The sequence below is a fragment of the Cynocephalus volans genome, chromosome 6 (assembly GCF_027409185.1).
Source record: "Cynocephalus volans isolate mCynVol1 chromosome 6, mCynVol1.pri, whole genome shotgun sequence".
Taxonomy (NCBI): domain Eukaryota; kingdom Metazoa; phylum Chordata; class Mammalia; order Dermoptera; family Cynocephalidae; genus Cynocephalus; species Cynocephalus volans.
The window spans coordinates 45,789,379-45,861,467 of record NC_084465.1 but is presented as its reverse complement, the minus strand read 5'-3'; positions in this window follow the sequence as shown (position 1 = coordinate 45,861,467).

Here is a 72,089-nt window from a genome sequence, read left to right as displayed (position 1 = left end):
TTATGTGCTTTTTCTACATTTGTGATGGTTGTTTTTCTTTTCCAGTCAGAATACATAGTGAATTACCTTGATTGTTCTTTGAATGTTAAATTAACCTGTATTTCATCTGACTTGATCATAGTGCATAATATATTTAATATATTGTTGGATTTAATTTGCCAACATTTGGTTATGAAATTTTGTAGCTTTGTTCATGGAGGATATGTCTGTAATTTTCTTTTCGTGTATTTTCCTGGTTTGAATATAATGGTAATGCTGGCTTCATAAAAGAGAGGGAGAATCTTCCTTTCTTTATTGTTTTCCAAAAGAGTTTGGCTACAGTCCAATCGTTTGTTTTATTTTGAGTTGTAACAGTCTTTGTGATATCTTTAGTTTTGTTTGTTTTGCCTTATTACATTCTTTTCTGCCTTTTCTTCAGATCCATTTCAGTAGTGCCCCACGTTAAGATATTTAACTTGGTCTTAGGTTAGACTGAGTACTCCCAAGTAAGTTGCATTTTTTTATTTGCCAATTCATGATTTTGTGATTCCCTAGAACTTTTGAAGGTTAGATTGTTAGCATACCTCCTGTGACAGCAAGGCAGCATTTGGTGGAAAACAAAGCAGCTGCTTCTCTTTGGGGCTGTTGGCCAATGTGCAGGAAATCCAATCCTTCACTGGTAACCAATCTCCCAGTGTGGCAAAAAGCAATCTGCTTCACTGCAGGATCTGGGAGCCATCCAGCTCACCAGAGCAGCTTCTTTCCAAATCCATGGCAAGCAGGCAGGTGCAGAGTTCTAGTTCCTCAAAGAATCCAGCAGGGGTAGGTTGTTTGTTTATCTTGGCAAAAAGGAGCAGTAGAAACTCTTCTTTGTACCTCATCATTTCTTTAGTCATTCAACAAATATTTAGTGACTGTCTACTATGTGCCAGGCAGTATTTTTAGCATATAAGATACACCAGGAAACAAATGGTCAAAAGGTCTCTTCACCCATGGAGTTTATATTTATCAGGGTTTAAGAGTGATAAACCATAAATATAATAAATTAGAAGACTATATCATGTGTTAAAAAGTGGTAAATCCTATCAGAAGAAAAGAACTAAGAGAGGACAAAGGAGACTTCAAATGCCAGAGGGAGAGAGACAGTTTGCTGTGTTAAACAGGGCACTTAGAGTTCTCATTGTGAAAGAGAAATTTGAAAGTACTTAAAGGAGTTGAGAGGCTGAGCCAAGTGGCTTTCTAGGGAAGAGCAGTCCAGGGAGAGAGGACAGCTAGAGTTAAAGATCCATGAAGTCACGTCTTTCTTTATGTTCTGGCACCAAGGAGAAGAAGGTCCAGACCCTGCCCCTCCCTTGGAGATGCAGGCTCTGACTTCATTGTTGCCTGGTTGTTCCTTCCTCCCCAGAGGGAGCTGGGAAGAAGAGGGGTCGCAGCTGCATGCCAAAGCTGACTCACCTCCTCAGAAATCCTCTTCTACAAAAAGTGCATTCAAGGCACTGACCAAGAATGAATATTAGCATATCGAGTCCAGCTCGACACTTTAAATTTCCTAAAATGAGACAGAGAAAACCAATTAATCTGTCACTGAGAAAGATTATTGCATATCATTTTATAGTAGGGCAGTCTTGATGACAAATAGCAAAATACAAGTAAAAGGATGCTTAGTGTTTGATTTGTTGCTGAAAACACCTAGGCAGAATTGCTCCTTAAAAAAAAAAAAGTTTAAAATAGCCAAGCAGAATATTTTATCCAAATGTGAAAATGCATTATTTATGACGGGTTTTTATCTATCTAAAGACTTCACAATTTAGGTTCATGCAGTATCCTTGGGATCCATCAAGAGCATTAGGAAGTAATTAAACCTGATGACAGTACTATTTATAACAAATACAACACTGAGAACTTGAATATTAAACAATTTATATGCCTAGTATTTTCTTTATTAAAGATGTGTTCTTCTGCATTTCCTTCTTAGTACTTGATTAATAACACAATCCAGTACTAGAAAGTTGAAATTCTTTTCTCTTTTGGTAATGAACTGTAATAATTTGTAAATCTTCCAAACCTTTTGAATTCAGAATATGGAATGAAAATTAGATTAAATCATGAGGAATTCAGTAGTCGGTCTGACAGCTATTTTAAAGTTAGAACTATATTGTTCTATTGTTAGTTTTATTTTCTGACTTACACAAGGTTCTCCAAAGAAAGTCACACTCTGAGTAACTGGGGGTTATGACTCCAACATATCTTTTCTTTTCTTTTCTTTTTTTTTCACAAGGGGACACAATTCAATCTGTAACAATTGTCTTAGAAAATAAAAATTAAATAAAAAATTAATATTGCACAATGATATCACTTAGTAAAACAATCCTAAAGTTAGTTATTAACTTGAAACAGCACTTTACACTAATTTTGGTGACAGCAGAGGATTACCTCATATAAGGCTAAATACCTTTGTCTCAGTTTATTTGGTTTTCTGTCACAATCACACTATTCAAATCACTTATGGTCATTTAGAGCAGTTAGAATGGACATGGTTAAACTGAGGAAATCCACTCCAACAATTAGAAAAGATTTATCAAATAACGGTTTCTGCCTCATGGACTCCCCTCGTTGAACATCAGTATATCTCTCAAGCTTGCTTAAATTTTAAGTTTTTCAAGATGAATTAGAAGGTAGAGAATTCATACATTTAAAACCAAGAGGTCATTTTTTCCCAGTTGGCATTCATATTTTTCACTACTATAAACAAGAATGTGCTTTTATTTACTTTATGCTATCTTACTAATTTAGCTAAACACAGAAATGGCAATTACATTATTTACCTTGAGGAGGTTTCAATCCAGGGAACTTATTTTGCTTTCAATTTCTATTTCTTGAGTAAATTTTGACCAAGACATCCTTAATGTGCCCCTTGGCGTGACATACTTCAGACAGGTTTCTTCCTGAATATAGTCTCCTGACTCCCCTTTTTCAGAGCACTTATTTTAGAAAACTTGCAATTGTAAATTCTCTCTGCCCCTTTGAGATGCAAATCTTCTACAGCTCACAAATGTTTTTTAAGGACCTTGGAACATAATTATCAGAAAAAGTAGGGCCTCTGTCTCCCAATATCTGTGGGAGGTTAGTAGCTTGACTTACATAAGTGGCAATTAAAAAACACAATTATCCTAATCACATTGACCAATGCCCACCTATGAGTCCCCACTCTGTGTCATCCACTACTTTTTCATTAACTCACTCCAGCATTTGAAAATCCTCTGCCTTTTCTTTTCTTCAGGGGACTTGAGTTCAGTCTCAACTCTTACTCCAATAGTCTCTGTCCCTTATTGCAATAGGCTTGAATAAAATCTTCTTTGTTATTTTTACAGATGTCTCGTGCAACTTTCCTTTTTAACAGTTTTGTTTGGTCTGTATTTGGGTACATACATCAATTTAAAAAGCTACATGATTGTGCCTTATTCTGTACTTGAATTGGCTGCAATATTACATTTTATTTTACTGTTAAAGCTATGAAAAAAACCTAAAATTATTTAGTGTCACAAATACAATATCTACGATCTATTTAGGTATTCTGCTTTTAGTATATTCCATGCAACATTTTAATTGTTTCTGTTTCATTAGAAATCCAGGAAAATGTTTGATGTTAACTTCAAATATAAAGATTTTTGCTTGCAGAAATCTGAAATTCCTGTTCATTTACCACCTAATTATTTCTTGAATTCTGTTTCTCTGTCCAATTTCTCTAACTACTCATGTTCTTAAGGCCTCCATTATCTTTTGTATGGGCCAAATATATTTTACTTGAATCTGCACTTTCTACCTAATCCTGCTTAAATTCACTTTCCACATTGCAGAAGGGTGATCTTTTAAATGGAAATCATAATATGTAATTGTCATGGCAACTACTGCCCTACATGGTACCTTTGTGAATTAGATATAGAGTCTTCTTCAATTAATATAGAATTTTAGCTAGTAGACTACCGTACAACCTAAACAACTGTGCTTTAGATGATCTGGGGAAAGTGGCAACTTGGGTAATTCTCCCTTTCAGGACATGGCTCCTTGATAAAGATGGGTAGGGAACAGATTGCTTGTTGGATGCCATGAGAAAAGAGAATGTTTCCATCTTAACCAACTAATGGAAGGAGTACTGGCTTTATATGCTTTCCAACAGGAAGCACGTGAAATAAATAGTATCATCACCTATTAAGTATTCTAAGTCTTGATTCTAATCAAGACTTATTTTTAGGTCTAACTTGTAGAAGATATAGATAACAAGTAAACAAGTGAAATATCATCACAAGAAAGCAAACAGGCAAATTCAGAAAGTGAGACATTCTACAGGAAAATGGCCTTCTATCTTTAACAATTGAAGCCATAAAAATAGGTGGTCTGTGCTTGATTTGAATTATTTAAAAGCCACAACAACCAAGCACAAGGTATAGCCCATGATTGATTATTGGCTGAAACTAATGAGATGTGCTGGTTGGGGGCTCCTGGGAAGGTCTAAATATGGACTATTCATTAGATGCTATTTTGGGATTATTGTCAGTTTTGTTAGGTTGGATAATTGTAACAAAATATACTTATTTAGGGGGGAAACATCATAATAGCTCCAATTTATTTTTAAAAACTCCTGTGAAAAAATAGTTGAAGCAAATACAACAATATATAAACAATTGCTAAATTTAGGTGCTGGTATAGACATGTAATTGTATTATACAGTTCTTTTGGCATTTTTCTGTTTGGAATATTTTATAGCAAAAAGTCAAAATATTGCAATATTTAAAAAATTATGAGAGTGAACATCCAGTTTCAGCTGTAACATGTAACTTGGAAGTTATTACTCCCATCCTTATAGCAAGAAATAGCTGAAAAAAAACAAGAATCAAAGACTTTTGTTAGAGTCATCAGATAATTGATGGCAAATAGCCACCCAAATCTAGACAGACTGATGTTATCCACAGAGAGACAGATGAGTCTGCTTACTTGGATCAGAAGCTACTGTAGCCACAAACTGATAGCAAGATATATATGATAATTTTGATGAACTTCTGGAAGTTAAGTGTGGGCTATCACAAGTGGGAGGAACTCTTCGGGTGTGTACTCTTTGAGGGACCACATTTTTGTGGATTTTACCTTTAGGAACACCCTAGGTTCTCACAGTTAAGATCTGAAAATATTTCCTTGTGACTCTGGCAAAGAGAATGGAGAAGTAATCACTGAGGAATACAGCCAAACTTTCTCCTTAGCAAAGGTCTATCCCAAGAGTAAAGGACTTTGCCAGCATCATACCCCAGTGGAAGGGCTCTCTGGCCTTTCTGTCTAACCCAAGGGAAGGAAAATAGTCAACAAGGGTCAGGGATCTAAAGAAATAGATTCGGAATGCTGCAGCCAGGGAAAGGAATAGGGATTGTGGGGAGGGGAAACTATATCATTGGAAAAGCACTTCTGAAGATCACAACACCAACATATAGGCCCACTAAAGATTGAGTTTTAATCAGAAAATTATAGATTTCTCCCACTACCCATATCTTACCACCATATCAACAAGACTGTAGTAAAATAACTGAATTATAGCTGAAAGAGCTGGAAGGCCCAATCTCTATTTTAGAAGGAGTTCTTAGAGAAAATCAAAGACAACAGAGAGGACAAAAACAGAGACACTGGAGAAATTCAAAGCTGCTGGCACCTACAGCTACATCAAATGTTAAACACAGCCCAAACCTCAACCAGATTAATACAAATCCTCACACTAAAGGCCTGGTAACCTTGGTTTTTGTTACCCAATATATCATGTTTGGCTTTCAACAAAAAATTTACAAACATGAAAAAAAGCAAGAAAAAACTTAGTCTGAAGAGGCAAAGCAATCATGAGAACCAGACTCAGAGGTGACAAAAATGTCAAAATTATCAGACAGGGAATTAAAAATAGCTATGATCAATATATTTAAGACTGCAATGGAAAGAGTACAAACATATAAGAACAAATAGGTAACTTAAACATATAAATCTGCAGTCCAAGAAAGAATCAAAAAGAAATACTGAAAATAATAATTTTAAAAACTATAACAAGAAAGCTTTGATGGTTTCATCAGTAGACTCACACTGCCAAAGAAAGAATGACTCTCTTTACTTGGTTAATTAATGCTCATTCATTTCTCAGTTGTAAATCAGCCATCATTTTCTTAAAAATACATTCTCTGACCAATCTATTCCTCCTTGTTTTCATACCTCATTGACTACCCATCTATCAGGACATCATAAACTATCTTCTTAGATACCTGTCTCCTCTAATAGATTGTGACCATGGTGGATCACTTTGTTGGTATCAATTTTTATGAGTCAATATAGTGCCAAAATATTGCTGAAGAATTGTTATATTCTTGGATATTTGTCTCTGACCCAGGAGTCAGAAGTTCTTCTGCGAGAATTTATGATCCTATAGCAGGCTAACCGGTTAGCTTGCAAGTAGGATAATATATGATTTACTTCAAAGTTGTTAACATACACTAGAGAAAATATGCCTTCAGTTGGAGACTAGGGGCTGCTTTTCAAGCAACAACTATTTAATAAGGGCAAGGGAGGGTTCTTCTGAAACTACAAGTAATGTCTCCCCTTAGGAAAGAAGTAAACTCACAATAACTGGAAAACAGTCCTAGTTGAAAGTATTGAGCACACTATAACACTAATTTAATCAAGGGGATAAGAATGGCTTTTTCTTCCTGTATCTCAGAGCCTAGGGATGGGGAGTAAAACAATAAACTGTGATGTATTTCCATGATTCCTTACTGTTATCTTAGCCAAGAAGCTAAACATAGATGAATCAATTAAATTATGTAAACTCATGTCTTCAGATCATAGATGGTAATAGACAGGGACAGAATGTGGGAGCAGACAGGCTTGGTAGAGCTTTTGTTTCTACACAGGCTGAAAATGAACCTGAGAGTAAAGAGAAGGTGGGGGAGGTGGAGTGAGGGGTGGGGGGGAGAGAGAGAGAGAGAGAGAGAGAGAGAGAGAGAGAGAGAGAGAGAGGATTAAGAAAGTAAATAGCAGGCACATAGAAGAACAACAAATTGACAAGTATCCTGCATTTGACTGATAGGATAGTCAAATTTATACTGTGAGCTTGCTAAGAAAATGATGTTCTCACTTGTAATTCGTTTTTCTCCTTGACTTTATAGATCTGATTCAAAAAGTTACTATTCTAGTAAATTCCACTGTGAAATTATATTCAAGGTAGCAAAGACCAAAAAAGCACAGCTTAAAATGTTAACTCTTCTTTTAGTGGATCAACAAATAACCCAATTCTACAATTGATATATTTTATTATTGGGCTAAATATACAATTGTGTTTGGATACTCACTTCCACATACCCAGTGGTCAGGGGTAAGGTCAACTCTGAAAAATTCTTGCATCTTAAGTATGCAAATCATTTGAGCTTGTTGACTGAATTGTGGTGTGGAAGTACCTGAGAAGGAGTCATGAAGAAGAGGAAGCAATATTATATACATGTGTATATAAATATTTATTAAATAAGACATCAAAAATATAATCAATTTATTGAATCTTTGAGACTGTTCCATCCCAGATATTTTGACCAGTATTGCCTGACTATAAGTATAATTTAGTCATTAGGAAAATAAAGGTACATTGAGAGGGTGACATCAGTAAAATAGTGGAACACATGCAATCTACCAAGACTGAATAATGAAGAAATACAAAATCTGAACAGGCTAGGGATGAATAAGGAGATTGAATCAGGAATCAAAAACTTCCCAATAAAGAAAAGCCCAGGACCAAATGGCCTTACTGGTGATTTCTACCAAGTATTTAACAATAATTAATCCCAATATTTATCAAACTCTTCAGAAAAATTAGAGAGGAAGAGATGCTTCCAAATTCACTTTACTAGGCTAGTGTTACCCTGATACTAAAGGCAGACTAGGACAGCACAAGAAAAAAAAATTACAGGCAATATCCCTGATGAGATAGATGCAAACATTCTCAATAAAATACTAATGAGCCAAAGTGAACGGCACATTAAAAAGATAATACACCATGATCAAATGAGATTTATCCCTGGGATGTAAAGATGGTTCAACATTCAGAAATCAGTAAATGTGATACATCACATTAACAGAATGAAGAACAAAAGTCACATTATCATGTTAGTACATGCAGAAAAAGCATTTAACAAAATTTGCCATTCTCTTATGATAAAAAATCGACAAACTAGGTATAGAGGTAATGTACTTCAATGTAGTAAAGGCCATATATGACAAGTCCACTTGTAACATTACACTCAAAAGTGAAAAGCTGAAAAGTGTTTCCTCTAAGATCACAAATGAGACAAGGGTGCCCACTCTCACCACTTCTATTAACGTAATAATGAAAGTCCTATCCAGAGAGATTAGGCATGGAAAAGAAATAAAAGTCATCCAAATAACAGGAAGAAGTAAAATGTCTTTGTTTGCATATGGCATAATCTTATATATAGAAAACCCTAAAGGCTGTACCAAAAAATTGTTAGAACTAATAAACAAATGTAATACAAAATACAAAAATCAGTTGTGCTTCTATATACTAACAGCAAACTATCTGAAAAAAGGAATTAATAAAACAATCCCATATGTATCATCAAAAAGAATGAAATGCTTAGGAATAAATTTAACTGAAAAGGTGAAATATCTGTACACTGAAAACTGTAAAATAATGATAAAAGAAATTGGAGAAGACACAAATAAATGGAAAAATATCCCATGTTCATGGAAAGAAAAAATTAATACTGTCAAAATACCTAAATAACCCAAAGCAATGTATAGATTCAATGCAATTCCTGTTAAAATGCCAGTGGAATTTTTTTTTACAGAAATAGCAAAACTAATTCTAAAATTCATATGGAACCACAAAAGAACCAGAATAGCTACAGCAATTTTGAACAAGAAGAACAAAGCCTGAGGCATACCATTTCCTGATATCAAACTATTTTAAAAAGCCATAGTAATCAAACAAGTATAGTACTACCATAAAGGCAGACACTAGACCAATGGAACATGACTGGGAGCCCAGAAATAAATCCGTATTTGGGCTTATATGCTCAATTAATTTCTGAAAAATTAACCAAGAATACACAATGGGAAAAGGATAGTCTCTTTAATAAATGGTGTGAGAAAACTGAATAATCACATGCAAAAGAATGGAATTGGACCCTTATTTTACACCATTCACAAAAGTTGACTAAAAATGGATTAAAGATTTAATTGTCAGACCTAAAACTGTAAAACTCCTTGAAGAAAACAGAGGGGAAAAGCTCCTTGACATAGGTCTTGACAATGATTTTTTGGACTTGACATGAAACATGCAACAAAAGCAAAACTAAGCAAATGGTACTACATGAACCTATAAAGTGTCTGAATAGCAAAGTTAACAGTGGATAGAGTAAAAAGGTGGCGTACTGAAAGGAAAAAAATATATGCAAATCCTGTATCTGTTAAGGCATTAATATCCAAAAAATATAAGGAACTCATAAAATTCAATAACAGAAAACAAATAATCCAATTTTAAAAATTGGCAAAAGGCCCGAACAGACATTTTTCCAAATTAGATATACAAATTGCCAGCAGGTCTATGAAAAATGCTCAGCTTCACTAATTACCAGGAAAATAAAAATCAAAACCACAGTTAGATGTCACCACATCCCCACTGGGATGGCTATTATCAAAAAGTCAAAAAATAACAAGTGTTGGCAAGGATGTGGATAAAAGGGAACCCTTATACACTTTTGGTGGGAATGTAAATTAATATAGCCATTATGGAAAATAGTACGGAGTTTTTCAAAAAAATTAAAATTATAACTACTATATGATCCAGCAATCTCACTTCTGGGTATGTATCCAAAGAAAATAAAATCACTATCTGGAAGAGATATTTGCATTCCCATGTTTATTGCAGCATTATTAACAATCATCGAGAAAAGGAAACAGCCTAAGTGTCCATCAATTGATGAATGAATAGAGGAAGTGTGATGTGTATATAGACACACACACACACACACACCCCTATATACATCTATATGTATATGCCCTTTTTTTTTTTTTTTGTGACCGGTTAGGGGATCGCAACCCTTGGCTTGGTGTTGCCCGCACCGCGCTCATCCAGTGAGTGCACCGGCCATCCCTATATAGGATCCGAACCCACAGCGGGAGCGCAGCAGTGCTCCCAGCACCGCACTCTCCTGAGTGAGCCACGGGGTTGGCCCTATATGTATATGTATAACATATAATGGAATATTATTTGGCCTTAAAAAAGAGAAAACCCTACCATTTGTGACAACATGGACAAACCTGAAGGACATTTTGCTAAGTGAAATATGCTAGACACACAAAGACAAATACTGCATCATATCACTTATATGTGTAATCAAAGCAAGTAAAAGTGATAGTAACAGAGAGTAGCATTGTGGGTACCAGTGGTTGCAGGGTAGGGGAAAAGGAGAGATATTGGTTAAAGAGTACATCCTTTGTTACAAGATGAATTAGTTCTGAAACCTATTAACTGTACATTGACTACAGTTAATAATAATGCGTTGTATCCTTAAAATTTGCCAACTGTTCTAGCCACACACACACACGCACGTACACACACAACCATGTGAGGCAATTGATAGGATAATTAACTTGATTGTGGTAATCATTTCACAATGTATATGTATATCAAAACCTTACAGTGTACAGCTTAAATACATACAATTTTTATCTGTCAATATAGCTGGATGAAAAAAAAAATAAAGGTACATCACAAAGGACAGCCCCATTCAATTGGTCTAGTATGTTATTGAGAGAAAAACATTTTAAGAAAATATTCCAAAACAAATTTCCTGATGAGATTTTGGCTGTAATGAAGCTAATGACAGATAAAGATATATTAACGTCTTCTGTTGGAAGCCTTTGACCTATTTGAAATCTAGAGTAAGTTGGTTATGAATATCAGTGCATTAATACACAAACGAAGACTAACAAAGTGCTCAGATGAGATTGGACAACTGAACCTGAAATGTGAAGTGACTGATGCAGTAATGGGACTAAAGGCATCTTTACCACTATTATAAGGTGCAAAAGCCTTGAAAAAAACGTGGAGCACTAGAGTTTCTGCTTGAGCTGAAAAAGTGAATTTGAAATGGTTTTTAGGGGATATGGAAAATGTATTATTTTAGGTGATGATAATACTATTATTGTTGTTAATAATTATTTATATTATTGTTTGTCTTTTATGTTTAGGACTTTGTGTGGAGTGTTTACCTTTTATTTATCATCATCACAATGGTGCAGGGTAAATATTTTTATCCGTATTTTATCAAATGGAAACTGAGACAAAGAGGCTCATGACAAGGCTGAGCTATTAGGGGTGTAGCAGCAATTCATAATAAATTCTGCTGCTACCTGCTATAATAAGAAAAAATATTCTTGGCCTTCAATTCCTTTCGGTGAGACCAAGGTAAAGGTAAATATCTGTGCTAGTTTCTTATTGCTGCATAACAAACTTACCACTCTTAACTGAATTTACCAAATTTCCCACCAATCTAGCGGCTTAAAACGCCTCCTATTTCCAGTGGTGTTAGTTCTGAGGTCCCCATTTTTTGCCTGCTATTTGCTGGAGGACTGCTGTCTGCTCCTAGAAATCACTAACATCACTTCTCATGTGACCTCTCCATCTCCAAACCAGCAAGAGCACAGTGCGTCTTTCTCATATTTTGAATCTTTTATTTTTTCTTCTGCTACCAGCTAGAGGAAACATCCTGCTTTTAAAGGGCTCACATGATTAGGTCAGGCTCCATCTCTGTTATCGTAAAGCCTGATCTGGGACTTGAGCTGCATCTACAAAATTCCTTTCACAGCAGTACCTGAATTAGTGTTTGACTCAATAACAAGGGAAAAGGAATCTGGAAGGTAGGCAATCTTTAGAATTACATCTACTACGATATCCTTATAATAAATAAATTTTTGAAATATGTGTTATAATTTCTTAAAGCAACAGAGATTTATACCCTGATGTTTTCGTTGAGTGTCCCTTTAAATCTGCTCTGGGAGGGTCCCAAGGTTTTTGCCAGGCCCTGTAAGTCATCATAAATACTTCCACTTAATAATTAAATAATCATTACAGCCTAATGTAATAAGTAGCATTATTCCTAACTTATTCTAAAATTAAACCTGGCCTTTTTCCTGAATAAGGCCTATTTCAGTTTGGAAGCCTGAATTAGGACTGGCCATAGGGCAGTCTGATTTCTATTGCAATCCCAACTTCTTAGCTGCTGTTTCTGACTCCTCCATCGCCAGACTAAGAGATAGAAACAGTTCGGGGAGAACAGTCTTCATGCCTTCTAGGCTTACTAGTTATTTAAAGTTGCCATGTCCTTTAGTGGAGTTTTATTTGAGATTACTCAGAGATTCCTCTGGTTAATTCCACTCTCCTATTTTGTTTCTGTGCCCACAGAGAAAAACAAAAGGACAATACTAAGTGGGCTTACTTTGAATTAATGGCCATTGTTTTCATGAAGGCCCTTAGAGCTGCTCAGCTAAAATATAACCTCCTTAGCCTTTCTGTCCTCCCAGATGATATTTTCACATTGTATCCTCCCTCCTCAAACCTCTGACACCTTTTTCTCCGTTTTTATTCAGAGAGGATGACCTTTCAGAAAAAACAAAAAATAGAAGCCATCAGAGCAGAAGTTCTACAGCTCCACACCAGCCTACTTCTGTGCCCCTACATGCTGCCTTCTCTTCTGTTACTATGGAGGAATTCTCCATGCTTCTCCAAGTATACCTTCTCTATGTGTGTTCTAGGTTCCAGGTTCTCAGCTCCCCAGAGTTCTCTAACCCTCTCTCACTCCCCTGCATTATCAATATTTCACTCTTTACTATACACTGAATGGTTAGCATCAGCATACAAGCACATTTTTTCTCCTATCTCAAAAAAAAAAAAAAAAAAAAAAAAAAATCCTTCCCTGTTGACACTTCCTGCATTAGTCAGTGTTCTCCAGAGAAACAGAACCAATAGGATATATACACACCTGTGAGGGGATTTATTATAGGAATTGGCTCACATGATCTTGGAGGCCAAGAAGTTTCATGATATGTTGTTGGTAGGCTGGAGAACCATGAAAGCCAGTGCCGCAATTTAGTCTGAATCCAAAGGCCTGAAAACTAGGTAAGCTGATGATATAACTCTCAGTCTGAGGCTGAGAAAACCTGAGAATCTGGGGGACTGCTGGTGTAAGTGCTGGAGTCTGATGGTCCAAGAAACTGAAGTTCTGATGTCCATGACAGGAAAATGTGGACATCTCAGTTCCAGAAGAGAGAGAAAATTGGCCCTTCCTCTGCCTTTTTGTTCTGTCTGAGCCCTCAGCAGATTGAATGATGCTCACCTACATTGAGGAGGGTGGATCCAGAAACACCCTCACAGATATACCCAGAAATAATGTTTTACCAGCTCTCTAGGTGTCCCTTAGCCAAGCCAAGCTGACACTTAAAATTAACCATCACACTTCCCTCTCATCTACTGCTCACTTCATAGAAAAAAAAGTCTTCAAGGGAATCGCGTATAATTGCTTTTGCCGATTCCCTCTGGAGATCATGCTGTTTCTGCCTTCACAATGTGCCCAGCATCCAACCACTTCTCCCCACTTCCACCATCGCTCTCATTCAGTGACTCTGCATCTCTAACTGGGATTAGTGAATGGCCTCCTTCCTAAGTCCACGGTAGACCAGGTGGATATAGTTTATTCTCAGCACAAGTTCTGATGAATGGAGGTTGCATCATATCACTTTGCTTAAATCCTTCCAAAGGCTCTGCCTTTTTCTGAAAGTAAAAGCTCAGAACAGCCGGCAAGAACCTACAAGCTGTGGTCTCTATCTCATTCATTGCACTTTAAACTAGTCTCCCCTTTGTTTCCTCTGTTCTGCTAACCATCCCTTTTATGATCTTGACCACCTGAAGCCATTTCTGCCTTATGGCCTTTGTGGATTCCCCTCCTGGTGAGATCTTCCCCATATTTCCACATTCCGCCCCCTCATCACCTCCTTTAGGTCTTTTCAGGGAACTCTTGCTCAACCCCTTACTTAAAGCTTTAAGGAGAACAACAACAATGCTTTTCAGATTCTATTGTTCTCCTAGTAGTTTTCATCATAGCATTTACAACTTTGTAACTTATAATCAAATATATTTTTATTTTAATTTTTTTGGACTTTATTTCCCAATAAACTATAGGGGGGCAGGAAATTTTGTTTGTTTTGTTTGTTATTATAGTACCAAAAGTGCCTGGAAAAGCATAGTTGGTTATCTATCTATCTATCTAACTTTCTGTCATCTTTTATCAGTGTAAATTTGCTATATAAGTATTTGATGCCATTAATTTTCTTTTTCAGCACATGTGAAGCTGCATCTTTTAGATCTTTTTAAAAAATTATTTTAATTTATACATATGTATGGGGTACAGAGTTTACTGGCAGTATTTATGTACAGTATGTGATCTTCTACATCTTAATATGCTATATTTTGTTATCATTCAGTTCAAAATATTTAAAAATTTCCTTTGTAGTATTTTTCTTTGATTCATGAATTACTTAGAATTTATATCTTATTTTTCGAATCATTGGGGGTTATCTTAGCTATCTTAATGTTACTTATTACTTCTCATATGTTTATCTACTCATATATTTATCATATATGTTTTGGTCAGAGAATATACTCTAAGTTATTTAAACCCTTTTAAATTTATTGAGACCTGTTTTATGATCTAGAATATGGTTTATCTTGAGCAATGTTCTATGTACAGTGAAAAATAATATATATTCTGAATTGGATGTAGTGTTCTATAAATGTCTGTTAGGCAAAGTTGGTTGATAGCATTGCTATTTTCTTATATTATTAGTTTTTGTTACTTCTAACAACTAATGAGAAGGAGTGTTTATCTCTTCAACCATGACTGTGGAGTTGTCCATTTCTTCAATTAGTTGTATCAATTTTTGGTTCATTTTCTCTAAACTTTTGTTATTAGATACATACACATTTAAAATTGTTAGAACTTTCTGTGAATTACCATTTGTCTTCATGAAATATTATTCATTATTCTGTTAATACTACTGGAATTGAAGTATTGAAGTTTTTTCCCTCTGATTCTAATTTAGACACATCAACTTTCTCATGGTGTGTTTACTTTGTATAATTTTCTCAAGCCTTTTACTTTCAAACAATCTTTCTTTATATATGTGTAACATCTGTTAACTGCTTGTAGTTGGACCTTGTTTTTTTTGTTTTTTTAAAATTCATTGTGATAAAAATCATCTCTGAATTTTAATTAGATTGCTTAATATATTTATTGAAATTACTGGTATGGTTGGACTATTGTTAGGGTTTATTAACTTGTTTATCTTCTATTTGTTTCTTTTTTTCTGATACTCCTTACTTTTTTCTATTTTTATCAAATGTGTTTTAGTATTTAATTTTAACTTTTCTCTTAGCTTTGTATCTAATCATCTTTGTAAGTGTGTGTGTGTGTTTGTGTGTGTGTATTTAGAGGAGTCTACGGATTACAACATGTATCTTAAACTATATACATTTATTATATATTAATCACATATCATTTGATTCATTATATTATAATCTATCAATGGCATATTCTATTTTACCCCTCCCTATTCTATGTGCTATGGTTTTCATTTATTTTATGAATACATATGCCATACAGTCCAAAATAGTTATACAGTGTTGTGAAATTGCTTTAAAATTCAAAGGTCTTTCAAAGAAATTTGTAAAAATAATAAAAGTCCTTCATATTTAACCAAATATTAACTGATATAGATGCTCTTAAATCCTTGTCGTATATACATGTTTCTAACTGGTGTCATTTCTCTTTAAACTGAAGACCTGGCGTAAAATGCTCTCAGCCTTTGTTTACCTGAAAATTTCTTTGTTTTCTTTTAAGTTTTCAAGAATATTTTTGCTCTATAGATTATGTTGACAGTTTTTTGTTTTTCTCCTTTAAAGATTTGTTTCATTGCCTTCTGGTTTGTGCTGTTTCTGGTGAAAAGTTAGCTTTTATTCTTACGTTTATTCTCCTGACTTTGATGCCTTTTTTCCTCTGGCTGCTATTAGAATTTTTTTATATCTTACATTTTATATCTGTATTTTTGGTGTTTGGTAGTTGTACCATAGTGTATCTAAGTACAACTTTCTGTCTTTTTATACTGTTTAGGATGTATTGAACTTCCTGGATTTGTGCATTTACTTTTTTTATCAACTATAGAAAATAGTTTCTGCAAAGATGAGAAAAATTATTGGTACTCATAGCTTATTTCAAAGGAAAACATCACTAGAATGTATACCTGTAATGCTTTGTTTGCCTGACACCTGAATAAGAAATAGCATATTTATAATGCATTGTTTAAGGTACATCTTGAGATTGTGCAAGAGCCAATTTAAGCTATGCCCAAGCATTTCAAATTTATCATAAGAAAAGCACAGAGGAATAAATACTGCATGTGCTCACTCATAAGTGGGAGCTAAGAGAGAAAGAAGGAAGGAAAGAAAGACCACAGTGGTGTGTTGGACTTGCAGAGGGAGAGAGCATTCCTAGGGATACAAAGTGGAGTGGGAGGGAGGTTGGTGATAACTGAGTGGGGGACACAGGGTACGATTGCAATTTGTGGTAATGGTCATGCTGCCAGTATGGATCTGGCCTTCACATATTTGGCACGAGGAGTGACAATCAGCTTTGTATCTCATGACTATTCATAACCAATTTTAAAAAGTCTTAGAAAATGAATATATGGATACTATTACTATGAAATGAGAAGTTAAAAACTTGAATAATTCGAAATATATTTATGGGAAAATAGATATGAAAATATATGATTACAAAATTTTACGTGAAATTTTATATGAAAATAAACTCAATATAGAATCTCAAGTAAGAAGCTGTGAAGAAGTTTCTCAATACTGAAAAGACTTATGGATTTTGAAATAGATGATACCATCAAATTTAAATAATTAACAGATGACTTAAACATCTCAGAGAAACTATATTGTCTTCCCAAGGCATTATAGGAAAGAATAGGCAGAAGACAGAATGGATTTCTAGTCTTGGATCTTCTAACTATATCATCCTTACTGCTATATCTTTTAAAATTTAATTTAATTATTTGTGTTTTTAAATTTTATTTATTTATTTATTTTTAATTTTATTGATTTTGCGTATTCATGGGGTACAAAGCTGACTGTTACCACTTGTGCCCAAGATGTGATGGCCAGACCAATACTATCAGCATGACCACTACCAAAAATTGTGATTATACTCCATGTCCCCCACCCAATTAATCCTCGGACTTCCTCCCCCTCCCTGCTCACCCACCCCCCCTGCACAACCCTAGGAATGCTCTCTCCCTCTGCAAGTCCAACACACCACTGTGGTCTTTCTTTCCTTCCTTCTTTCTCTCTTAGCTCCCACTTATGAATGAGGACCTGCAGTATTCTTCCCTCTGTGCCTGGCTGATTTCACTCAACGATTTTCTTCAAGCTCATCCGTGTTGTTGCAAATGGGAGAATTTCATTCTTTTTTATGACAGAGTAGTATTCCATGGTGTATATAACACATTTTCCTTATCCAGTCATCCATTGATGGACATTTAGTTTGGCTCCATATCTTGGCTATTGTAAAGAGAGCTGCGATGACAGTGAGAGTGCAGGTATCCCTTTGACATGATGATTTCCATTCCTTTGGGTATATACCTAGAAGTGGGATTGCTGGATTGTTTGGTAGATCTATCTATAGTTGTTTGAGAAACTTCCTTACTGTTTTCCATAGCGGTTGTACTAATTTACAGTTGCACCAACAATGTAGGAGCTATTTTTAAAAGAGCATAATTTGGGCCTTGAGTAGGAGTTCATAAAGAAGACAGTATACAAAGAAATGGAAATCGAAGATTATCAGTCCATGTTAATGTTTTGCTATAGTTATAATTAATAAATCTTCTTTAATTTTATAATTGGAATAAAGATGAGAATAGCAATTATATGCTATATTTAAACTTTTAGTTATACTTTTTAAAACAAAGTGCTTGTTGAAATAAATCCTTTAGAAAGACATGATGGGCAGGTTTAAAAATTATTTATTTAGATAATGACTTGAAATTAGTTTGAGCTTATTATATATGTATAAAAAACCCTCTGGCTTCTTCATGAAGTGCTTAATGAAAGAAGAAAAATTATAGTAGGTATTCTAAAATGAAATGCTGTTACTACTGATATTTTAAAACATATCATCTGCTTCAGGCAAATAAATTTAATTAAAGAAACTGAGTGCCTTCATAGAAACAGCTGCATTATTCATGCATTTACAATGAGCCTTTGAATCTAGAGGAAATAAATGAAAAGTGACAGCATAACAACCAAAGGAGAAAAGAACACAGATTTGGTATTATGATCCAAAGTAATTTACTTAAAAAAACGGACAGTTAAGTGAAATTGCCAGTAAATTCAGTAAATAAAACCAGTTGTTTTAATTTACTGGTATTTCTGCTAATTAAAAATTGTGAATCACGTAGTTTCAGGTAGTAAAACAAGTTCTCATTGCTATCTGAAAAAAAAAAATTAATAAGCTTACTTTTTTTACACAAAGTTTCACATAGTCTTTCACACAAAAATTTCCAAAAAAGTCTCAAAGTCTCTTTGGCCTTTTACCAAAGAAAACTTTTTTAAAAAATCTATTCATTCCTATGAAGTGAGGAAAAAATAGACAAGTTACAGGGTTTCCATTATTCTTGATTTTATCCCAGTATTTTCTTTTACTTTTTGAATTCTGCTCCATGCAGAGCATAACTTTCGGTAATTTGTCTTCAATAAAATGAAAATTCAATACAAAAGTGGCTATAATCCATAAATAGAAGGTTGAACCAAGGTAGCTTTAAATGAACATAAATATAACATTTTAAATCTAGCAGAAAATTTGATAATTCTGTAATCAGTAGCCTATTGTACATGAGAAAAACAAGGCGGTGAGTTTCCTGACTTCTGAACAGGGACTCATCCTACCACATTAGAATGCATCAGTATTTGTCCGTGTTTTATGGAACACACAAATTCTCTGATGAAATGATAATATTCTCTATTAATTAACAAAATTTCCGTAAGGCTTAATTTATTTCCTCTGATTAGAGCACACTGGCTAATAGTGGGTTATTTTTACATCTATCTAGTTGGCAGACTTTTTCTGTAAAGGGTCATATAATAGATATTTAAGGCTTTGTGGGCCAGATGGTCTTCACAACTACTCAACTCTGCAAAAGCTACCATAGATGACACGTAAAGAAACAAGCATGACTGTATTCCAATAAAATTTTGTTTATAAAAACAGCTGATGCAAGATAGAGCTGGGCTGTGGTCTATAATCAGATGACCGCTGATCTAGAATAACGTTAACTTCAGCTCTATTTCATAAATCTTTGTGCACTATCATACTATTTGCTAAGCTGTATTGTAAATGTTTGCCTTCTTTCCCATCCACAGAGGTTAAGGTTCTTAAGGGTAGGAGCTCTACCTCATTTATTTTTGTGTGGCCAAGCATGTTGGCAGAGTGAACCTATCAAATATTACAGTTCCCAGGACCAAATGGAAACAGCATAATGAATGAAAGCATTTTCAAAAGCATGTTCAGCCAGTTCTTGGCTTCAATAGATGCTTACACAAAAACTAGTTTATTATCAAATAAATTTGGAGAATATTGCATGATGTAAATCTCCTTTGATACTTACAAGATGCATTAATATAGCAAAAACCATGATAAATACCTGCCATAAAGAAATTAATTGTTTCCCAAACTTATTTGGGAAAAAAAAAAGTTTTAAATTCAATACCTCTTGAAAGGCACATTTCTTCTTTCTCCACTTTCATTTCTCCATTCTCCATTATTTATAACCGTGAATGCTAGGCAGTATGCTACAGTAAGCTGGCACAGCTTAAAACTTATTAAAGATGTCCTTATTCAACATACATTTTAAAAAGCATATGAACTGTGTTTTTTCAAAATAGAATTTATTTTTTACAGCCATTTTAGGTTAACAGCAATGAATAAGAGTACCTGATACTCCATGCCATTGTCAGCATTTGGTGTTATAAAACATCTTTTAGAGTTCTGTTTCTTGAAAAAGCTAAAAAAGTTAGAGAAGCCATTTCCTTACTTTGTGCTGTGTTTAAATATCGTGATCATAAATGATTACAAAATATTGTTTCTGAGTACTTCTATAACATCTTTGAATGAACCAGCCTTTCATGATCCACAACCTCCTTTAATTGAAGATCTGAGATGCTGGGATTTGGGACTTACACCCTGCTCGTTCTACATCTTCTTTCTCCACCAGACAGCAAGGGTTTTGTGATATTCCTTAGACAGATTCCCAAACATATGTGGACAAGTGCAAAAATAAGCCTGCCATTATAGAAAAAACAATTGGCAAAATTTTGGATGACATAAAGGATTAACAAAAGGAGAGAATTATAGTATTAAAGAAAAAAAAAGTAAATTAATATTTTAAAACTATTCACCTTAGCTGAATAGTTTATTTAGTCTTTGGGGATAAAGATGAACTGGGTTTGACTGAGGCGGGATGTTGTGATTGGACCATGAGGTGCTATGTGCTTAGACTTCTTACCAAATTTTGCATCCAGAACATTTAATCTATGTGTTATAAGACTATTCTTCAATGTCATCCCCATTCTTGTGATCATATCAATCAGGAAAAATAACTATTACTTATATAGATCCTGCTTTCAATATTTCATTAAAAATCTAGCAATATGTGAAATGAATACAGCAATATCTTAATATTTCTGAAGTTTAAGCACATCAGACATCTTCTGCCTTTTGCCAAACATAACACAGAGATGACATTAGAAATGCTTTTCAATTTACTGCAGCAATCCAAGGAGAGTTAGAAAAATTATGGGAAATTTTTTTCTGAATGGAGCCTAGAGGATTTGTAGTTTCTTAATGATTTCTGTTTACTTCCAAAATGTTTTATTTTAGTAAGTTAGGGTTGGAGGGAGAGAGTAGTTCAGCCTTAAGAGCCAGCATTAAGAAGAGCACATAACTTTCTAATTTGCAAACATTCTGCAAGAGCATGGTGTATTACTCTGTTTTCTGTAACTATTAGAATACCTGAAACTAGGTAATTTATTTTTAAAAAGAATTTACTTCTTACAGTTTCAGAGGCTAGGAAGTTCACTGTCCCTGACTTCTGGGTGGGAACTCTCTACAAGGGTCTCATGGTGACTGAGGCAATCACAGGGCAAGAATGGCAAAAGCTCTTTCATGCACTCTCTTTTTAAAGCCACCAGTCTATGCTTATGACAGCCCATTAAACCATCAGCCCATTACTCCATGAATGGATTAATCCATTCATGAGGGCACAGTCTTCATGATCCAATCACCTCTCAAAGGCCCCATTTTTCAAGTATCTTAATTGGATTTCTCACCCTCTTAACACTTACAATGAGGATCAAATTTTGAACACATGAATTTTGGGGGGACACATTTGATCCACAGTATGTGGGATTCCTCTTAGGCTCCCACCCTTGGTTTCCCAAGCAATTTTCTTGCTTGTGTGTGGAATCTTCCTTGGTTATCAGAAAGAGACTAACTTTTAATAGTTTCAGTGGTTTCTGGATTCACACTGGGGGAGAATTGAGGGCTGAGGAGTGGGGGTGATGGTTGGAATGTGTGACTCTTGATCTATAAGTTGAACGCACATTTACGTTGCACTGACCCTTTCTGATCTACCTATTTAGCCATTGTGGTAACTGCTGCTTTTAGGCCAGAACCTTTGAAGCATAAGTAGTGTTTCCTAGAAATTGCTTTAAAGAGAAAGGATTGGATAAAAGAATTAAGGTCTAGGACTGACAGACAATCTGAAAGAAAATGAGACATAAACTTCATTAAATCAATTCATGTAAAGAAACTTTTACAGATGAGGGGGTTATCAGGAAATGGTGGCAGAAACATAGTATGAATTATGACAGATATTGAGAATCATGAAAGCTTTTAAAATGATGAGGGAGAAATGCCATGATTATAAAAATAAAGTATCATGAAGAAAATGTCATAGACACTTGTATAGTTTTTCATTTTGATTGTTTCAACTCATAATTCAATTCTCAAAAAATCTGTTTAGACAGACATACAATTATTTGCTTTTTTAGTGTTTCTTTTAAACTGAATTCTTAATTTTCATATTTGAATATGTTTCTCATTAAATGATGTGGGAAAAATAGCAATATAGTGAAAACTTCTCAATTATAGATAAGAAAGACTAGATAGAAAATACTTTTAAAGTTAGACCATGAGAATTTTAATTACAAATAATACATCTTACAGTCCAAGGTGGAAAGAAAATCATTTGGGAGAGGAAAGTTAAAGATTCCAGTTTGAAAGAACAACTGTATTTTTACATCCCTTATACTAAGATGTTGCTAAAAGTCTCAGCAATAAATGAACAAACACTAATGTTGCACTTTAAAGATGTAGGGAGACTAGTAAGGATTGGAAAGTATTAGAAATTCTTGGGCTGAAAGTGGTGATCAGTATGTGAGGAGAAAATAATAAATTATTCATTATTGAGCTAGTTCAGAGTTATGTTGGACTAATGCATTCAAGGGAGCTATCCAAAGTGAGAGATGCTTATAATCAACAAAAATGTAAAAAGTTTATTAGCTCATTTGTGAAGGAATCTTATTTCATACTTCCTACAGCTTGACAAAGTTTCTTCAGAAAATTTGATTTATCAATTATTGATTAAATCTGGAGTCCACTGAAAAGTTGGCAAGGGAAAAATAGCAATTACTTTGTAATGCTCATTTACCCAGATAAATCCTTTACCAGAAACATGAGGGTTCGATTAAAATTCAGCATTGCTATAGCTGATTTAATGCTGCTTAGTTATTATGAGGTTCCAACACCATTAGGTTCTCTGGTTGCTGAATTTTTTTACTTCTGAGAAGCATACACAAACAATTTAAAAATATATTATTTCCACATGAGGTTGTCAGGGAATTGGACCAATTCTCCGCTTCCTTAAAGAGTTACACACGTTCATATGGATTGCACAAAACATTGGCTCTTCTTGCAATTTCTCTTGTGAAGTCCACAGAATCTCATTGGGATCATGGACCGTTTTGATTATCTGAGTAAAGCCATTATTTTCTCTGTAGGAACATGCATACATATGCAGATACAAAAAAAAAAAAATCAGTCATATGATTTCCTAAGGTTCATAGACTCCTGAATCATATTCATGAAACCAAATTTAATTAAACGGTTTTCTACAGGCTGGGTCAGAATGTGTCCCTGGCGAGCCCTCTGGAGGTTGCTGCACAGGGTGACTAAGGTGAGCACTGTCTAGATCCCCTGTCTCTAACTTACCTCTCTGTGTGCTCTTCCCCAAGCTTTGCTGTGTTTTCATATCCAATACTGAGGTTCTTTCTTCGAATATTGTCCTCAGCTACTGGAGACACTTCACCCACTATTACGGAGAGCTGAAGTATAGGATTGTGAAAACCCAGATTCTTCACCTCAGTTGGGGGTAAATTCTGAGGTGTAATGTGTACTCCAGGCATCCTTTGAGGGATCAAGATAAAGTCACCTTCAGTAGGACTTCACATGGAATTGTACTCTCCTTGGCTTCCTTCTCTTTCCTGTTCTGTTTTTCTTTTCCCTTACTGTTTTCTTCTGCGGGCATTTCCTTAATAAATCACTTAGCATACAAAGCATCCTCTCAGGGTTTGTTTTTCACCTAAAACTAATGATATAATTTAATTATCCAAACCATAAAAAAAATTTTAGAGCAAATGGGGACACTTTCACTAATTACAATGGTGTAATAGGTGTAAATGGCAATGGTACAGGACAAATCAGGATACATGGGCACCCTAGGGCTAAATGGTTCTTTAAAAGACAGCTCTTGAGAAACCCTTTTATTCAAAGCCCTTTTAAGTTATAGCATGTCACTGTGTTGCACTCATTGAATCCCGCTGTTCAGTATCTTCCGGAACTTAACAATGATAACAACAACAGATTTCTCTTCACATATTCTCCCAGAAAGCTCAAAAACACAGAAGCAAACTGAGTTCTAGCAATAGCCCAGAACATCCCACATTTCCCAGAGGAATCTAGGCAAAGTAACCTTTGTAAGCAGCCATTAGTTACATGAGATTTTGTATGTGTTCCGACTTAGTTTTGAGTAAACTTTTTATTTGCAGACTGAACTTAAGGAACACATAATGATGAGATTCAATTGAGATTCTGGTGTTTGACAATTTAAAAATTATTTATAGACTTTATTTTGAGTTCTTAAAATCCTATCCTAGTGAACACTGTATACCCTCTTTGGTTTTAGTTAAATTCTAGGAGTATAATTTATGAGTGTTCTGTATTATTGATGAAACTAAAGCCCACTTATGGAAAATAATATTTATTGCAATCAATCCCATTATTTTAATTAAAAACTTTTGTCTTAAAATTTGTGACTTTCATACATTCTGTTATGACATACTTGACGCATTTTACAAATATAAGGGATATAAACAATTAATAGAATAGTTCTGAATGGACCTAATTCAGTTTTGGAATTATTCAGTTGACTCCAATAAAACAAAATGTAACTGAATTGGTTGTAGGATGAAGATTTTAAACCCAGTCAATATAAGTCATTTCTGCAAGATAAAATGAATTGAAATGTAGACTTCTGTCACTACAGGTTAAAAATAACCTCCACAGCAAATAGAACTTAGATTTCATCAAATCAGAATCATAATACAGTTTTAAAATAGACGTGGGCTGGCTGGTTAGCTCAGTTGGTTGGAGTGAAGCTGGATAACACCAGTGTCACAGGTATGGATACATGTACCAGCCAGCTGCCAAAAACAACAGCAACAACAAAGAACCCCAAACAAACCAGATTTGAAATAGTAAGGTTTTTGATCATACATTGAAAAAGATATTGTTTGATTTCAAAGAAGACCTGTAATGAGGTGTTATGTTAGAGTATAGATTGGAATCTCATAATCAGGTGTAATTAATGATCTCTTTTTTTCTTTTCTCAGCCCAAAGTAAATATCATTTTGATTTTATCCACTACAGAAAAAATATTTAAACTTAATTTTGTCAATGAGTTTGAATGTCTTTCCAAAACAAAGATACAGTTAAACGCAGGAGGTAGAGAATATGAAATGAAATGAACAGAGGGTGTGAAATGATTAACCTTTAGGCTAAGAGCCAATTAGGCATGGAATATTGGCAGTTCTTGTGACTTCAATGTAATGTTACACTTTGGCATAAAAAAATCAACTAGTTAAAATATAAAAATAAATATTGATTATAAAAATTTATGTTTTACTACCAGACAACTTCAAGCGCATTAATTATACTTTTAAAAATTCTGTTATGATTTCACAGGTTTTACATTGGGTTGACTCTGTACAATCTTGTTCCTAAACAGATTGAAAAGAATTTTATTTTTTCTGACATTTATATCATAGCAAAATGGATCTTAGAAAATAAGATTCTTAATTTTTAAGAATTACTATATTTTAAATTAGTAAGAAACAAGTTTTCCTAACCATTATTATTGTTATTATCCAAAGTATGGGTCCCAATTTTCTGGTTTGTTTACATACAACAGCAAGCATTGTGTAATTTTCCATCATTAGTTGTGGCCAACATATGGACACATGACAAAAAAAATTCTTCTACACAGACTGAAAGAAATGTATCTCTTTAAGAATGCTGATTTTATGTCATAGGATCAGCAGTTGAAAAAGAAGACAATAATTGAAAATATTGTTATACGTTTTTCCTATTTTCCCAAATTATCAGGCAGCATATACGAACAGCAGGATTGTCTGTAGCCAAATAACTTTTTTTTTCATACTTAAGGGAGATATGGAGAATATTGGAAGAATTATTAAGCAGATGCATATAAATTATATAGTTTGTTAATGTTTAAAAGTTTGAAAGTTTATCATTGTCTTATTAGGTGTGGAATTGGTGCTTCTTTTAGACCAGCCTTTCCAATAATTCCGTTAAAACTTGCCATATCACAAAGCCTACATCAGCAAATCCTCTCCTACTCGTGTATTTCTTTCTGTCATTGGTAAGCCATGCTGATAATTTCTTAAGAGCCAAATTTTAGAGACATAAAATGATAACAAATCAGAAGTCACACTTCTCAGTCATCGTGACACACACTGACTCAGATGACTGCACGCAATATTCATTTGCTCTTTCTTCCCTTCTACTGTACTTACGGGCTGTGGGAAGTAATTCATTTGCTAATTATAGTAGTTATATTTCTGTAGTTTCCTATACTTCAAATTTAACAGTTTATTATATTATAATATGGAAATTGAGATTGCAGCTGCGTCACTGATGATATATACGTCAACCTAATTTGTATAGCTCATTTGGACTTTAAAGTTGGATCATTTATATGTTGAACATAGGTGTGATGCCCTTATCCACTATGGGGTAAATACTGTAAACTTGTACTGCTTTTATACTGTTAGCTGCTGTGACCCTTGTACTATGGGTTGCTGGCCTCTGCAACAGCAAACTTAAAACCAGTGGTTTAGAGCCATCTATTTCAAAATCTGTTTATTGCAATCCTTTTGACAAAATTATTTTCATATTTTACATTTAAATTTTAAAATATAAATGAATTTCATGTTAAACTTATTTTAAAACTTTATTTTTCACTTTTTAAAATTGTTTATCATAAGCATATTCATTATTAGAAATCATGATTTTTCCTTACGCCCTTTACCCAACCTATCCCTCCCCAAACCCACACCCTGCCTTCCCCCATCATTAGTACCCTTAGGTTTGTTTTCCCCTTCTGAAAGTTCAACGTATTGTTTTGGTTCATTCTTCTTTCCTTCCTTCCTTCCTTCCTTCCTTCCTTCCTTCCTTCCTTCCTTCCTTCCTTCCTTCCTTCCTTCCTTCCTTCCTTCCTTCCTCCCTCCCTCCCTCCCTCCCTCTCTCCCTCTCTGTCTCTCTCTCTTTCCTTTCTCTCTCTCTCTCTCTCTCTCTTTATTTCTTTCTTAGCACTCAGTTATGAGGAGAACATGCAGTATTTCTTTTTCCTTGTCTGGCTTATTTCACTTAACATATGTTTCTCCAGACTCATCCATGTTACTGCAAATGGCAGAATTGCAGAATAGTATTCCATTGTGTATATATGCCACATTTTCCTTATCCAGTCATCTGTGGATGAACACACAGGTTAATTTCATATTTTGGCTATTGTAAATAGAGGTATTCCCTCAACATGATGTTTTCCATTCCTTTGGCTATATGACCAATAGTACAATTGCTGGATAATATGGTAGTTCTATCTGTAGTTGTTTGGGGAAACTCCATACTGTTTTCCATAATGGCTGTACCTATTTACAGTCCCACCAACAGTATAGAAGAGTTCCCCTTTCCCCACATCCTCACCAGCATTTGTTGATTTTGATCTTTTTAATAATGACCAGTCTAACTGGGTTTCTGATATCTTATTGTGGTTTTGATTTGCATTTCTCTGATGACTAGTGATGTTGAGCATTTTTTCATATATCTGTTGGCCATTTGTATGTCTTCCTTTGAGAAATGTCTATTCATATCTTTGCTCATTTTTTCATTGGATTATTTGTTTTTTAACTGTATAATTGTTGGAGTTCTTTAAATATCCTGGATATTAATCCCTTGTCAGACGTATAGTTTGCAACTATTTTCTCCCATTTCATGGGTTGTCTTTCTGCTCTGTTGATTGTTTCCTTTGCTGTGCAAAGCTTTTTGATTTGATATGGTAACATTTGTTTATTTTTTATTTGTTGCTTTGTGCTTTTGGGGTCTTATTCAAAAAGTATTTGCCTAGTCCTACTTCCTGGAATATTTCCCCTATGTTTTGCTTTACTAATTTTATTTTATTTTAGTAATTTAATTTTTTATTGAGTCGACATTGGTATATGGTGAGAGATACAGGTCCACTTTCATTCTTTCACATATAGAGGTCCAATTGTCCTAGCACCAGTACCAAAGAAGCAGTCTTTACCCCAATGTATGTTTTTGGTGCCTTTATCAAAAATTAGTTGGCTGTAAGTATGTGTGTTGATTCCTGGATTTTTAACCTGTTCCACTGATCCAATTATCTGTATTTATGCTAGTACCATGCTGTTTTTATTACAATAGTTTTGTAATATAATTTGAAGTTAGGTAGTGTTGTGCTCCAGCTTTATCTATTTATTTATTTTTTTGCTTAGGATTGCTTTGGCTATTTGGGTTCTTTTGTTGTTTCATATGAATGTTAGGATTGCTTTTTCTGTTTCCGTGAAGAATGTCATTGGTATTTTGGTGTGAATTGCTTTGAATCTGTAGATTGGTTTGGGTAGAGTAGACATTTTCACAATGTAATTCTTCCCATCCAAGAGCATGGCATGTCTTTCCATCTTTTTGTTTCCTTTTTAATTTCTTTCAGTAGTGTTTTGTAGTTCTCATTATAGAGATCTTTAACCTTGGTTAAATTGATTCCTAGGTATTTAATTTTTTTTTTTTTTTGGTGACTATTGTAAATGGGCTTTCTTGATTTCTTTTTCTGCTAGTTAGTTACTAGAGTATAAAAATGCTACTGATTTTGGGGTGTTAATTTTGTATCCTGCAACATTAATGAAATTGTTTATCAGCTCTAAGAGTTTTTTTAGTAGAGTCTATAGGTTTTTCTATATATAAGATCATGTTGTCTGCAAACAGGGATAGTTTGATTTCATCCTTTGCATTCTGGATACCCTTTATTTCTTTCTCCTGCATGATTGCCCTGGCTAGTACTTCCAATACTATGTTAAATAGTAGTGATGAGAGTGAGCATATTTGTCTTGTTCCTGTGCTTAAGGGAAAGCTTTCAACTATTCACCATTCAGGATGATATTGCCAATTGTTTTGTCTTAAATGGCTTTTATTGTGTTGAGATAATTACCATCTATACCTAAATTGCTGAGAGTCTTTATCATGAAGGGATGTTGAATTTTGTCAAATGCTTTTTCTGCATCTATTGAGATTAATTTTCTTTTCTTGTTGTATCTTTGTCTGGTTTTGGTATCAGGGTGAAGCTGGCCTCATAAAATGAGTTTGGGAGAACGGGTTCTGTTTCAAATTTTTGGAAAAATTTGAAGAGAAATAATACTAATTCTTCTTTAAAGTTTTGGTAGAATTTAGCTGTAAAGCCATCCGGACCTGGGCTTTTCTTTGTTGCAATGCTTGCTGATTATTGCATCAATCACTTTTGCTTGTAATTGGTTTGTTCGGGTTTTCCATTTCTTCTTGGTTCAATCTTGGAAGTTTGTATTTTTCCAGAAATTTATAAATTTCCTCCAGGGTTTCATATTTATTGACATATAGCTGTTTATAATAATCTCTGATGATTCTTCATATTTCTGTGCTGTCAGTTGTAATGTCTTCCTTTCATTTCTGATTTTCATTATTTGGGTCTTCTCTCTTCCTCTTTTTTTTTTTTTTTTTAATCCTAGCTAATGGTCTGTCTATTTTATTTATCTTCTCAGAAAACCAACTTTTTGTTTCATTGATCTTTTGTATAGTTTCTTGGATCTCTACTTCATTTAGTTCTGCCCTGATCTTAAATATTTCTTTTTGTCTACTCATTTTAGGATTGGATTGTTGTTGTTTTCCTAGTTCTTTGAGGTGTAGTGTTAGGTCATTTATTTCAAGTCTTTCTACTTTTTGATATAAATATTTATTGCAATAAACTTCCCTTGTAGTACTCCTTTGCAGTATCCCACAGCTTTCGGTATGATGTATCTTTACTTTCATTAGTTTCTAGAAATTTTTTGATTTCCTGTTTAATTTATTCTTGGACCCATAGGTCACTGATGAGTCTGTTATTTAGTTTCCATGCACTTGTATAGTTTCCAGAATTTTCCTTGTTATTGATTTCCAGTTTTAATACATTGTGGTCTGAAAAAATACTTGGAAAGATTTCAGTTTTTTAAAATTTGCTGAGACTTGATTTGTGACCTAACATGTGGTCTATCCTGGAGAATATTCCATGTGCTGATGAGAAGAGTGTGTATTCTCTACTTCTTGGATAAAATTTTCTGTAGATGTCTGCCAGGTCCAATTGGTCTAAGGTGTAGTTTAAATAGTATTTTTCTTTGTTGATTTTTTTGCCAGGAAGATCTGTCCAATGCTGAGATGAGTGTGTTCAGGTCACCCACTGTTATTGTATTAAGGTCTATCTCTATTTTTAGGTATAAGAGTGTTTGCTTTACATATCTTTTTTTTTTTTTTTTTGAGTTTGTGCTCTTTTTATTTTATTTATTTATTTATTTATTTATTTTATTTTATTATTATTTTTTTTAATGTTATTTTGTCGATATACATTGTGGCTGATTATTGCTCCCCATCACCAAAACCTCCGTCACTTCTCCCTCCCCCCCTCCCCCCAACAATGTCCTTTCTGTTTGCTTGTCGTATCAACTTCAAGTAATTGTGGTTGTTATATCTTCTTCCCCCCCCCCGTTTTTGTGTGTGTGTGTGTGTGTGTGTGTGTGTGAATTTATATATTAATTTTTAGATCCCACCAATCAGTGAGAACATGTGGTATTTCTCTTTCTGTGCCTGACTTGTTTCACTTAATATAATTCTCTCGAGGTCCATCCATGTTGTTGCAAATGGCAGTATTTCATTCATTTTTATAGCTGAGTAGTATTCCATTGTGTAGATGTACCACATTTTCCGTATCCACTCATCTGATGATGGACATTTGGGCTGGTTCCAACTCTTGGCTATTGTAAAGAGTGCTGCGATAAACATTGGGGAATAGGTATACCTTTGACTTGAGGATTTCCATTCCTCTGGGTATATTCCCAACAGTGGGATAGCTGGGTCGTATGGTAGATCTATCTGCAGTTGTTTGATGAATCTCCATACCATTTTCCATAGAGGCTGCACCATTTTGCAGTCCCACCAACAATGTATGAGAGTTCCTTTTTCTCCGCAGCCTCGCCAGCATTTATCGTTCATAGTCTTTTGGATTTTAGCCATCCTAACTGGGGTTAGATGGTATCTCAGTGTGGTTTTGATTTGCATTTCCCAGATGCTGAGTGATGTTGAGCATTTTTTCATATGTCTGTTGGCCATTTGGATATCTTCCTTAGAGAAATGCTTACTTAGCTCTTTTGCCCATTTTTTAATTGGGTTGCTTGTTTTCTTCTTGTAAAGTTGTTTGAGTTCCTTATATATTCTGGATATTAATCCTTTGTCAGATGTATATTTTGCAAATATTTTCTCCCACTCTGTTGGTTGTCTTTTAACTCTTTTAATTGTTTCTTTTGTTGTGCAGAAGCTTTTTAGTTTGATATAATCCCATTTGTTTATTTTTCCTTTGGTTGCCTATGCTTTTTGGGTCGTATTCATGAAGTCTGTGCCCAGTCCTATTTCCTGAAGTGTTTCTCCTATGTTTTCCTTAAGAAGCTTTATTGTTTCAGGGTGTATATTTAAATCCTTAATCCATTTTGAGTTGATTTTAGTATACGGTGAGAGGTATGGATCTAGTTTCATTCTCCTGCATATGGATATCCAGTTATCCCAGCACCATTTGCTGAAGAGGCAGTCCCTTCTCCATTGAATAGGCTTGGTGCCTTTGTCAAAGATCAGATGGCAGTAAGTGTGTGGGTTGATTTCTGTATTCTCTATTCTATTGTATTGGTCAGTGTATCTGTTTTTATGCCAGTGCCATACTGTTTTGGTTATTATAGCTTTGTAATATAGCTTAAAGTCAGGTAGTATTATGTCTCCAGCTTTATTTTTTTTGCTCAGCATTGCTTTGGCTATGCGTGGTTTTATTGTTCCATATAAATGTCTGAATAGTTTTTTCCATTTGTGAGAAAAATGTCTTTGGAATTTTGATGGGGATTCCATTGAATTTGTATATCACTTTGGGTAGTATGGACATTTTCACTATGTTGATTCTTCCAATCCAAGAGCATGGGATATCTTTCCATCTTCTTGTATCCTCTCTAATTTCTCTCAGCAGTGGTTTGTAGTTCTCATTATAGAGATTTTTCACCTCCTTGGTTAACTCAATTCCTACGTGTTTTATTTTTTTGGTGGCTACTGTAAATGGGCAGGCTTTCTTGATTTTTCGTTCTGCAGGTTCACTATTGCAGAAGAGAAATGCTACTGATTTTTGTGTGTTGATTTTGTATCCTGCTACTGTGCTGAAATCATTTATCAATTCCAACAGTTTTTTTGTAGAGGTTTAGGCTGTTCGATACATAGGATCATGTCATCTGCAAACAGGGACAGTTTGACTTCATCTTTTCCAATCTGGATGCCCTTTATTGCCTTCTGTTTTCTGATTGCTCTGGCTAGTACTTCCAACACTATGTTGAATAGGAGTGGTGAGAGTGGGCATCCTTGTCTAGTTCCTGTTCTTAAAGGAAAAGCTTTCAGCTTTTCCCCATTCAGGATGATATTAGCAGTGGGTTTGGCATATATGGCTTTAATTATGTTGAGATACTTTCCCTCTATACCTAACTTTTAGAGGGTCTTTGTCATGAACGAATGCTGAACTTTATCAAATGCTTTTTCAGCATCTATAGAGATGATCATATGGTCCTTGTGTTTGAGTTTATTAATATGCTGTATCACATTTATTGATTTGCGTATGTTGAACCAACCTTGCATCCCTGGGATGAATCCCACTTGATCGTGAGGAATAATTTTACGTATGTGTTGCTGTATTCTGTTTGCTAGTATTTTAGTGAGGATTTTTGCATCTATATTCATCAAGGATATCGGCCTGTAGTTTTCTTTTTTGGTTATATCTTTACCTGGTTTTGGTATCAGGATGATGTTTGCTTCATAGAATGAGTTTGGGAGATTTGCGTCCGTTTCAATCTTTTGGAATAGTTTGTAAAGAATCGGTGTCAATTCCTGTTTGAATGTTTGGTAAAATTCTGCTGTGAATCCATCTGGTCCTGGGCTTTTCTTTGTTGGGAGCCTTCTGATAACAGCTTCAATCTCCTTTATTGTTATTGGTCTGTTCAAATTTTCTACGTCTTCATGGTTCAGTTTTGGGAGCTTGTGTGTGTCCAGAAATTTATCCATTTCCTCCAGATTTTCAAATTTGTTGGCGTATAGTTGTTTATAGTAGTCTCGAATGATTCCTTGTATTTCAGATGAATCAGTTGTAATATCGCCTTTTTCATTTCTAATTTTTGTTATTTGAGTCTTCTCTCTTTTTTTTGTTGTTAGCCATGCTAATGGTTTGTCAATTTTATTTATCTTTTCAAAAAACCAACTTTTTGATTCGTTGATCTTTTGAATTGTTTTTTGGTTTTCACATTCATTCAGTTCTGCTCTGATCTTAATGATTTCTTTCCGTCTGCTAACTTTAGGTTTGGATTGTTCTTGTTTTTCTAGTTATTTAAGGTGAAGTGTTAGGCTGTTCACTTGCCATCTTTCTATTCATCTGAAGTGAGCATTTAATGCAATAAATTTTCCCCTCAATACTGCTTTTGCAGTATCCCACAGGTTTTGGTATGATGTGTTATTGTTTTCATTAGTTTCAATAAATTTTTTGATTTCCTGCTTGATTTCTTCTTGGACCCATATGTCATTAAGTAGAATGCTGTTTAATTTCCATTTGTTTGTATAGTTTCCAGTGTTTCGTTTGTTATTAATTTCTAGTTTTAATCCATTGTGGTCTGAGAAGATACATGGGATAATTCCAATTTTTTTGAATTTATTGAGACTTGATTTGTGACCTAATATGTGATCTGTCCTGGAGAATGATCCATGTGCTGCTGAGATGAATGAATATTCTGAGGTTGTTGGGTGGAATGTTCTGTAGATATCTGCCAATTCCAATTGGTCTAGAGTCTTGTTTAGATCTTGTGTTTCTCTACTGATTCTTTGCCTAGATGATCTGTCTAATATTGACAGTGGAGTGTTCACGTCCCCTGCTATTATGGTATTAGCGTCTATTTCCTTCTTTAGGTCCAATAGAGTTTGTTTTATAAATCTGCCTACTCCAACATTGGGTGCGTACATATTTATAATTGTTATGTCTTCTTGATGGATCAGTCCTTTTATCATTAAGTAGTATCCCTCATTGTCTCTTTTTATGGTTTTGAGTTTAAAGTCTATTTTGTCAGATATAAGAATAGCTACTCCAGCTCGTTTTTCTTTTCTGTTTGCATGGTAAATCTTTTTCCATCCTTTCACTCTTAGTCTGTATGAATCTTTATGGGTGAGGTGGGTCTCTTGTAGGCAGCATATAGTTGGGTCCTGCTTTTTGATCCAGTCAGCCAGTCTGGGTCTTTTAATTGGGGGATTTAAGCCTTTTACATTAAGAGTTGTTATTGAAAGGTGTTGATTTATTCCTAGCATTTTATTGGTTGTTTGGTTGTCTTAGGTGTCTTTTGTTCCTTGCTTTCTGATTTACTGTTTGGTTTCTGTGTTTGTTGGTTCCTTAGGTTGTAGATAGTGTTTTTGTTAGCTTGTTTTCTCTTCATGAATGCCATTTTTATTGTACTAGCGGGTTTAGATTTTTCTTTGGTTTTTATGGCAGTGGTAGTTATTTTTCAGGAACCAAACCCAGTACTCCCTTGAGGATTTCTTGTAAGGGTGGTCATGTGGTAGTGAACTCCCACAGTTTTTGTTTGTCTGAGAAATATACTATTTGCCCCTCATTTCGGAAGGATAGCCTTGCAGGGTAGAGTATTCTTGGTTGGCAATCTTTGTCTTTTAGTGTTTTGAAAATATCATCCCATTCCTTTCTAGCTTTTAGGGTTTGTGATGAAAAGTCTGATGTTAACCTGATTGGGGCTCCCTTATAGGTGAATTGACGCTTCTCTCTTGTAGCTTTTAAGATTCTCTCTTTGTCTCTGAGTTTTGCCAATTTGACTATGACATGACTTGGAGAAGGTCTTTTTGGGTTGAATACATTTGGAGATCATTGAGCTTCCTGAATCTGAAGATCTGTGATTTTTCCTATACCTGGGAAGTTTTCTGCCACTATTTTGTTGAATATGTTTTCAATGGAATCTCCATTTTCCTCCCCTTCTGGAATACCCATGACTCGGATATTTGATCGCTTAAGGTTGTCTGATATCTCTCTCAGGTCTTCTTCAATGTCCTTGATTCTTTTTTCTTTCTTTTTGTCTGCTTGTGTTATTTCAGACAGCCCATCTTCAAGTTCAGAGGTTCTCTCTTCAACTTCGACAAGCCTGCTGGTTAAACTCCCCGTTGTGTTTTTTATTTCGCTGAATAACTTCTTCAGTTCAGCAAGTTCTGCTACATTTTTTTTCAGGACATTGATTTCCTTGTACATTTCCTCTTTCAGATCCTGTATACTTTTCCTCATTTCATCATGATGTCTAGCTGAGTTTTCTTGTATCTCATTCAGTTTCCTTAGAATTATCACTTTAAATTCCTTGTCAGTTATTTCAAGGGCTTCTTGTTCTATAGGATCTAGAGTTTGAGATTTATTAACTTTCATGGTGTACTTTCTTGATTTTTTGTATTTCTGGTATCTTTTCTTTGGTGTTTATTCATTGTGGCAGGGAGTTTCACAGTCCACCGGTTTGAGACTAATGACTAACTAGGATGTTGCTGTGGTTGCCAATTTCGTATGGCTCCCTCCGTGACTGCTCAGTTGGCCTCTAGTGCCTTGTGTGTGTGGTTGCCTCAGGTCTTGGGCTTCTCCGGGGAGCCACCTTTCTGGTCAGCTTGGACTCTGCTGGGCTCATGGATCATGTACCACAGGGTGTGTGATCTCTGTTGAGCTTCCACTTCCTGTACAGGACTTTTCCCCGTTCTATGTGCTCTGGCCCAGGCTGTTTGATCGTGCAGTGGCGACCCCACCGGGTGTGTGGTTTCTGTCGAGTCTCCGCCTCCCTGGCCGCATGTCTCCCCACTCTGTGCGCACTGTGCTGGGCTGGGGCGTGTCTTCTGCACCCCTAGTCTATCAGCTGGGCCTTCAAGACCCTGCTCGGCACTGCCTTGCCCAGGAAGTCTACCAGGTTTCTGCTAGGCACAGATGACCGGTCTCTCTGGGTGCCTTTGTAGCACTGTGTAGATCTTTCTCGGGTCTTGTTCACCTTTGTATTCCCCTGCTATAAACCGAGTCTAGTGCCCGCCTGCAGCCAGCTCTCCGACAGGTTCAAGCAGACCTGGGAACTCTCCTACCACACTATTCCCAACCAGAAATTCGTTAGGCTTTTTTCCAAACTGGTGGCCGCAGAGATGGTATCTGCCTCCCAGTAACAGGAAGTTTACTGGGGCCGGAGTCCAGGGTGTGGTGGAGTGACAGTCGGCCCGCCCCATGCTTCCTTGCCCTCCCAACACTGGCCGGGGATGCCCCATGCCACCAGCCCCACCAGAGAACCACGGAGGGAGTGGGAGAGGAGGCCGGCCCGCAAGCTCTGGAAAGCCCCGCGCCAGGCCAAGCAAGTGGGAAGGCTCAGTGATGGCCGATCCGGGCAGAGCGGCCCGCACCTGGGAAAATGGATGCAGCACCGGGGCGGAACAGAACTGGGCCAAGGGTCACTCACAGGGTTGTGCCAGGTCGAGTGCTCGTTCTCTGTCTCTGGTTTGTCGCCTTTCTTGTTCTCAGCCGCTGCCGCCTCCGGCTGTTCAGTCGCGGCGCGGCTCGGGCGCTCCCAGGAATCTTCTTTAATGCCAGCCTGAAACCTCTAATCCTGAATAGGGCAGCTGGCCGCCTTCAGCGCAGCCCCGGCCTCCGGGATCCTGGCTGCATCCACAGCAGCCCTGGTGCCGTGTTCTCTGTTTCGAGACTCGCTTTTGCAGCTAAGAAGCAGTTCTTTTCCTGCTCCACACTTCAAAGCTGTTGCCTGTAAGTGAGGCAGCCTCTCCTGCCGGGGGCAAAGTGGCGGTCACCCCCCACGACCGGCCAGCGGCAGCGGTCCTCCCTTAAGAGATGGCGAGAGGAAGGTCCACAAGTTTCCCGGCTGCCTTGCTTTACATATCTTGATGCTCCAGTGTTCGTGTTTTCATATTTATGATTGTTCTATCTTCTAATTAGAGAGATCCCTTTATCATTATATAATGACCTTCTTTGTTTTTTTTTTTTGTGTTTGATTTGAAGTCTATTTTATTTGATATAAGAATAGCTACTACTCCTGTTGTTTTGCTTTCCATTTGCGCGGTATATCTTTTTCCATCCCTTCACTTTTAATCTGTATGTTCTTATAGTTGAGGTGGATCTCCTGAAGACAGCATATACTTGGGTGTATCTTTTTAATCCAATCAGTCAGTCTGTATTTTGAATGGGGCGTTTAATCCATTTACATTTAGGGTTGTTATTGACAGGTATTCCTTTACTCCTGTCGTTATATTGCTTTTTGTTTAGGTGTTTTAAATATCATTTGTCTCTTTCTTTCCCTTTTATTTTTCATCTTCAATGTTATTTGAATTTTTGAGAAGATGTGATTAAGCATCTTTCTCTTTCTCATTTGCATTTTGGTTTTAATGGTGGGTTTTGCTCTTTATTTTAAATCTGGTATAGTGATTATAGTTTTTCAGATTCTGGACACAAGATTCCTTTGAGTTTTTCTTGAGGGCTGGTCATGTGATAGTGAATTCCCATAATTTTGGTTTGTCTGGGAAATACACTATTTCTCCCTTATTTCTGAAGGATAATCTTGCTGGGTATAGAATTCTTGGCTGGCAATTTTTATCTTTTAGTATTTTGAATATATCATCCCATTTTCTTCTGGGCTTGTAAGGTTGTAGTTGAGAAGTCTGCTGTTAGTCTGATAGGGGCTCCCTTATTATTGGCTTGCTGCTTTTCTCTTGCTGCTTTTAGAATTCTCTCTTCATCATTTGAGTTTTGCCAGTTTGACTACAGTGTGTCTTGGAGAGGACCATTTTGGATTGAATCTGGTTGGGGATCTTTGGGATTCTTGGATCTGAAGGTCTGCATCTCTCCCTACACCCTGGGAAGTTCTCTGTTGTTATTTCTTTAAATAGGTTTTCGATGCCTTTTCCCTTCTCCTCCCCTTCTGGAATACCTGTGATTCAAATGTTTGTATGCTTGAAGTTGTCTGCTAGCTCTCTTAGATTTTCTTCATTTTTTAAATTCTTTTTTCCTTTTTTTCATCTTCAGAAAGACTATCTTCAAGATCAGTAATTCTTTCTTATATTAGCTCTAGCCTGCTTCTCAAGCTTTTTGTTCTGTTCTTTGTTTCACTGAGTGAATCCTTCAGTTCTAGGAGTTCTGTTACATTATTTTTTAAGGTATTAATGTTTTTGTAAATTTCCTTCTTCATATCCTGGATATTTTTTTCTCTTTTCATTGTGTTCTCTAATTGATTCTTCTCTTATCTCTTTGAACTTTCTTAAGATCAGTGCGTGGAATTTTTTTTCAGGCATCTCAAGGGTTTCATGCTCTATGGGCTATGGTACTTGAGAATTACCATATTCCTTTGGTGGTGCCATATCTTCTTGTTTGTTTGTAGTGCTAATAATTCTTTGTTGAAATTAGGTCATCTGGTAGGACACTTGTTTCTTTTTACAGGTGGAGTGGGCTATGAGCAGAAAGACTTCCTCTTCTATCTGAAGGCTCTGCTGATGACTCTCTTTGTGTCAATGCAATTGAGTATGTAGTGGGTTGCCACAGCTCCTGCTCAGTCAGTGGGCAGGCCTTCTCCAGAGCTTGGGGCAGGTGTGGGCCAACAACTGAAGTCGGGGCCAGGGCTTTGGAGTAGTGCTTACCTGGGACAACCATGTGGTTGGTTGGGGGACAGGACTGCTCCAGGGCTCAGGGTGGACATGGGCTGGCACCTGAAGTCAATGCTGTGGTGCATGAGCATCACTCTAAAACTCATTTATTTATTTATTTATTATTTTATTTTTATTTTTAAAAATTTAATTTAATTTTACTTCTCAAAATACATTGTACTTGATTTTCATGCCCCTTTACCCATTCCTCTCTACCCCTTACCCCTTTAATGTTTTTTACTTTGGTCTCCTTCATTGTCTGGGCTGAGCTAAACATTAATTTCTGAATTTTCCCCCAGGGATATGTCTTGAAATTCTTGTGAACATATTACTAAGAAATTAATTTAGTGTACCTGGAGAATAACATGTTCACACAGCAGGTGTGACACCATTTTGAAAAATGTTCTGCTAAACAGAGCTGAAGAGAAATGAATTGGCATATAGCTTAAGTCTGGTTTTGTTTCTTTTATCTTAAAGTGATATTTCAGAGTCATCTGTTGGATTAATCAACTGGATGCAATAAAACTCTCATACCTAATGAGTCATCTATTTAATAAGTCCTTCCCACATGATGGTTTCTGGTAAAAGCCTGATCTGATGTAGTTTATTTTACCAGGGTACGAACCTAACTCCATGTACCTTTTCACAAGCAAGACCCAAGCTAGAATATTTTCATATTCTGAATGATATTGGTCAGATATAGTTTTAATTTCTATGTAAATCTTTATAGATTTCACACAGAAAGATACTAAAATGACCCTAAGATATATTAAACATGCCCTAAACTCTTTTTGGTCAACATGTTGTCAAAATTATCTTATAATATTTAAATGTTAAATAACCTAATGTTAACTTCTCTTTCTGATAAATCGCTGTTAAGGAGACACTACAGTTTCATGAAGAAAAATAATTGATGGACTGATAAAACTTTTTTCTTTCCTCCTTTCTTCCATTATGCATTTCTTCCTTTTATTTTTCTGTTATTCTAACCTTCCTTCAAAAAATATTTGTGGAGCACCAATTCAGGGCCAGACACTGTATTTTTTACTTGGTATTATTAAATAAAATAAACAAAGATTGCTGCTCTCGTGAAAATCATGTTGACATCATTCTTAGAATAAAATTTCCATATCTAAGTGTGGCCTGGTCATCAGAGCAGAATGAAAATAGAACAATACATTGGTTTAAAGAAAGAAAAAGAATTGTGCCATGAATGACTAATTAACATAAATGTTACGATAAGTAGTTTTTATTAGTGAAGCCCCAGACCTGTGCATCAGCACTGCAGTGTTTTATCGCAAATAACACTGGTAAAGTCTAACCCAATCTGAAATTCTGAAAGCTGAGTCTGGATAAAATGGCTCATATTCAGAGATCTCACGTACAGTCTGCGACACTCACCAGAGGCAAGACTGACCATCTGTAATACAAAAAGACATCACATTTTCACCTATCTTGAGATACATGAGTGTCTTCATCAGTTGTATGCTATCATTTAAACGATCCACCATTTAATTATTAGTATAATGTGATGACTTGAGCTTTCTTTGGTGTCCTGGAAGTGAAAATAAAGCACATCAGTAAATTCCACTAAACACTAAGTATCTTTATCCAGATAAAACACAGTTGGTAACACACTATTTAATAATGCACTAACCTACTGCCATTAAGTGACTGTCTAAGATTACAAAGAAGGAAACATACCAGCCAATAAGTACTACAAAATTTTTTCATTAGGGTTTGATTAGAATTCAATGTTATCTACTACTTCATAGCAATATGTTCTTATACGTAGGACAGAATTGAATGTATAGATGGCTCTCTGTTTTCCCCACTTCCCAGTGATTTTTTTCTGCATGCTAAGAGAAATAAAATAAAATAATTTGGATCTTCTGGAAAATATGTTTTGAAGATTTAAAAGGCTTTGTAGCTTGAAACCTGTAGGGGAAGTAAAAAAGATTAATAGCTGTACTAACCTTATTTGAAATTAATACTGACGTATCCATCTGAAATACCACTTCCTCTGCTATGATACTTAATATTGAATTCAACATTTATTGATCTACTACTATGTGCAAGACACTGTGCCAAAGAACTTGGGGGATAAAGAGTCAAAGGAGAATAAACATAAAACCTGTTCTCAAAACAAGCTTAATATTTGGCAGATGATAGGAACAGGTGAAAGATTTGACTGTTTCAAAGCAGTAAATTCTTCACTAGAAGTATAAGTGGGAGACAGGGAGAAGCTGACGGACAGTGATTAAAACACACGATAGGTATTTTTCTCTTGGCCTTAAAGAAAAAAAACCAAGATTTTTATGGGTGAATAATTAGAAAAGTATATTGTATATTGCAGACTGGAGGAATAGCATAGGAAAAGGAGTAAACTGCTTGGAAAAAGAATAGTCTAAAGGAATTGGGGTATCATGCGTAGTGTGTTGTTGGAAAGTGGAGATTTTTAAATGCCGTGTGTCTTACCCATACTTTAGAAAACAGAGCCTGGGGTAAGCTTACATGCTAACACTTTATTGGGTATTTAAGTATCAGGAAATTAGGAGCATGGGTAAGGGAAAGTTAGGCAGGTAGGATGGAAATCAAATATAAGATGTTGCATTGCAGAGTTGTTACCTGTATTATAAGAAATCACAGCTGGATGTTTGGCCAAGCAGGACATCTTCAGAGAAGCCATATGGAGCAACTGCATGTCAAAACAGTCTGTCACAGGGTGGAAGTGAGCAATTTATCTCCTGGCTGCTTCTCATCTTCCATCTCTCATAGATCAAAATTCGACCCATGCATGATGAAAATGTTCTAAAATTAGATAGTGGTGATGATTGCACAACTCTGTGAGTATACTACCACTGAATTCTATACATTAAAACAGTGAATTTTATGGACGATAAATACACGTCCAGACAGTTATAAAAAATGTCAATTCACCACAGGCTAGAGCCTTTTCGAGCCCAATTAGATTGGACTTAGGAGCTAGAGTTTCTATGGATTCTGCCATGAAATGTAGTAACCTAGATAAGCCCAAGCTCAGTTCTCACTTTTAGGGACAACTGAGATAACTGAAAGTGTGAGAAGATGGAGTGACTGTCACAGTGGCCACAGCTTTGCGACTTAAGGAACTGATGATCTTCCATGGGCGTCACTCAGGCCAGGAAGCAAAGCAACTGGGCAAGGCCCAGGATAGGTAGGACTAGAGTATCTGAGAGAAACAGAAATGAGATACAACATAGCTTCACCCTATGCTATTCTATTAAGTTGCACCCTCTAATATGAAAATAAAATGCTTTTACTTTCAAAGATGTTCTCTTGTAATTACTTAAAAAAAAGCTTAAAGATTAGAAAATCAAATTATATAATAGCAATTTCTGTTGCTATAGCTGACCTTGGGACCCGAGATTAAGGATAGCCACAGATGCTTTGCTCCTTCATTCATTAAGAGGTAAAGTCCAATTGCCCTCCTGTTGAATCTAGGCTGGTCTTAGTGATTTTCTTGACTAGTGTAATGCAAAAGAATTGACTTTCTGAGGCTTCTGAGTCTAGGTAAATAAAAAAGACATGTAGTGTCCATCTTGATTGCCTGGAACACTCAACCCTGAAATATAGTTGCATACGGGGAGGGAGCTCAGGAAGTCCCATGGAGAGCCCTTTGTGGAGAAGAACTGAAGCACATGGTTTAAAGACCTTATGGAGCTCCCAGCTGACAGCCAGCATCAACTTTCTCCAAGACAACAGCCAGCAATAACTTGCAAGCACTGTGAGTGAGCTATCTTGTACACAGATCTTCTAGACCCTCTCGAACCTTCCCAGTTGTTACTGTGAGGAGCAGAGATGAGCTGTCCTGGCAAGCCCTTCCCAAATTTCTGAACCACAAAATGAGACATAATATCAATGTTTTCAAGTCACAAAGTTCAGGAGGTCATTTGTTGTGTTGTAACAGAAAACTACAATTGATATAATCTCCCTCCTTAACCATGCATTCTAGATCTCCCTTACCACCATTTGGCTGATTTGAGTTATTTTCCTGATGGCATAACTCAGACTTTCTTCCCCAAGGTATCTGAGCTCTTAGTTTCCTTGCCTTTTGGTGGTCATGTTTGCTTTAATTGTCCATTCGCCACGATCACTTGGTATGAATGGATTGGAAGTGACCCTGTGAATCATCTGGGTTCAAGAAATATTCCTCCTTCCCCCATGGGTTAGTGGCAAACCTAGACCCTCATGAGTATTTCATCTTTATAGAAAATTTTTTCTTTGCCCATTGATACACTGGCATGAAGAACACAAGTGGCCATGAGTTCACTGCAGCTTCCAGTTTAGTGGAAACATTTCCATGTTTACACTTCAGAACTATGCCACTGGGCTGAGATGGTCGAAGGTGAGAGGAATACAAAGAAAGTTCATCAAGTGGATCACTGGCAGTGATAATAATAGGGGCCAACCTTATTTCCATCTTTTACTTAGTGGACCCATGGGTTCTAACTATTGGGACACAGCCCTACAGACTGATCATTGGCTCAGTTTTATATACCAAACCCCAGAAGACAGCATCCCAACCCTTCAAGTGTTATTTCTGAGATGACACCCTAGATGAACCTTCAACAGGTCATTCAACTATATTATCAGGCTACCTGTTTCTGGATGATGAGGTACACTGTCAGAATGATAAATCCTGTGTCATTTGTTGTATCTCCTTTGCCATGTAATATGTTTGCTAGTCCTAGAAAATATGTGGGATACTATATTAATAAATAAATATCCACCATGTTGGATAGTGGTGGTATTAGAGTCATTGCAATCATGGAAAGCAAACCAATATTTCCAGTATGAAATGATTCTAGAAAGGACAAACCAATGCCTACAGCAAGGTGGAATATATTGCAAAAACTTAAACATATAACAGCACCCTGATTTTTTTAGGAGGTTTATAGCACAACATCTGTCAAGCATGTTTCTTAATAGAGGATCTAGAGTACTTGTCAAGTTCTTCATGATGTCCTTAGAATAATGAAATATTGTAGACCAGGATGATTTTTCACTGGGACGTCAAGGTGACCACAGTTCCTAAGGAGTATATTATGAAAAAGATTGTAAAAGTTAACATAGTCTTAAGCAAGACAGGGATTTTGATCCTTTCTATTACTGGGGATTGAGAACAAAAAGCTTTCCAAAATATAATCATATACAATGTGTCAGAGTCTATGACGATAAGCTCCCGTAAGAATATCACATACTTGTACGATGTGGCATCTTCAGTTTGGACTACCACCTGATTAAATTTACTATAGTCAACCTTTATCACCCACGATTTATCTGGTTTGCAGACACAACAAGAGAAATAGAATGGAGATATGATGAAGCCTACCATACGTACAACACTCAAGTCTTTGATGGTGTCATTATCACCACTCCTCCCAACATAGGGCTTCTAATTTACTATCCTGGCCAAGGGTGAGGGGGGTCAAAGTATCAAGTCTTCTACCTAGCCTTTCCTATAAAATGGCTCTTATACTACAGATCATAGAACCAAAATATGTCATTTTGTTAACTTCTAGGTATATTATCCAAAATATAAAGATGGATCTTGGATTAATAGTCACAAAATACATCTATTAACTGTTTTCCATCAGTCCTCACCATAAACTGATGTTCATGGTGATAAATTTTGAGGGGGGCATCAATTTCTTGAAATATTTTCAGTATTTATGTTTCTAGTTACCTTGGAAAATGAGCTTCTTGATTCCATATGAAATTTCTCTTTCTCCCTCCCTCCCTCTCTCTTTCTCCCTCCCTCCCTCCCTCTCCCCCACCTCTCTCTCCCTCTCTCTCTCTCTCTCCCTCTCTCCCATCCCTTTCACACCCATTTCCCTGGCTTCCGCTGGTACATGCTGGTCAGTTTCTACAGTTCTTTTTGCAAGTGTGTGATTTCTTCTTTGAGCAGAGATTATACTTCTCTACTCAAACTATGCTCAGGCCTGACTATGGTTATCAGTCTGGTGGCAGTGAGGTAGTGGAGGTTTAGGAAAACAATCAACGGTCTTCTGAGACAATGGCATTGAGTTGACACCATCACATAGCATTCAAACAAGGTAAGAAGAATAGCTTCTTTTGCAACAAGGGTGAAGGGCTTGCTGATTTCAGCCAGGATGGTTAAAGGAGATATGGAGGTTAAAATATTCAGTTTTCCACCCTATGGGTCTCAGAGTTTCATTCTTTCACTATCATGACATTTATTTGATGATCAGAGACCTCAATCATTGAACACCATTTTCCTTAACAGTATTGCATCCCTTATAACCAGATAATTTTTTAGCACAGTGTGCCCTGTGGCTTCAAGAGAACAGTCTTTTTAAAAGTTACCATGGACATTTTCTACTTTCATAGCCTGACATATGTTGGCAAATAGCTACCTCAAACTTATCATTTATTTTTTGCAAGACTTCCCATGCTGTTCAATGGAACCAACAAACACCATAATTATAATTATAATTGCATTATACTGATCAGAGCAGCATCACTTGATCCACTATTTTTTGCATTCTACCTGTATGTTATCCTAATTAATCACAGGCAAGGGCTTCAGTCATTTTGATTCCACTAAAGTTCAAGGATTGTTACTACCTCACTTATCAGCAGCAATTGGGTTCCTATTTCTTTCAGACAGGTGGACAATGCAATTTCAAATTACCAGCTTGATGGCTTACTTTCTAGGGTCTCTTGTGGTATCAATTGTTATAGCCTAGATTTCTTAGAAAACAGAGCTAGAATAAATCTTTCATACAGGGAATCAAAAGTGAGAAGAAAAAAACAAAACTGGGAATGGAGGAAAATCAAATAAAGATGATACATTACTGAGCTGGTCACAGCTTCAAACAGATAGGTGATGGCTGGGTCATAGGTGATATATCTGGAGACAGCGTATGTAATCACTGCATTTTGAATAGTCCATTTGAAGAAGGGAGTCTTGAGAAACCCATCAAGGGAAGAAAGGGAAAGCAATTTATCTGCCAGCTCTTTTCTTCCTCTCGCTAGTTCAAGTTTACCCCGTAGGGTTCTAGTCTAACACTTTTTGATCGTATTACATCCTCTGGGATACCAGGGAAGTTTGCGCCTTATGGAACTAATAGTGTCACAGTTGGACATTAGAGCTGCTGTGGCTTCTACTGAAGTCAGTATGATGTACGTCATGCAAAATTCTAGCCTTATTCTTGAAGAAGTATTAGATAATTAGAAGTGATAGGAAATGAAGTGATAGTGGTAGTATTTGGGGCTTAAAGACCATATATTCAGAAAAATCCATACTATATCACTTGTACGTATTCATAATCCACAGGTGAAGGCAACTGTAAAATACATTTGGACATAGCCAAATGGGGTCCATTAGACATAGTTCTTGTCTATGTCTGACCTCTACAATTTTTTCAGGATTATGTTGGCTAAGGAAAAGGCATGAACTGGATATATCCTCTGATATTAAGAAAAGTTTGTCCACTAGTATTTGTTTGATTAATATTATGGACAATTCATTTATTTTATTAGGAATTATGTTATGAAGTATATTAGTAAGTGTCAATTTGATGTCATCTTTTGTTGCCATTGAGACTTCCTAGCTTTGTTATGAGTTATTTTAAAATCCAGTCATTCTCAATATTTCATTTCAGATTTGGTGGTCAAATTCTGTGCATCCATGAAAGGAATTTTTTAACTTCTTGATATATTTTTTTGTTTGTTTTATAATAAGTCTTTACATGGGACTTTAGTCAGCAAGGCTGGCTTAACATAAGAACCTGCATAAGCATTTTCTAAAGATGCATTTATTATATCTTTTATGGTTGGTCTCTGTCTTTTTAACCACAATTTTATCAGATAGCATCAAAATATCAAACAATTAATATATCTGTTGCCCAATTTTGATAGCAGTACCTGACAAGAAGAATCATCTTCATTTCCATAGCATTTTAAAGTTGTGAGCTACAAAAATCTATCAGCAATCTGTGATTATATTTGGCCTTTTATATTAATCAGATATGTTAATCAAATTGACAAGCCCTACACAGGGTCATAAGTTTTTCCACTTGAGCTTATTTCTTCTGATAAGAAGCTGGATTCTGCAAGGGAATCTGGAGTAGTTATTCAATAACCATCTAGGTATTTTACCTTTTCATTTGTGAGACAAAACACATCAGCATACAATGTTAAATAAGAAAATAGTATGAGAATGTCTAAATTATATGACTTGAAAATGGCCTATTATATTCTTGAACTGCAAAAACATAATCATTAGATCCTCCATCAGGTAAGGATATTAAACCTGCTGAATTGAGAGAGTAAATATATGTTTTATATGAGGAGAAAGCATGAATATTTCATATTTAATTAGCTAGCAGAAATTTCGTGGATAATTTCAATTAGCAATAGGGATAATACTACGTGTGGTGCCATCAAATGATTTTAGTATGAAAACTGAATAGTTTGGACTAATTTATCAGAGGCCGCAAATTCTTTGTGACAAGGAGAAACGCCATTGTTCTTATAGCCTACTTAATTAAACTGTAAGCAATGCTGTTTGATGTGTGCTTTGTTGTTGAATTAATGCCCTAGAGAAGGACCTAACCACTCATGTACATACATACAAAAAAAAAAAAGGGGCTTATAATGATTTGGTAGACTCACACAGGTGGATGTTGAAGGGACATTTTGAGCTCCCTTAAGGATTTTTAAGTTTTTGTGACCCATTTTAGTGGTTCTGAGATGTTTGATTTAGTCAAATTATTAAAGGGCATTCCTATTGTGAAAAAAAAATTAAGTACCTGTTAGAATATTTGTTTAATGTAAGCAATTTCCTTAATTTGTGAGTAATTGAGGGTAATTTGTAATTTTTCTTGTTTATGAGTTATTTGGGGGTAATTTATAATTTTTCCTTTCTTCTGCTGAAGATCATGGCCTAGGGTAATGAACTATTGTTTGCAGAACTGAAATTTTTTCTTGGAAGCTTGGTGTCCATTTTTAACTAGCTTGATGAGTAGACATATAGAGTCAGTTTTAGAGTTTTCAAAATTAAGAGAACATAATAGGAGGTTATCTGCTTATTGGACTAGAGTGAGTCCACGAAGGATATGTATATTCTTAAGTTCCTGTTTCAAAATTTGGGAGAAGTAGGCTAGATTTTAAGTAACTCCTTAAATATGTAATTGTTTATATGAATTGTTGATTTTCCCAGGAGAAGGCAAATAAATTTTGTGTATTTTTATTAGCTTAGAGACTAAATTAATAAATAAGGTTGAACGTAGATATATTACTGTGAATAATTTGGCTATAGATGAAACTGAGGAGAATATAGGTTAGGTACTGGGAAGCAAGGAGTTATTTTGTGAATTACTCATTGAATTTGGAAAATTCCAAATCCTTGACCACTGAGCTTTTTAATAGTTAAGATTGGTGCATTGCTTGGGCTGGCTAAAAGAATAATCAGTCCATTGTCCATGGTTACAATTGGTCCAAAAACTCCTTTGACTTTTGGTTGTGAAGGTATTGAAAAACTTTAGGCAAAATTTTGAAGAATAATCTGGAAACATATAGGTTTACTTTATTTTGCTTATGTCTTTAGATGTTTTTGTCAACAAGTTTCCAGAAACTGCTGTTCTCAAGTGTTTCTTGAATCATATACAATGTAGGTATATTAACATACATATCAGCTATAATTTTATGGTATGTAGAATTTTCTGATATTTCTAAAAGTAATCCACCTGTATTAGTTCTCCAGAGAGACAGAACCAATAGGATATGTATATAAATATGTGATAGGGGATTTATTAGGGGAATTGGCTCACAACGTTGTAAAGACTGAGGAATCCCATGATAGGTCATCTGCAAACGGGATGCCAGTAGCATGGCTCAGCCTAAGTCTGAAGGGCTGAGAATCAGGGAAGCCAATGGTGCTGTTGGTGTAAGTCTGAGGAACTCAAAAGCTGAAGAGTCTTGAGTTCTGATGTCCACAGGCAGGAGAGCAGAATGTATCCAAGCTCCAGCAGACAGAGAGAGCTATTCAACTTTTTCTCTAGTTTTGTTCTCTCTCAGTCCCCAGCAGATTGGATGGTTCCTGCCCATATAGAGGGAAGATCTTTCCAACCTAATCCACTCAGACTCAAATGCTAACCTCTTCTGGAAACACCCTCATGGACACACTCAAAAAGATAGCTTTACCCGGTTTTTAGTTATTCCTCAATCTAATCAAGTTGACACCACTGAAGTACACTTTATCTGGAGATTCCATTTTAAAAGTAATTCTCTACATATTGAATTTGCAAGAATTATGGTATAGAAAAGTAATGCTATGAAGTGGTTTGCTATACAGTAGTGAGGTTGATGATATAGTAGTCCTCACATCAAGAAGAAAGCTTTATTATTATCTATTTATATTATAAATAATTTCCCATGGGGTTTTTAAGGGGATGGGGAATTGCTGGGAGCTTATGTTTCTATTGGAGCAGCATGTTTATACAGTTCTCTTTTTAAAAATGATTGAGAGGCATTGATTTCTCCATTGACCCATTTGCTTGCAATAGCTACAAGTATTCTTATTTATAAGCTCTCTATTCCTAGATAATAGAAAACCCATTTTCTTGGGTTTTTAAAAATTGTTTCATTTTGTTTTGGTTTTGGTTTGGGGACAATTGTGTTACCGAAAGAGTCTAAAGAGTAAGTTTCTGTAGTTCTCTGGCTTATTTACTTTCTAGGACTCTGAAAATATTCAGCCACATGTTGGAGATGTTCCAAATTGGCACTTTCTCATTTTAATTTTATTAAGTTTCCTATTTCAGGAGACCATTAAAAAGAGGAAAATGCTCCTTTTATTTCAGCTGTTGAATTTACCCCAGAATATTGCTTGAAAATTTCCTTAAATTTGTTATTAAAGTCTCTTGATTCATCTTCGTTTTAAATACAGTTTTGAATCTTTATCCAATCTACTTTTTTTTTTTTTTTTTTTGGCAGATAAAGACCTTCTTTTGTCTGTTTTTTGGGCTGATGGTATATTGTCTTTGAAATCAAAATTGAGTGAGATTGAGGCCAGCTAACGTGGCTGCTTTGGGTTCTGACGTTGGTGGGTCTCCTACCAAAAGCTCAAGCAGATGTAGATCCTGCTTGGTACCTGAGAAGACAGGGCTGTTCCAGAACATTGGTCATAAAACTGGCACTGAAACAAGGTCCTCTTCAAGGTCTGACACTGAAACAAGGGCCATCTTCAAGGTTTGCAGTTAACTTTGCATATGGTGGACCTGTTTCTGGGTTTGTGAATAGGCATAGCTACAGCAGGTTCCCTGGGAAAATTCCCCTCTAGTCACTGAGCAGTTCCTGGGTGAACATGAGTGTTCCAAAACTCCAGCTGAAAGGGACTGGAACTGGGTCATGGATCGCTTTAGAGTTCATAGCCAGAGCCAGGTTTGGTGGGCCTATTACCCAAAGCATGGGCAGATGTGGCTCCTTCTCTGTCTCTTGACAGATGGTGCTTGTGGCAGCACTAAGACCAAATAGGGCTAGATGAGTCACAGGAGCACGGGGCTATTCCCAGATCTGTGGTTAGGATCACCTGGGTGCAGGTATGCTCTCAAAATGGTCCTCCTTGGTCCTAGGCTCCATCAGGGTTTCACAGCCTCCTACCAGGATTCCAAAGCTCCTACAGAAGTACTATTGTCTGTGGGTGGCTGCCAAATTATTGTTCTGATGTAGGATACAAGTGGGGTCCACCTAGCCTGCCATTTTGCTGACATCACTCTCCACCAAATTCACTCTCAAGGGAAAAGGGTTTTTAATGGTCTTATGTAATGTATTTCCTATTTTTTCCTAATTTTTCCAAGGCTAAATTTTTAAATGTGTGCAGTAGGGTTATTTACATTTTCTCCTGGTCTTTTCTATTCTCCTATTTTCAATTCATAATTATGTAAACTCATTAGTAAAAATCTGGTAGTACCAGACATTAAGTTTCTAATAAAATATTGAATTCTATAGCAAATTTTGCCTGTAGTTTTGAAGCTTAGGAAAATCCTTAACTATAGTTCTTCACAATTTTATACTAAGGTTTAATAGCAACTTCTAAAGATCTGCCTCTGGTCTAGCAATTTTAACAGATTTTGTATGTGATTGTTTATTTTCTGAGAAATAACATAAGGAAAAGTTAATTTATTTAGGGGAATGAGAAGAAGAATTTGAAGCGGTATAATTTGTGAGTAAAAATAAGTCTGAGAGTAAAAGAGGTACAAAAAGAGCTACAAGAAGTTTAGAATGGGTTTGATTTTTTTGTCTTCTGGTTTAGCTAAAGAGTCATTGAGGGTGTTTATACTGGAGTCAGTGTTTTATTTTTAGACCTCGGTATATCCATAAAAGAAAGTTGACCGTGGGTTACTTGTTATTTGTCTTAGTTCTTTTCTAAAGTGCCTCATTAATGTATTACTCCTGACATGTCAAAAGTTCCTCATAATGGCCATTGTAATTCCAATTCATTTTTAGTAAAATCTTTCCATTTATAAAGATAAGAAAAATTACTTGGGTTATAGTAAGAAAAATATAGGAAGCATAAGTTCTGCCAGAAAGAACTCACAGTTTCAATGCAAAGGTGAACTCTAGATAAAAAGAAAGAATCTATTAAAGGCAGTCGACTGTGTGTAGTTATGAACGGTGTCTTGGCTTTCCCACTCAAGTGCAGGTGCCTCAATCAGTTTTAAGCTTTATTGAGGTATAATTGGTATATAAAATTTTTTACATGTTTAATGTATACATTTTGATGAGTTTGAACATATGTGTGTACCTATGACACCATTGCCACAATCAAGGTACTAAACATATCCATTATCACCTAAAGTTTCCTTGTGCTTTGTATGTGTGTGTTGAGAACACCAACTCTATTCATTTAACATATTTTAAAGGGCACAACACTTTACTGTTAGCCATTGCTACTGTGTCGTGCAGCAGGTCTCTAGAGCCTATTCATGTTGCATAACTAAAACCTATTGAGCAACAATTCTCCACTTTCCCCAACCTTAGTCCCTTTAAACCACCATTCTACTTTCTATATTTATGAGTTGGACTACTTTAGATGTCTCAGACATGTGAAATCAGGCAAGATTTGTCCTTCTGTGCCTGGCTTTTTTCACTTAGCATAATGTCCTCTAGGTTCATTCACGTTGTTGCAAATGGTATGATTTTCTTCATTTTTAAGACTGAATAATATTCCATTGTGTGCATATACTTTATCTACTCATCTGCCAGTGGACATTTAGGCTGTTTCCATACCTTGACTATCATGGATGATGCAGCAATGAACATGGAGTGCAGATATCTCTTTGACATATTGATTTCAATTATTTTGTTTTATTTTTTTTTAATTTTAATTTTAATTTTAATTTTAATTTTTTTATTTTGTCGATATACATTGTGGCTGATTATTGCTCCCCATCACCAAAACCTCCCTCCCTCCCTTCTCCCTCCCCCACTCCCCCAACAATGTCCTTTCTGTTTGCTTGTCATATCAACTTCAAATAGTTGTGGTTGTTATATCTTCTTCCCCCCCCCCCTGGTTTGTTTGTGTGTGTGTGTGTGTGTGTGTGTGTGTGTGTGTGTGTGTGTGTGTGTGTGTGTGTGTGAATTTATATATTAATTTTTAGCTCCCACCAATAAGTGAGAACATGTGGTTTTTCTCTTTCTGTGCCTGACTTGTTTCACTTAATATAATTCTCTCAAGGTCCATCCATGTTGTTGCAAATGGCAGTATTTCATTCGTTTTTATAGCTGAGTAGTATTTCATTGTGTAGATGTACCACATTTTCCGTATCCACTCATCTGATGATGGACATTTGGGCTGGTTCAAACTCTTGGCTATTGTAAAGAGTGCTGCGATAAACATTGGGGAACAGGTATACCTTCGACTTGATGATTTCCATTCCTCTGGGTATATTCCCAACAGTGGGATAGCTGGGTCGTATGGTAGATCTATCTGCAATTGTTTGAGGAACCTCCATACCATTTTCCACAGAGGCTGCACCATTTTGCAGTCCCACCAACAATGTATGAGAGTTCCTTTTTCTCCGCAACCTCGCCAGCATTTATCGTTCAGGGTCTTTTGGATTTTACCCATCCTAACTGGGGTTAGATGGTATCTCAATGTGGTTTTGATTTGCATTTCCCGGATGCTGAGTGATGTTGAGCATTTTTTCATATGTCTGTTGGCAATTTGGATATCTTCCTTAGAGAAATGCCTACTTAGCTCTTTTGCCCATTTTTTAATTGGGTTGCTTGTTTTCTTCTTGTAAAGTTGTTTGAGTTCCTTATATATTCTGGATATTAATCCTTTGTCAGATGTATATGCAAATATTTTCTCCCACTCTGTTGGTTGTCTTTTAACTCTGTTAATTGTTTCTTTTGCTGTGCAGAAGCTTTTTAGTTTGATATAATCCCATTTGTTTATTTTTCCTTTGGTTGCCCGTGCTTTTGGGGTCGTATTCATGAAGTCTGTGCCCAGTCCTATTTCCTGAAGTGTTTCTCCTATGTTTTCCTTAAGAAGCTTTATTGTTTCGGGGTGTATATTTAAATCTTTAATCCATTTTGAGTTGATTTTAGTATACAGTGAGAGGTATGGATCTAGTTTCATTCTCCTGCATATGAATATCCAGTTATACCCTGAACAGGGATTGTTAGATTTTATGGTAGTTCTATTTCTAATTTTTTGAGAAACCTCCGTGCTGTTTTTCATAGTGGCTACACCATTCTACATTCCCACCAACAATGTATAAGGGGTCTGATTTCTTCAGATCCTTGACAACACTTGTTATCTTTTTGGTAATGCCCATCCAAATAGGGCCTAGGTTATATCTCATTGTGGTTTTGATGAACATTTCCCTGATTACTAGTGATGTTAAGTACCCTTTCATATAGTTGGTGGCTCTGCATGTCTTCTTTGGAGAAATGTGTTTTCAAGTCCTTCACCTATTTTTTAATCAGTTTTTTTTTTCTTTTTTCTGTTGAATGGTAAGAGATTATTATATGCTTTGGATATTAACTCCTTATCTGATACATAGTTTTCAAATATTTTATTCCTTTCATTACATTGCCTTTCCATTCTTTTCACTATATATTTTACTGTGCAGAAGCTTTTTAGTTTGATGTAGTTCCACTTGTTTATTTTTGGTTTTGTTGTCTGTGCTCTTGATGTCAAATCCAAGAAATCGTTGCCAGGACCAATGTCAAGAAGTTTTTCACATATTTTTCCTCAAAGAACTTACAGTTTTAGGCCTTATGTTTAAGTCTTTAATTCATTTTCAGTTGATTTTTTTGTGTAGTAAAGGTAGAGGTCCAATTTCATTCTTTTGCATGTGGATATCCAGTTTTCCCAATGCCATTTGTTGAAGAGATGATCCTTTCACCAGTGTGTGCTTTTAACACTCTTGTCAAAGATCAGTTAACTGTACATGCATAGCTTTATTTCTGGGCTCTCTATTCTGTTCTATTTTCTATGTGTCTGTCTTTATGTCAGTACCATACAGGTTTAATTAATGTAGCTTTGCTAATATATTTTGAAATCAGGAAGTGTGATTCCTCCTGCTTTGTTCTTTCTCAAGAACATATATGAGTATTTCTATCATCTTCATATATCTCTCTGAATCCCAGACACTTGACTTTTTAGAGAACTAAGTACAAAATTTGTTGACCTCCTCCCAACAATTTGGTATCTTTCTTGTTTGCTGAAGTACACTATACATTTCCCTGCTAGAGAAATGAGACCAATTTGATTGGATTATTTGTTTTTGTTTTTTTCAATCTAGCTTAGATAATTTTAGTGGGGAAATCACTGAAGAACAGCAAATAATTTTAATTATATTTGTAAATTTCTAATAACAGATATAATCTGTATTATGTACTTTGAATTCCAAAATCTTGATTCTGTCAGGACGCTGTTTTCTAAGATTGCTTCTTAACTAAAACCTTTTCCAAATCGTAAGACCCCAAAATGCTTGCAAATCTTCAAAAATTCACCTCTACTAAGATAAAGAATTCCGCGGCATTGCAGTTCTTCACGTCTCAGTGAGGTATTTTCCAGTGACATCTCATCAGGTGATGTTTCATGATTGTTCCATTGTTCCATCTAATCAATAGGGATTCTCTTTACTTTTCTAACACCAAAAAGTTTAGACTGTGAGAGTCTTTGGCTAACCAATACTATTTTATATTAAGGAAACAAGCAGCTATTTTCCCTGGCCCATCTTTTAATTCATATTTCTCATGTGTGATTTAGGCCTGCTCAGTACATTTGAATGGAGTAACTTCAAAGACAGTTCATCTTTCACTCAGGAAGAAAAAATTTTAAAATGTCTTGGAATTTTTTTCTGAGGGTGAAGTCAGCAAAGTGTAAAATGATAAACTACACTCTTGTCATCAGAATCCATACACAGACATTGCAACATTTATTTTCAGCTATCAAGAAAACATAGAATCAGTATTCACTGATATTTTCTGGAAAAAAAAAACAAACTTAAGGATCTTTGAAGTATGTAGTAAAATTTGGTTGTTTCATGACTGAAAGGACTGGATTTAGTGCCATTTAAATATATTGTGACCTATGATAACTGAAAGCTTGCAGAATATCACATGACAAAACCTTAAAATTGTGGTTTTTATTTCAGGATTGAATTTGGGCTGCAGTTAATATTTGGCTCGTATATTTGACCTAAGTATGTTGTAAAGTAATAATTTTCCAAAAAAATTTACTAATTTTGTAAAAACTTTAGTACCTGTAAAATACTTTCTATATCCATTTACTCACTCATTAATGCCTAGAGACTCCAATATGAATTTCAGAGTCTTTTTTTTTCTTTTTCTTTAGCAGAATGTGATATCGTATGATCTTTTCTCCATCACATTTTCTCTCTGATTTCTCCTTCTTTCCCAGTCACTCCCAAACTACTCACAACATGGCCTCTTCCTCTATCCTCTTTTGAAACTCTTTATGCTTGGATCTCCAATACCTCTTAATTGCCCAATTTAAAGAAGACAGTGCATTTGACCTCTCAGCTGCATTTCATATTTTTGACATCATGCTCCGTATTGCAATTCTTCTTTGCTTTCTGGGACACGGCGCTTTGCTTGTAATCTTGCCACCATTCTGAGATTTTGTGCCTGGCTTTCTTCTCACTTATATTCCTTCCCTGTGTCATTTCATCTACTCCTATGACTTCAAATACTCTGCAGAAGCAGAATTCTAAGTCTATATTTCCATCCAAGACATATTATTTGTATTCTGAACTATTATTATCAACTTTAGTCCTAGGCATCATCTGCGTCATGCTGCGCTCATAAGCTTTGCTCCATAAGCATTCCTTCACCCAGTCTGACCTATTTCAGTTAAAAGAACTATTGCCCACCTACATTCTAAAATCTGAAAACCTTATATTCCAGATTTATTTTTCACTGTCAATTTCTATATCTCTGGAGTCCATATTGTCTTTTTTACCGCTTATTTCTCATTTTTCGTTCCTCATCTAATCTGCTTATTAGTCTCCTAACTAGTGGTTTTCTTCCTAGCTTTACCGAATTTGTTATACAATTGTAACAAAATAATATTTCAAATATCAAATGAGTACTTCATGTTAAAATGAATTTGTTGTATGAAATACCAATTGATTTTCATAAAATTGAAAGCTAGTTGCTCCAAATCTATTTACCAAATATTCATCATTTGAGTTGTGATGCCTTTATTATTGTAAAATCAATTCTTATACACAATTGAGTCTCTTTCTGGGCAATCCTTTCTAATCCATTGGTATTGTTGCTTATCTGTGGATAGTACTACCCTATATCACATAATATGTGCTTATAATATACCGAGTTTTTTTGTAAAACTATATTGTTTACATTAGTCTTTTCTTTCTGAGTTATCTTTGATATAGTCACATATTGATTTGTTTTCAAATATTTTTCTCAGTGGTGTCTCTGAAATTTTATATGAATTGTATTGGATTTATAGTATAATATGGGGGGATTGATGTTTTTACATGTACTATTACTTTTGAATAACATGATATACCAACCCATTTATTCTCTCAAAGCATTATATCCTTAAATAAAGATTTTTAGTTCCTTTATAGATTTCACAAAAAGATCTAGAAAAAAGGATAAAAAGAACTAGAAAGAAGGACCTTTTGCCACTTTCTTTTTCAAAGCAATATTGAAAATATTCCCTTCTAACAATTTTATATAATTTAGAATAGGAACTGGAAAGTTAGTCATTCATTTTCACTTGTCCTCTCTACAGCATGATCAAATTGTCTGTGACTCTCTCGGGTCATTCCTCCCTGAGCATCTAAAGACAGTCATTAAGTTCCAGTTTGGGCAGAAATGGCTGAAAGTTCATTACAATTTGGTATTTAATGGAAATGTGACCTTATTTTGTAATCATAACTGATGGAGTTGGGATATTAAAACTGCAATTTAATTTGTTAAAAGATGGAGCTATAAATCATATTTTTGCTGTTTTTGTACTCCAAAGGATGATCAGTCTCTCTGATGCATCCAAGTTATCTAAATTCACAAAAAATAATCTGTAATTTAGAATGGTAAATTATTATTTTAAAACAGCATATACCAACTTCTAGTGATCACAGTTGCCAAACAAATATAGTAATAGTAATAGTAATGGCCCCTATTTACTGAGAAATCTACTGTTTCATGCATAGAGAGAGTGTAATAGAGCCTTACCATTCAGAGTTTAGGCTCTGTCAAACTTTATAAGTTCAACCTTGGTTCTTTCAATTAATCATTCTGTTGCCTGGAGCAATCACTTAACCTCTATGTGCCTTAGTTTCATCATCTGTAAAATGATTCATAGAGCTGTTGTGATGATAAAATGATATAAGTAAAGAACTTAGCATAGTTCCTACCACATACTAAATGATCAAGAAATATTAGGTATTACTTAGATAACAAGGATGGAATTTTTAAAGGACTAAATCAATTTAATTTAATCTAATTTAACCTAATTCTAATACTCATTTAAATTATATTTCAATGAAAACTTTCTATCATTAGGGCTAAAAAGTGAGGCTTATTATCTAAGAATATTTTTACCAAAGAATTTTCTGACAACCTTTGACCATTAAAACTCTCCCTTGAAACAATAGAGCCAGTCTTTGTTAAAAAAAAAAAAAAAAGTTATTTACACATTTTCTCACAAATTAAGAAAATCCTGTGCCCAGATCATCAAAGTTTTACTACACGTGAAAGGTAAAGAGATCTCAGGATATGACATGGGAGAAAGGAGGAGGTGTTCTCAGGGTTGGGAGGATAAAAAGGGCTGGGGAAGAGGTCCCATTTGAGGGCTGGGGATGGTAGAAATTCCAAGTGGGTTGAGGGGGAAGACAAAAGCAGTGGGTCTTAGACCTGGCTTTCTGCCTGAAACTGTGTGGAGAGACTACCAGACACGTATACCTGAGCTAGAGGAGAAGTGTGTTGTAAACAGAGTACCTGGTTTTTGGTTGGCTTTTAAGTTTTGAGAAAACAGAAATTCCAGCATGCTCTCAGGATTGGAACTGAAAGTTGAAATTTGGTGGAGCTATTTTGGGTCCATTGAGGTAAAAGTGGGGGGAGACTCCCCAGCAGAAGCCATGAGGTGGACTGTCAAATCCTTAGTCTTGACTGAAGTATGACTGAGACTCAGTATCCGCAGAGCTCATGAGAGCTGGAGTGAGATGAAGTCAGTAAAGTGGGGCTTTCCCTGGACAGCAGACAGAAAAGTGAAGATGCCATTGATTTCAACTGGCATGGACAGTTGCCACTAGAGTGTCCAGTTACCAAGAATCACTGAAGATACCACTGTGGATTCAGAGGGGAGTACAACCACCTAAATTCCTATCAGTGGCTCCTTCAGCAATCACCATGAAGAAATACCCATGACACAAGGGGGCAAAAAGATAAATAAATAGGGAAGACTGAGTTTTTACTGCAAAGATTCCAGTTCATTCAAAAGAAACAATGAATTTTACTTGGCTAGTTGAATTTTCACTACACCTGTTCCCTTCCACCATCCAGAGAAAAATGTGATCCTCAGAGGAACCTAAGTACAGCTACAGAAAATGAAGAATTCTACTCCTTTTTCTCCTAAGTTGTGATATATATGTGTCAATCCCCCAAACATTAGCATTTTCTTATTAATACCCACAACAACTCTATGAGATAACTACTATTTACCTCTCTGTTTTGAAGACAGGAAACCCTAAAAACCAATATCCAAAAAGCAAAGCTAGCCCAAAGTCATAAAGTTCATATATGGTAGAGCCAAGAACCAAAGAAGTTTATTGCTAATATCTGTGTGCCTAAGTGCTATTGAAACATACAGTGATGCCTTCAGACATTGTATTCAGATTGTTCTTGTACATTTCCCAGTAAGGAGTTATTTGTTTATTCTTCCACAGTGTACTTACCATTCTCTGTTTCTTCCCCTAAACCATTTCACCACATTCCTTCCTTTCAAAACCTTTCCCTTCTCTTCTCTGAATCTCTTATGGTGCGGTTAACCACTACTGGCCATTCATTACTCTTTCACTGACCATCCACTCCACCTTCAAGTTCTAAACGAAGTCTGGCTACCTCTTGAGTGTCCCTTTGAAGCTGTTTTTCCTTCAACGTCCCAGTGTCTGCAGATTAGTAAATCACCAGGGTCAGACTCCACCTTCACACTATTGAAACTTTCAGGTCACAACTCTTTTATTTTCATGGAAAACCCTTTTAAGTTCCTTTAAAGTTCATGACTTTCAGTGATTGTCAAACTTCAGCGTTTATCAGAATCACCTTGTCAAAGCAGATGGTAGATCTGGGCGGGGGTCTAAAACTTTGAATTTCCTAAAAAGGTATTGTGTGATTCTGATGCTGCAACACAGCTACATACATATAAATTCTTTTTAGATCTAAATATTAATAATAAAATCTATAGAGATTTGAGATGATACTTCATCTTGAGTTAAATAAAATTCTCAACATATGTTTTTAACACCTGAAATACTCCTTTTATTTTTAGAAGTTCCCACTTTTTAATTTAACCAAATATTGATTTGATAGTGCTACCCTTATATAAAATTTTACAATTCTTCGTATATTAGAAAAGGCACAGGTAGCAATTATAAGATGCCTTCTGTGAGCAAATTATGTAATTCATGATTGGAGTAGTAATACACTGATATAAAATTATGCTGTCTCAGAAGCATTTCCACAGTGTATTCTCTGAGACATCATTTGGAATTTCAGTCTTTATAAAACCTTCTAAAAGACCCTAATGTCCCATTTTCCCCTGGAGTCTTGTATTATTTATAGTAATATTTTATGAAGAATAGTATTTTCTCTTTTTCATTAATATTTATATGTCTATTATCAGCCTTTTGCAACTCTCAATAATTACATTATGAATGAAACATGCATCCAACATCTATTTTTTAGATTGCTTTGCAATTTTCTTTTCAATTTATCATTTAAGTACACAGACAAATTACTGCTAACAGCCTAGAGTCAAGGACAGCATGTATTCGTGTGACAATTCTAATTAAAACTGCGGACTGACTCTCAATTATTTTAAATGTCAAATGACTGTTAACACACTGTTTTCTATATAAATATAACATATATCTAAAAGATCTTTTAAAGCACAGGTGTCATCAACAGTAAGATTACTCTTGCTAACCAAAAAGGAGAACAGTATTATCTGTAAATTACTTTAGCAAATACTGCCAGAACAAGGTCAAAAACCATGGGGAAAAATAATTATCCTCATCCTGCATTATTTTAGTCTACTGAAAATGAGTGATCTCCATTCCTAGGTGAAAACCTACATTTTTTTTCATTCACATATACTATGGGTCTTGATAATGTTATGTCGATTCTTATGGTTGATATAAATACCAAAATAGCATTGAAACAAGTATAAGCATGATGAAAACCCCTTAATTTTCTTATCTACGGATGTTTTCATGTATGGAATAGAAACCAGTGTGAATTAACTTAAAGTAGGTCATATTTTAATGGTATTTGTAAACTCATGGAAGCATAGAAGTGTGTCAGGGGAACTTGAAACTCCTTATAAAACTACTTTGCCTTTCTGAGACACAGAGTTTCTTATCTCCTCTTTCTGCCTGTTGGCTTGATTCCCCTCCTTCTCTTTATTGCCTAGCTCTCTCTGCTTACATATCATTGTATTTTTGACTCATCATGTCTATACCATGGCAGCCTCAGCTCCCAGACTGTCAAAGCTTTCAGTTCAGTTCCACACATCAGAGTAACTCACGGTTTCCCAAATGGAAATTGCCAGGAGGAAGAAACTGAACAGCTGATTTTGAATCAGATACCTACTGATAGAGTTTGGATGTCTTGTCCCTGCCAAAACTCATGTTGAAATCTGATCCCCAGTGTGGCAGTACTGGAAGCTGAGTCATGGGGGCGGATCCCTCATGAATGGCTTAATGCTCTCCCTGGGGGAGGAGGGGTAATGAGTGAGTTCTCACTCTATTGGTTCCTGCAAGAGCTGGTTGTTTAAAAAGACCCTGGCACCTCCTCTATCTTTCTCTCTCTTCCTCTCACCATGTGATCTGCTTGTACCCACCAGCTCCCTGCCACTTTCCACCATGAGTAGAAGCAGCCTGAGGCCCATGCCAGATGCAGCTGTCCCAGAATCATAAGCCAAATAAACCTCTGTTCTTTATAAGTTGCCCAGTCTCAGGTATTTCTGCTATAGCAACACAAAACAGACTAATACGCCTACCTTTAGTTAAATCAGGTATGTCTAGAAGAGTTCAGTCAAGATGTGGGGGTAATATTTTAAATAGTAACTTCTCTTCCCACCTCTGAAAAAGTCCCTATTCTTTAAAATGTGCAGAATCCATCTAAACCACTTTTCCCCCACAGTTTTAGTGTGTAGTTTTAGTTTAGTTTTTGTACATTGGTATCATTAGATATTTACCATCATCAATCTCAAGTGAGGTTTAAAAAGTGCCGTGCAGCCTGGCTTAGCACTTTTGTGTACTTCCACTTTCTTCGTACTTCTAACTGTGCCTCCATCCTCACCCTAAGTTAGTGACTGTTTCTTATACATGAAAGAGAAATTCACAAGAAGGAATTCTTCCATCTTCAGAGCACACCTGCATCTACACCCGTTCTTTTCTTCTTTCCTCTTGTCATAAAGGTGTCATAAACTTTCTACTTTCAAAGCTCCAATCCACTTTCATTCACCCACTTCAACTTTCCCAGGATCCTTGCTCCTCATCCACTTCTCTGATGAGTACTCAGCATTCACACATGTTGTGGTCACTTCTATTTAAAATAATCTCCCCAAACCACATACTCCTTACAGATGTTGTCTTGCTTATCTGCCCACCCTGCATGAACTCCTTGAAATGTTTTCCTACAGCTGGAAAAGTTCCATTCTGTCTTTCCCATTCACTTTTCAACCTACTCTAATTTGGCTTGTTCACCTACCCATTCCACCAAAACCTTTCTTGCTAAATGGCCAATGATATTCATGCTGCTTAAAATAGTAAATACTTTTCAGTGTTACCTTTACTTGATATTTAACAAGTATTTGACGTCACTGCCATTTACATTATTTTTGAACACAGTTCTACCTTGTTTTCCATGGTACAACATTCTTTTCTTTTTTAATAGAGTGTCTATATATGCCAGACTTTATTTTATTTATTTATTTATTCTATTAATATTTTTAATTGAAACATATGAAACATAATTGATTGTACATATCTGTGGAGTACAGCATTGAATATATATCAATACCTGTGAACAATATGTGATGCTCAAATCAGGATATATTCAACATTAAAAGATGAGATTATTTTTTGTGACTCTTTACCAATTTCTCACTAACCTGCCCCATTTCCGCTTTCTCACCTCTAGTGGCCTCAGTTCTGTTTTCTCCTTTTGAAGTTCAACACATTATTATGATTATTGTACCTTTCTGTCTTTTCATATTTATTTGTTTGTTTTTTCAGCTCCCACTTATGAATGAGGACATGCAGTATTTCTCTTTTTATATCTGGTTTATTTCACTTAACACAATTTTCTCAAAGTTCATCTATGTTGCTGCAAATAGAAGAATTTTGCAGTAATTTTTTGGCAGAGTAGTATTCCATTATGTATATATACCACATTTTCCTTACCCAGTCATCTGTTGATGGACATTTAGGTTGGTGCCAACTCTTGACTATTGCAAGTAGAGCTGCAATGAACATGCGAGTGCAGGTATGACTTCAACATGATGATATCCATTCATTCGGATATATACCCAGCAGTGGGATTGCTGGTGTCGTATGGCAGTTCTATCTGTAGTTATCTGAGGAATTGTCTCTCCTGGCTAGTCTCAATTTTGTCTCATTTTCTTCTTCCACATGTTGCACTTCTTACAATATAGTCTTGGGTTTTGATCTTATCGTTGTCTCCACTGTACGAGTGATATTAATTGGTACATCTTTAAATAATACTTAATTGCTAAAAATACCAAGGCATATCTCTAGTCCAGAATTCTCTTCTAAGTCACATATGCATATGAAGGTGTAGGTAAAATCTCCCCAACTGAGTTTCACAGGAATCTCTCAAGCATGGCATTCCCAAAACAAAAATAATTTACCTTAAATCCTCTAGTTACCATCTAATCCTCACCTTAGTAAAGACTCTTTTTCATATAGTTTTTCATGTACAAAATCTGGGAGTCAATATTGACATCTTGTTATTCATCACTTCTCACATTTTGTAATCTAGATTTCCCCTCCCCTCCACCATCGGTAGCATAACGCTACCTTATGCTACCATCGTTTCTTGTTTGCATCTCTGTAATAGCTTTTTACCCCCTTAAATCCATTTTCCATAGAGCATCCAGGGTAATCTTTATATTTAGGGTAAAGAGTTTTTATGAAATATATACATATACATAGCATAATTAATTTGAAAGGGTCGGATTATTCTACAAATAATAGAAGAAGAAACACACAAAAAAATAAAAAAGAAACACATAGAACAGAAGAAATTTTCTACTCCCAGTTTCAATTTTTATTCTACAGAGGCAACCATTTTCGAACTTATCAGCTATCTTTCAGTATTTAGCTCTATCTTTCTAGATAACATTCATATAATTATGATGCTGGTACTACTTGCTTTTTTAGTTTTACTTTTTGCTTTTACCTTCTTGGTGTTTCAGAAATGATCTTTTGCCTTTAAATTAGAGAACATGAAGTTTTAGCCCAGCCTCACCTTCTATCCCAAGTGTGATACACACACACACACACACACACACACACACACACACACACACACACACACACACACACACACACACACACACACATTTCCCATATTTTCATTTTCCTAATATGGATCTAGCATAATCTTGCAAAGAACAATTTTCAATTTTAAATTGTTTTGAGTATGTAAAAACCATTTGCATTTGAGCTGTATCATGTATTATTATTAATTTTGCTTTTTTGATTTTTGTGAAAGTCAAATCTTATTTAATTACTTTACATGTAATTGGTTATGAAACATCCCCCAAATCTCTCTAAGCCTTTAAAAAACATAGGATAGCCTGTCAATTATATTTTCCTGGAGACAACTTCCCTGAAATTGTATCTCTCCAATATGAACAGATTGTTAGCTATGCCTGCTGCATGTTTGCTATACTGGGATCTCCCTTCATTATTATTCTGGGAGTTATCTTTACTTCATTAATGAATTAAAGCCTTGTTTCTTGAATTCCATGTCTTCAGATAGTTTGGTAATTGTTTCTGCTACTACAACATTCTCAAAACCTTGTGAGTCTCCTGTGCATGTCAAGGGGGGATCCATGACATTAAACAAGCAGGTCCTCTGCAGATCTTTTCCTGGATAACTCTATTTCTATTCCTGGCTTCTGCTGAGAAGATTGCACGAATCCATCAATCAAATACCCAATCTCTTCAGCAAATTGTCCAGCCACACACTTGCCCTTTCTTTTAGAGCACATTTTCATAAGAGTAAATCTCCTGATAGCATTTTTTGCAAACTAAATAGGCTGAAAATATTTTCAGGTCATTACATGTCGGTTTTTTTGCTTTTTTTTTTTTTTTAATGAATAGTTCTTCCCTTGATTTATCTCCATTCTCTCATATTTTACTATAAGTAGCCAAAAACAAACAAAGAAACAAAAAACACAAACAAAATTTTTATAAAAACCAGGCTCTGCCTTCAAAACTTTATCAAACCAGCTAAATATTCAAGTCTATAATTAACATGTTTTGTTTTCCACACAATTGTTAAACATAATGCATCCAACTTTTCTTCCACTGCATAACAAAATCATCTTTAAGTTTCCAATATTGCACCCCTTATTTCTTTCTCAGCCCCACGAGGAGCACCTTTAATATACATATTTCTACCAATTTCTTCAAGGCAATCTAGGCTTTTTCTCAATATTCTCAATATTATTTATAATACTCTTTCATTCTCTACTCATTGCCCAATTCCAAAGCCACTTCCATATTCTGAGTTACTTGTTAAAGCAGGACTTCATTTTCCAGTACCAAAATCTGTATTATATCCCATGGTTGCTGTAACAAATTGCTGTAAACTGGATGTCTTAAAACAACAGAAGTGTGTTTTCTCACAGTTCTTGAGGCTAGAAGTTTAAAATCAAGGTGTCAGAATGTTTATACTCCCTCTGCAGGTTCTAGGAGAGAATCCAGTCTTTGCCTCTTCCAGTTTTGAGTGGCTGTCAGTATTATCTGACTTTTGGTCACATCATTCCAATCTCTCCTCAGTGATCAAAATTGCCTTCTCTTTTTCTGGCTGCATCAAATATCCTTGTAATTTACGGTGATTAGGACAATTTTCAAATGTGGGGCCTACCCAGATAATCAAGGACTAGCTCCTCATCTTAATGTCCTTAACTGAATTGCATTTGGAAAGCCCCATTTTCCAGACAAGGCAACATTCACAGTATCCAGGAATAGAATATGTGGGCATATATTCTTGGGAGCCACCACTCAACCCATTCAGTTTGCTCTCTGCCCCCAGCCCCAAAATTCACATTCCTCCACATGCAAAATATATTTATCCTCTTCCAACACACTCAGAAGTTTCAACTTATTCAAGCTCCATCTTAGCTCTAAGTTCGAAATCTCATTTAAATGTCGTCAATTCAAATATTCTAAGTCTAAATCATCTAAATCATGTATGAGCAAGATTCTGGACATGGTATATCCTGAGGAAAAATTATGCTTTGTCTGTGGATCTGTGACATTTAAATTATCTTCCAAAATACAATGATGGGATAGGCATAGGATAGACATTCCCATTCAAAAAGATGAATCGGAAGAAACAAAGGGGACAAATTAAATTAGGTTTCAAGGTTCGAGACTCATGCTCGGTGGCTCAGTGCTCCACCCTCTGAGCCCACAGCTTCACTCTCTGTGCCCATTACTCTGCCAGCCTTTGTCTTTGTACTCATGGTTTCACTCTCTAGCTCAAACCTCTGCCCTCAGAATCACTATTCCTTTGTCCTGAAAGTTAGCACATCTATAGCTGAGTAGGTCTATCAGCAATTTCCTCCCTGTAGAACTTTGAAAGCCTGGCAGCCTTCATTCTTCTCTTTCTGTCTCTGTCTTCTTCACTTAAGTCTAATAGACTTCAAGAATTCTGGCTTCCAGAACAGCTAGAGAATAAATTTCTGTCGTTTTAAGCCACTCATGTTGTGGTAATTGGTTACAGAAGTCACAGGAAATAAACACAATATAGCATGTCACCTTGTAGCGCATCCTTCCATGTTTACCTGAGAAATGCTGAGTGGAAGGTAATTTTTTGAGACTTCACATGTCTGAAAATGGTTTTAGTCTTTCCATGCTTAGATTGTGGTTTGTATATGGATTGTAGTCTCAGAAATAATTTGGCCTCAGAAATTCTAAAAAATCATCAGTTTTTCTAGTAGTGGTAGGCAGAATTCTGAGACGGCCCCCTAAGATCGTTGATGTCTGGGGGACTCACACTATCTCCCAGATATTTAATTAACACTAACAAAAGTACAGCTATAAAGAAATTTTGTAAATGTAATTAGGGTCCCAAATTAGTTAACTGTAAAAGAGGGAGATTATCTGGTAGTCCTGATCCAGTCAGATGAGCCCTTTAAAAGCAAAGCACTTTCTTTTGATGATCACTGAAGCAGCAGATAAATATTGAAAAAGAAGAGGATTTCAATGTACCGTTGCTGCCTTGAGGATGGAGAAGTCCATGTGGAAAGGAATATGGTGGCTTCTAAGAACTAAGAATGGTCTCTGGATGATAGCTAGCAAGAAAACTTGCTGTGACCACAAGAAACTGAATTCTACCAACAACAACAATGAGCTTGGAACAGATTTTCCCCGTTGCCTTTTTAGGCATGAGCTCAGCCCAAATGACACCTTGATTTCAGCCTGAGCAGAGAATCCAAACTTGCTTTGGTGGACTTCTGAAATACAGAACTGTGTGTAAATGAATGGGTATTGTTTTAAGCAGCTAATTTTTAAAATTTGCTATGCAGTAATTGAAAACTAATATAACAGTTCTCTACAGTACATGTCGAAAAATCTAAAGCTATTGTGACCCATAATATGATCCCTAATTTTATCCTCCTTAGGGAGATTTTTAGAATCTTCTTTTAAATGTACTACTATGAAATTTTAAAATTATACATGCTTAAAAAATTATTTTCATTCTTTTTTCTGGGTATATGGTAAACTCTTAAAGAAAAAAAAAAAAAATGGCCCTGAAAATTTTTCTTGAATTATTAACTTATATTTTCTTTATGTGTTTCCTGTAATGTCTTTATAGAATTCCTATTATTTATCTGAGACATTCTTGATTAATGTATCCATTTTCAAAATATTTTCTCCACTTTTTTATGTCCTTGTCTTAATGTTGTTTTCCTTCTTGATTTAATCAGTTTCATTTTGTAGCACTTCTTTGAGTTTCTCATTTCTGCCATCATGTTATTCATTGTCATGAGCTCTTTTCCCCCCGATTTTGAATTTGTGTAGCGTTTGATTCTTGTTTTGTGAATAATCTTCTCTTTGCTCTCAGAGGATATTAATATGATTTTTTTTTTTTTTTTTTTTTTTTTAGTGTGGTTTTCAGCTTGTCTCACAAGCTTGTATTTCTCCAAATTCCTTTTTCCTGTTTGCGGTGTTTTGTCTGTGTCTTTCCTATTAACATCTTTCTTAAGATATTTAGTGCTCCTTTACTTTCTGGTCATATTGAAAGTACATTACTCATTACCGACAGAAGGGTATTACATGTGGTAGGGTTGTCATCTGAGGAGTTCACCATAGGGTGATCCAGCAGGGCTGTTTTATTGGCAAATCTCCAGTATGATAACCTATGTACATATATTTTTTTTGGATCCCGCAAAGAATAACCTATCAATCACTTGGATTTTAAGAGTATAAACCTTACCCTTATAATTATGGTAAACAGATCACGTGACCAGTCCTCAAGTAGGGGAATGAAAGAAGACAAGTGTAGTCTTGATATTCAGTACATAAAATTTCATTTAGTCCTCCTTTTTATACTACGATACCTCTTCCTGTTGTCTCCCAGTTAGAGACTTTGTTTTAATTTCTCCAGGAAATAAACATCTGTTTCTGCTGAGGGTCGGGTATGCGCTGGGCCAGCGACCTGGCTGCACAAAGTGGGGAAGGAGAACTGTAGCAGAGATCTGAGGTGGGGTGGGGGTGGGCAACTGCAACAAAAATATTTTTCAACATGTTTTCCTGTTTGGGGCCCCATTCTCATGCTTTTCCCAGAAGTATTAAAGTTTGGGGGGAATTCTGAGGTGCAAATTGCTTCCCAAAGTTTCTACCTTTTCTGAGTTGGAATTAGCCTGTTTGGTATCAGCTATCATTTATTCTTCTGATTTCCAGTTCCCAAATTTTGCTGCCAATATCTTTTCTTCTTTTCTTTGTCCTTATAGGTTTATAAATTTTAAGAGCATATTTTATTTATATTGTTTTAGTAGGGATTAGAGATAAATATCTACATATTTTTAGGGTAATCTTTTTTAAAATTTAAATTATATCATGACACACATAAACATATTAATAGCTTCCTTTCTCATTGAAATGGAGCACAAAATTCTACTTGTATGGCCCTCGCTGAGTGCTTTTTTGCTATATTTGTACCACTCTGCCTTATCAATATGATTTAGTTATTGATCTCTTTTTAATTTTTCTGCTAAACTAGATTTTCCCTACTTCATTTCCTGAATTTGGACTGTTTCTTTCTCTCTCCTTAACCCTTTCTCAACATTCTTTACCAGGTTAACTCTTACTCATCCAATTTAACCATTTTCTCTAGGAAGCTTTCACTAAACTTCCAGTCTTAAGAAGGTCTGTCTGTAACATTACTTGAGAGCACACTATCTATTTTTGTTCTTCCTGTTGCTTGACACGTTAGTATTGTATCCAGTGTGGTTACTTCCTGAATTTCTGACTCCCCTGTTGTTCTTTAACTTCATGAAGACAGGAAATATGTATTTTTTTATTTACTAGTGTATCAAATAGAGCCTGCTGCATTAACAGATATGTAATCAGCATTGAATACATTTTGTTAAAATATGTAGATGAGTTGATGAATATGTAGTCATGCCTCTCTCAAGCTGTGGGTTTTCTAAGAAAAAGTAGATAACGTGAGGGAATAATGCTGAGCAGGAATACTTGATTGAAAAAGAGAGAACTCCCAATAGTTTCTGAAAAATGTAACTGAATTGAGGGCTCTGCCATTCTCCCTTTCTTTGAAAGCTACCGTTTCCTTTAGAGGATTTGCTATTTTTTATTAGTTGTGTAACTTTAAGCATGATGCATGCTTGATTCAACTCTTCATTTTCTCATTTGTAAAACTGGCATAACAATGTCTTACACGGTGGTTTTTTCAAGCATTTCTTATTATACCCATGTAAAGCCATTAGTACTCTGTTTTTCTTGAATATTGAATGTAATTATTAAATAATAGCTTTTTTCCCTTCTTATTTCTTCTAGTCCTACATTGGCTGGATATAAGAAAGATGCACTTTCTAGGTAGTGAAAACCTTAAAACAGAATAAGTTAGCATGGAACACTGTGAAATTTGCTTTTACATCTGCCTTAAACACTAGGATAGATTGATCTGTCAGATCTTGACTGACTAATCCAGACTGTGGATTAAATGAACTCTGAAGGTCTCCTTCAGGCTTGGAGATTCTTATGTAGGAGAATAGTGTAACTAGCACTTGGGATATCATTCATAATGCAGAACAATTCTACTTACCAAAAACATTAGGACTGTAATTGCTCTAAAAACTGGACCCATCTTACAAATTTTAGGGTACATTAGGAAGAAATATCAGTAGAGCTAAGAGCGAAAGTTGTTTAAATAATATCCTTAAAGGCATGAGATTCTATCTTATGTATTCTAAATTCATCAATATATTGTGCATGGCCCTGACATGCAATATTGACTAAAGTATCTATTTTAGCTAATTAGCAATTAATAGATTGGCTAAAAGGGGGAACTGTAGGTTTTTTGTTTGGTTTTCTGTTTTTTTCTGGTTATGGTAAGCAAGAGACATCTGAACACTCAGCATCCTGACATTACTTTGGGCTAGCAGTCTTTCTCAGGTCAATCTTATTTGTTCACTCAACAAATATTAGTTTAGAACCTATTACATGCAGAGACCTATTAACTTTAATTTTTTATTTATTTTATGTAATTAATACTGGAGAGAAATATCACTCCAGGAACTTTGTTTTCTTCCTTTGAAGATTGACTTAATAAATAGTGACTTCTTATGAAGTGACAAAATTTCCAAAATTGAGCATTAAGGAGGAAGCCTTATTTAACTGAAAAAATCAGCTAATTCTTCCTAAAGGTGGTAGCATGAAAGTTGCATTTTGAAAGGTGCTCGGAATTCGATAGCTTGAGATAAGGCCTGGTCCTTATCATCAGTAGAGGCACAAAGCATATTAAAGCAATACCAAGTAAACTAGCTTGACTGAATCATTGAATTCATGTAGGGTAGTTGTTGGAGTTAAAGGTAAAAAAAGTAATTTCTGGGCAGCGTCCCTATGTCCCTGTTTTGTCTGCTCCAATTTGTCAAACTCATACTCACTCTACCAATACCAGTTTACTTGTCATCTCCTGGGGAAATATTTTGATTCCCTATATTACATTAAGTACCCTTAAGAATTATTCTCTACAGGCTGCCTTTTAAAATGCTTAGAACTTTCCTAGAAGCTAAAATTGGAGGGGAAATTTGGGACCAGTAGCTGTAATAATTTGGCTTAGTGCGTTACGTATGGATTGTAATTCACGACCTACAGAAAAGCCTGCCTCAATCATATGATCAAAGGTGGTTATTGCCACACAGAACATGATCAATTAATAGGATTCTGTCATAGTGTTAGGTCAGTTTCTGAGTCATTCTATTGAAAATGGGTAATAGTAAGAAAGACATAGATTTTTTTTTTTGAGTTGCTTGAGAATTGAGCAAATACTCAATATTCAAATACTCAGGGTCCAATGTACAGGAGAACCACCTCAATGTACAGGAGATTGTCCAGGCACTCAGTTAAATTGTCCTTTGTGTATAGCAGTGGGTGAAGAATACCAGGGACTGGTGATAGAGCCATGGAAACCATACCCAGACTGGGTATTTTTGGCATTTAGCAATTATAAAGGCTACAAACTTTCCACAGAAAGGAAAACAAGTTTCTCTTAAGTTAACTCCTCTAGTCTGTAAACAAATAAAGTGAGTTAGAGCCTTTCTGGAAGTCTCTCTAACTGCTGGTGAGGAGCTGGGAGCTACAGCTTTCCTGGAAGTCTGTTAGGTTGAGACAAGTCTCACCAGGTCTGCTTTGCCAATGGTCTGAAATGAGAGAGAAGTTGTGATCACTTAGGAGAAAGAATAATGTCTTCCATCTTCAGAGAATTTTAATGTGTGTATAATTCAGGCCAAAGATGGTATGGGATGTATGTTTTAAAAATGAATCAATTCTATGCTTTCTGTTCAGCTATGGGAAATATCCTATTTTCAAGGTTACAATGTTTGCCATATTTGTCTTCATTTCAGTTTGTTGTGATTTTTCTTCTGGTAATACAATCACATGAACAGACTCCATAGTTTTCAGTATAGAGTAACTTTATGACTCATTTAAAAGAAATACTTATTTCTAATTGCATGGATTGTTT